The sequence below is a fragment of the Haliotis cracherodii genome, unplaced genomic scaffold (genome assembly GCF_022045235.1).
Source record: "Haliotis cracherodii isolate W230 unplaced genomic scaffold, xgHalCrac1.p SCAF_3, whole genome shotgun sequence".
Lineage (NCBI taxonomy): Eukaryota > Metazoa > Mollusca > Gastropoda > Lepetellida > Haliotidae > Haliotis > Haliotis cracherodii.
In genome coordinates this window covers 24599997-24672085 of record NW_027266286.1, presented here as the reverse complement: position 1 = coordinate 24672085, position 72089 = coordinate 24599997, and the positions used below count along the sequence as shown (strand labels likewise).

The window sequence follows — 72089 nt, the reverse complement described above, 5'->3', positions numbered from 1 at the left end:
GCCTTGTTAAAACTGCTCACATTTCAATTGCAATAACACTAATTATCATCCTTGTTACATCCAATCATTGTATGCTCATAAATGTAAAATAACTTGTTTTTAAATAAACCTTTGCATTAATGACTAAATTGTAAATATCTTAACTTGGTCTCGTCGCTATATGGCTGAAATATTGCCGATGCGACGTTAAATTTTAACTCACTCACTCCACTCATTGTTCCGTTACTATACTACTAATAACCATCTTTTCCTATAAATAAGCACCAGTGATTACAATCTCATTTCTGAAACCTTGAAACAAAAATCCCCGAGACGACAATTTCGTTGAGAAATTTACAGATGTAAATCAATCAACTGAGTAAAATAATCGAAAAGCATTTTCTATGAGACTCACGTTGTTCTGACATGTCAACCCGTTACTTTTCTTAACCATACTTTTCCGACCAAGATGTAGCAACCATTAAGCATCAATCACGCAGTCTATTTTCTAAATTCACATCACCAAAGAACAGCTTTAAGCTGTTTAGTTTTGTCCAGTGACAAATGGCTGTTATCAAGGAGTTCGTCCCCTGTGGCGAGTGTGAAAAGTGTATCCATACTGTCCAACGCAGCGAAGGCATAAATGCCCAGACAAAAACAATTGTAAGACAATGAATTGAACTGTGGCAATAGAAAATGATGAACGTACCAGTGGTAGTACACAAGACCCTGACCACGATCACTTCAAATGTGGAGTTGGGGAGGGAAGACTTTTTTCTTGGTCAGATCTTCAAGGCAAACGATGTTCTTCTCTGAAAAGAGGAGCCGCTTTTTCAGGACATTTTGTCCAGCGAATAGTTTGTTGTCGTTGCAAAACATGAGCAAAATTTTGACTCCTATTTTCGGCAATGTTACGATCACCTAAGTGCTATGATAGGTCTGTGGAGCTGTCCCCTGTGTTATAAAGGTACGCTATATATGGTTTAATTAATATGTCAACATGTAATGTAATTTAATGTAATTTATGTAATGTATTTGAAGTATTATTCTGTTATACTCAGTATATGTATGCCTATTTACATACAAGACCCGTGGAGATTCCGGGGTAGAATAGGTCTTCAGCAAACCATGCTTGCTGTAAAAGGCGACTATGCTTGTCGTACGAGGCGACTAACGGGATCGGGTGGTCATGTTCGCTGACTTGGTTGATGCATGTCATCGATCCCAATAGCGTGGATCGATGCTCATGATGTCAATCACTGGGTTATCTGGTCTAGATTCGATTATTTACAGACCGCCGTCATATAGCTGGAACAAACCAACAACCAAATTTACACACGACAGTGAAATTTAAAAAAAATATGAACAGCAAGTAATAAATAAAAAACTCGTAAACGCTGAAGACCCGGGTTCGATTCCCCAAATGGGCACAGTGTGTGAAGCCCATTTCTAGTGCCTCCCGTGATACTGGAATATTGCTAAAAGCAATTGTTTGATTGAACAAAGTCCAGTTCTCATTTAAGTGAACATTTCTGATAACTTTCATAGCCATTTCTAAATGTTTACTCTTTTATCAAATTATGCAGATCCTGTGGGAAACGAGATATTATCCCACCTCGTCCTTTTGTGATGGTTTCATATGAAATTTGTTTTGGAGTTATTTTGCAAGTAATAAAATATGTTGCTTTTGGCCGCAAACAGGCAATAGTTTTTGTTTTTGTAAAGACTGTAGATAATCAGTCATGAAAACTCACTAATATTAATTAAGAGTAACATACATGAACATGAAGTTTCTCACGTCGTCCAGTCACTGAAACCATCGCTTGGACGCTGGTGAGATTGATTGAGATGTTCTGACAAACGACAATGGACCAAACTAATATGAATAGGTATATTTATACGTGTCGATAAAGTTACGGAATACACCAAAACGGACAAAAGAATACTTTATTTCTTCGTTTGATATATTTGAGAATGAATTCGTTTGGCTCTTTGTTATTGATATGAGGTTGAGAAAGTGTTGATTATAACCAGTTAAAGTCCACATTTGAATATCAAGTACTTACAATATCAGCAGCAGGATCGATAGTTGAGTATTTGCCATGTAGCCGTATGAATGGTAAGAGTCTGATCAGTATTGTAGATGCAACAATACAATTACCTCCACCATCCTTTGATATCACTAACATGGTTTTATGACACTACTTGCTTGTAGGCTGGTTGATTGTTTAATACTGCACCTGTTTACTATTCCAGCTACATGTATATAACGACGCAGCCTTCGAAATAAGCGCATGCCCGAAGGCCCGAGACAGGTAGATCTTGTGTCGGGCCCGTAGTTTAAAAGTAGCATGGGCACTTATGGCCTGCATCACAAATGCGTGTCTATGGATTTATCACAATATGCTGCAGTTTTTTTTTAAATAAGGACCTGACGAGATCAGATAGGGCATACAGCTTCTAAAGTCTGTGGGTCATGATAGCAGCCTGGGAATATTTTGCATTTTAAACACTGTAACAGCGACCTGTAAATAATCGAATATGACCCTACAATCCAGTGATTGCCTTTAATACATAGAGGTTATCACGCGAGTGTGTTTGGGGATGGTAAATATGCTGCATTAGGAATAAACATTGTATTTAGCGAGCCTTGGCGAGCTAAATACATAGTGTATATTCCTAATGCAGGATATTTACCATCCCCAAACACACAAGCGTGATAACCTCTTTATCATATAATGTCAGTCTTTAATTCTGTACTTTAAAATCGCTTTCCCTCTCTCAAAGACATTACCGAAACATTGCGAGTTTTCCTGGAATGCGCGCATTAATATTTATTACGTCAGAGGGTAAGTGATGTGTCAGTCGGACAGTGACAGTAGCCAATATATTTCCAACTGAAATCTATTTCTTATACAGTGGCGAAGCAACATAAACGCAAAACAACAATATTGTTTTTAATTGCCTTTCGCGGCAATCCACCGTCTGTCCGCTAGAGTAACTGCCCTTTGTCAAAGGACAGCTACTCTAACCTTAGACTGTTAGACGTCACGGCCACGGTCAGACGTTGTTGACAGTCGGTCTGTCCTGTCATAATGTTAAGAGGTTTAGTCAGATGTACACACAGCGACAAAACGAAACAAGGTAACAATTCAAATATATTTCGGCTAAATCCAACTATTTTAATTTGTGGAGAAGGTTTCAAGCACAGATATGGCTACTGATCTCGCTCGGCTAGGCCGCGTGCCCTCGCAAAATTGTTTCGAAATTTATATCTCCAAAGTTGCCAAAACTTATAAAATGCCTTAGCTACGTCACAGTTAGACACTGATTTTAAGTATATAAGACTGTTCTTTTGATAATGATAGCAATTATCCAATGTAGTTTATCCAGATTCCCGATGGTTAATTCTGACTCGATCGGTGAATGAAGAGGGCGACGCCATGTTTGTTTATAAACAGTGAAAGTAGTCCCTACTTGACCTTTGATATTTGCATCTCTATCCGCATATGACCCCAACGGATATCGTTTTTATCCGTTGGCTTTATCCTGCCGAGAAACCTACCCAATATATGATAAATGTTGGTCTGTGGCACCCTATAGTTTGGCAATATGAAGAGGTAACATGGCGTGATCTGTTTCATCTTCAGGCATCATATCCCGACGGCTTGGAACCTTACTCATTTCATCAACAAAACGTTGGCTTTGCACAAATTCATGCTATTGCTGACTGTTACGGATTGTGGCGTGAAACTCACTCTGGCTCTGTATGGTCGGTACTTGTCCCAGTACAGAATGTATAGTACCGAATAGCCTCCATCAAAGCAAATAAGTAGAAATATATCTTCAGTCCTTCTACAACAAAGGTGTTCATTCTCCAAAGAAACATGTATACCGACTCAACACATTACCGTATTTGTTCATGGTAAACCCAGTGGGAATCAAGTCATTACAGATCCTCAGCATTCCAGTCACAAGCAACTAAACGGGATCCAGTGTTCGGTGACATGGTTGAGTGCGTGTCACCGTAACCGGCGGCTGGGGACGTTTCCCATATTACTAACCACTGGTTCGTCTGTCCAGAATCGGTTATTTACAGGCCACCTTGTAAAGTGAAGAATTGCAGACCAACACTGAAACACACAAACGAAAACATAACCAACACAAAGTGATAACACATTGGAAATAAACCTCGGGAACATACGGTACAAGTCCATATAGGAAATTGGAAGGGACATTATTGATGTCAATGATGCGTCAAAATTTAGAAATATCCTCCAAACGTCTAGCCATAAAAACAGTTTGAAAGTGTGTACTAAGGCTTTGAATGTTGTAACCCTGATCAAAGGTTTGAGCAAGAGTCATAAAAGCTCTTTGAAATTTTCGTAGAAAGAGCATGTAAGGACCAAACTGTGATACCCGTATGAAATACATCACCATCTAAAACAATAACCATATCTTGTTTCTTTCATTTTTAGCCACCAAAATATGGGTGTATACTTTCAGTTTATAACACACGAAAACTGCTACAGGCAATATAATACAAGTAGAATAACATGGTGTGGTTAAACGGTATTTGAACAGTTTGCCAGTCAACACGTGTCAGCTCTATGTGGGAGGATGTCTCACAGGTACAAAGGTCGTAGACGATAATGCTATTGTGAAATCCTTGAGGACGGGGTTGATGCTAACAGACTCAGGCGTCTGTGTGAAACGGCGATAAAGCGCAATCACATGTCGCATGTCTTGAGGAGCTAGTCTTGTTTGGTTGACGAGGCAAAACATACTTGGATGACTGCTCATGTTCTTATAAGTTAAGAGTCCCTCTGGGACTTCCAGGGTAGAATAGGTTCCCAGTAATTATTGCGTGTTCTTGGAGCCGGTTACAATGGCGATGTAGAAGTGATCTAATAGAATATTTATTTATTATTGTTTAATGTTCTTTCTTTTTAAATGTCAGGATGTTGCCATATATATTCCAACTTATAGTGCACAGTCTGTCAAACGCCGACACTCTGCTGGACATTAAATTATAAAGAAAGGCACTGGGGTATATCACAATGATGTTAAAAACAACACGAATAAAGTATCATATATAGGCCCGTGTGTGACGTGTGTCTTACCGTGTCTAAAACCTACGATTTGTATTCTTGGATATGAAGTTGACAAACCTTGATCTGGCAATAATAGTACAAAAACAGTATTGAATCCTACAATATAGTCATATTACGGCATATCCCCACTGAAATGGGGTCCACACATTGTACACGTGTGGGAAATCGAATCTTCGACGTGACAAGCTTTAACCACTGGGCTACTGAACCGACTCAACTCCGGTAGATCCGGGTTAGAATTGTTCTTCAGCAACCCACGCTTGTCATTCCAACTCTTAGCTAATGTCTCTCCTTGTAAAGAGAAAACCAAATTTATACGAGAAGAATACCATATATATCACCTCCTCGCAAGTCGATATTACTTGTGACAGATAATCTGTGATACATCGTATTCACTAAATATATTCATTGGTAATTGGTATCGCAGTCACGGAATTCCCCGCTCATTAACTCAAATGAGTAATACACACGCAGGTACTTCTGGGGAAAAGTTTGAATTTAGCTAATCGAAAGAGAAATACGATGATGGGGCATATTTATACTGCACAGAACCAGGAGTTGATATTAGTTTTATACGACAGAACATTTCGGTTAGTGTAACTGGGGCTTATGTGACGTCATTCCTTAAGTAACATCATCACTTTAACGTAGATTGATTACCCGAGATCATCACTGACGGCCTCTCTTTATCTTGACAATCGCAAACAGTTCATGGAATTGTTCACAAATATCTTTTAGCTACGCACGCACAATGTAAATTATATATTTGACAAAGATCGTTATTGGTAATTGATAGGTTCATCTACATGTACGTGAAGGTTTGTCGCAGCCCTGAGCAATACCGAAACGTTGTAACAATTTGTTTAAACATATTGTTTTGACTAAATGTACAAAGGAATTGACCAAATGTGACACATGTGCCCTCTCTCTCCCTATTTACAAATTAATCAGGTATATTTAATATGAAACATGTAATAATCAAAAGTAAATAAACACAAAAAGACATTTACCCGCAAATCTCATATGGCAATTACTTGTAGCAAACATTATAGCAATTAATGTATACACGGTGCGGCGTCTATGATTTGGAGGCAGTTGATGAAATAACACATCTTTCAGACTCTCTAAATGGTTTATCAAGTCTCATATATTGCCACCATAAAGAAACAATGCCAGCCACCTGGCTAAGTTTTATTGGTATTTTATTTCCACTAATCATCAAAGCATAGAAGACATTAAAATGTGCAGAGAAAACAATGTATGGTTGAGATGGCTATAGTTGGTAAATTCAAGAAAATAATGGAAACTGATTTCAGCTGCTGGGTTGTTTGTTAGAGACGGGATATTGTGTCGGTCATTGCCTCAAGATATGCTATTCCTTTCTGTGCAGGAAGAAGCTCAATTCAACCCATATTTTCAGACCATCCATCATGTCCCGTGAACAACTAATATTTCTTTTATAAAACATGTTGACGATATATATTTTCCAGTTTTTTGTGGAACATTTTAAACAGTCCCAGGCCTCTGTAGAATATCACATATCACGCTGTTTCACAAATGTGCGTATTTCACGTGTAATTCCCTATCATAGATGATGATGTGAAGGTAGACCACATTGAGAGAACAGAGACGACAGATAATTTCTGCTGGGTCCATTGATAACTTCATCTGATGGAGACTCTCCAGTCTCTATGAGTTTATAGGCAGACAAGTCAACAACTTATCCCTTTAATCAACGCTGAAGGATTAGCCTCCCAGCACCAGGAAACATCTGCATCTCCTTACACCGTCTAGGGCTAAGGGAAGTTAGCCAAGGTTAATTTATTCATGAATACTTCATCGTTTGTTTTCTCCATGAGACGGCCTGGCTTTCTAGCTGCATCCTACTGGCATCTGTGGATCTCAAGACGGTACATGCATACACTTTTTAATATTCGTGTTGGTACACAAGCTGTATAAATATGAAGCTATAGTTATGAAGTAGCAGACATATTACCCTGAGTCATGATAGTTGTTTTCGTTAATGATTAGCACTGAATCCTTATAGGAGTCAATTCATGCCTGTTCATTAGCGGTTAGACCGACACTTAAATAATGAGCGAGGGTTAGTTGGTTGGTTAACGCCGCACTCAGCAATATTCCAGCTATATGGCGGCGGTCTGTAAATAATAGAGTCTGGACCAGACAATCCAGTGATTGATATCATGAGCATCGATCCACGCAATTGGGATCGATGACATGCATCAACCAAGTCAGAGAGCCTGACCACCCGATCCCGTTAGTCGCCTTTTACGACAAGCATAGTCGCCTTAAATGAGTGAGGGACATTGTTTTACTACGTTTTTTTCAATATTCAAGGAAAAATCAATGCAGGGCTTAAGAGAAATGGGCTTCATCCACTGCGACTATTTTTTAAACCACAAGGCTTCCCCGTCTTCCCCAGATTCAAGAAATAAAGATGAAGATGAAGATGAAGATGAAGTGAGAGTCTTTTCCCCACATACGCTTTAACTATCTCTATTAGCATAAAGAAGAACAGCTACAAAAACATTTTTCTTCGCTGTACTGCGGCATCAACAATAGCATCGTCCAACTTATATTAAAACCTAGGGGCAAAAGAAACTATACCTTTCAGTTGATTTTATCATGTTATATTTTCAGTTGCAATTGTCTAAAGTTATATTACATCCAAATAGGTATAACAAAGAATTGTTACAAAGAATTATACTTCTACATGGTTCTATTTTTAAAAATTAAATTTGATTTACAACTTTTAAAAATTAAAAACATTTTTTTTCGCATTAACACAACTGATGATGTGTTCCAGACATCGTATCATCAAATCAACAAATTTGCTTTGTCAACAATTTTTTCGGGACATATATACATTTCAAACACGAAGGGGTCATGTGGTTGCAGATGCATTTCTCATTCTAGTCTTCCTTCAACCACCGATTATTTTTAACAAAATGTTACAGAAATGAGTGATGGTCAAACAGATAATTATATTTCAGAACAGTTCCTTCAATTTCCAATCACATAAACAAACTCGGTATACTGTTTTTTGCACCCTCGTTCATCTACCACTCAGAATGCACGTCTGCTTTAATATATGTAAATTCTGAAATATTACCAAGTTGCAAATCGCCAGACATTCTGACTTTATCCGTAGATTATACACACCGTAAAAAAACATAGATATTGATTTGCTGTTCTCATTATGGAAAACACTAATGTTCGTCGTAAATTATCCATATTATGCGACGACAGTTTGATTTATTATTATTTCTAACGTTCCCAATGGGGAATTACTTTACATGTGTCATCAGGAACGAAAGCATGCAGTCAGACTACAAAATTACTGATTTATCACTGTGAGGAAATGGTAAACTTGAAGCCATATTTCTTTATGACGTCAGCAAATATGCTGCTTGATTGATGATATGGACAATATGTTTTCACCGTCAGTACGTCACGGGCTTCTATACACTTCGTTCCCCCATCACCCGTGAGTACATACAGCAGCTTTGTGGTGTGGTGACGCGTGTCTATTTTTGGTATGCTAAACGACACTGTGTTTCTTGGAGTGATTGAGTTGGGTTTAATGCCGCTTTTAACAGTTTTCCAGTTATACCGCGGCGTGTCAGCTTAATGTGGGAGGAAAGCCCCAAGTGATGCAGGTCTCAGACGTTTACCACATCGGTGAAAACCACGAGCACGGGTATGGTGCTGACAAACCTAGAAACATAATAGGGGCGAACCGGGATTCGAACCCAAAAATCAAAGGTTTCTGCCGTGCCCACGGGACCCAACTCTGCACAGCGAATCGCGGCGCTACCCGTGCCCCCGTGTCTCTTGGAAGTTAAATGAACTGGTTGTATGGATTCTTTTTTAACCTTATTATGGCCAAACACTAGATCAATGCGAAGAGCATGCTACTGCGCATGTTCCCCCGCAAAATTACCAATTCAGCAGTATGCGATTAACTAACTCTATGTCAATAACGTGCTGAATTATATAAATTTATAAAGAATGTAGAATGTATATATTATGATATTAATTTTGATATACGATATTGTTATATCGAAATTGACATCCTCTTTCGCAACATCACGATCATTATATTAAATAATGCATTATATGAAAATAGACCGCCTCCGTGGTCTAGTCGTAGAGCGTTTTCCTTGAGACCGGAAGGTCTTGGGTTCATCCCCGGCCGCGTAAACAAAAATGCTATAAGATGGTACTTGTTGTTACCCTGCCTGGGGATCGGCATTAAGGGGCTGAAACAAGGACTGGTCGGCTTGGGATTAGTATACTGTGTCTGAGTGGGGTATTCATGTGAGCTAACACTATAAAATCGGCTTCAGTCCTGACCAGTACAAGCAGCCACACACAAGTGCATGTATGCCGCTATATAAGTGCAATAATCTTGAACGCGACGTTAAACGTTTCACCTCACCTCTACCATATATAAACAATGCCAGTGTCCACTTGGCATTTCAAACATGAACCATCTTCAGATGTTTAGAAAAAGACAGCACAGAAACGCGTAACTACGTTTGGAGGCAGCATTGGAGATTTGCCGTGTGGCATACGGTACAGAATATCAAAGATAGAATATGTTCTTTGATTTGGTGCCACTGCCATTGGACTGAATATTGAGTTAACAATTGTTTAACAGATATTGTTCACCTTACCAATAAAACATTATTGAAGAGCTACGACCTGCTTCTTAAAGGTAGCCATCGTGCTACCGAATCACAAATGTGTATAAAAACACCAGGGCACAATACAATTAAAGCGACACAGTCATTTCCCAAATCATAAGAAATCTCTACTTAGAGCAGAGTCAATTGTACGATACCTACTAGTCATAATGACGTGTTTATGAATAAGTCTCAAATAGTGACAATAGCGTAAAGGTGCCCCGACACAAACACATACAAAGGCATGTCAATTATTCACATGAAAAAAGTCCAGTTTCCACCCTTGCGGGACTAGACTGGAATTTCCAGGCTCCATCGTAGCGCCACCAGCGGCTGTTACGAGATATATCCCTCCTATTGACCAATCAGATTCAATCTCTCATATCACTTGCATTTGCTTCAAACAAAATGGCGGCGCCCAGTCAAGACGATCTGATGGATAATCAAATATCTAATTTGTTTTAATAAAACGGGTCTTACCACCCAAAGTGCATCAAATGATTTAAGCACCTTGATTGAAAAAAGATGTTGCAAAATATTTGTCGATGCCCAGTTGACGGTACACATGCTTTAAAGAATGAAAAAAATAAATGTTGCCTATGTATTTAGCAACCAGTAGCTGGCCAATATTCAAGAAATTGCTGAAAGATTTCCGTGGTTTAGTGTTGTGTGTAAATTTGTGTCCCTCAGCTTGTCCCAATTATTGTCCTTGGTTTGAAGCGTAATGGATTATTGTGAATAAAGCTCTTTTAATCTGCTCTCCTCCGACTCATGCTTTTGCCAGATATATCGAGTTAGTCTTCAGAAGGAAGTTAGTTGTTCACAATCAAAGGGCAATGTGTCTGACCCAAGTGCTACGCAAAGTTTTTGCATTATTTCAAATAGTCTGTATAATTAAGTTTACCTTTTATCAACATAATATCTTAAAGAACAAGATGTGTGTATATATACATGTATATACAGAAGGTCAAAGTTGTATTCGGAGATGACGAGAAATATTCCAGCAGCACAGGTGTCTACATTTCACACCTTAGGAGGAACATTTGAGCATGCTCTTTTGTACGAAGATTTCAAAGAACTCCATACGACTCTTGCTCAGAAGTTGTTTGGTGAAGGTGACAACATTGAAGGCCTCGGTGAAGCTTTCAAAGGTTTTTTGGTTGACACGTGGAGGATATTTCCAAATCTGACGCATCAGTGCAATTCCCATTTTTACTTCTACCATATATTTCTGTGTTCTTTCAGGTGAATATGTGGTTGTTTAATGTGTTTGTGACGGGTGCCACCGATGAGGCAGGACACACTCACCGTTTCGCGAACACCTGGCACCATCACTATTTGATAGCGATTCACTGAAATGAGATTGTATTTGAGGTGAACACAAGCTTTTGATGAAGTACAAAAATCGTACAATGGACTCGTAAAGATGTCGCCGTATAGCAGGGGTATGCCTGTGTCGCATTACTTACTTTCATTTTCTTATGTTTCACGTTACTAATAAAACTAGAACCCAGTTTTAATTGTTTAATGCACAGAATAGGTGATTCCACTATGGACGATCAGATTCGATACAACATTATTAAAACACATACACGTAGACGTTTAAGTCTTGACATGCATTTTGAAGTTTGACGAATATGTAGACTTGATACTTTTTTTATGGACTACTTCTTTCTTTGCAACGATGTTTCATGACTACTTTGTGTCCCTTAGATGATTAAATAAGTCATGTCTTCACCTAGTCTTAAAATATAAACACCACGAAAGAACTAGCATCAAACTTTCATTCTGTTTTCATGCCATAAATATTTGCATATATGTTCATGTCATAGATCTCATTTTAATAGATGTCTAAGACACCACTGATACCCCTGACACGTTCAGTGTGTTTCGTATGTTTCGCCAGATGTTCACAAGTAGTAGTCCCGTATAACATGATGCAAAGAAGCCGACTCGTAGGGAGTGAACTAGTATATAGCGTAATCAATTACCTTTTGTTTCTTTGTTATTTAAAGACACACTCGGAAATAGTCCAGCTATATGACGACGGTCAGTAAATAATCAAATCTGGACCAGTGTACGTGTCGAATTCCAACTTGAAACAAGAAGTTAACCAAGAAATATAGACGTAAAAGAATTCAGTGTGAAACAAACCAACAACACAGAAGTGGTATACAATTAACAATTGTATGATAAAATTAACTAATTTTACAAATCAATTGGAATTACTGCACAACAATTACCATGGCAATACACAATCGAGTGGCAGTACACAATTCAACGGCAGTACAATTACAATGGCAGTACAAAATATGATAGCAGTGGTAATAACATTCACCAAGCATCAACGGTGGTAAGTCTTCCAACATAAGCATAGGCTGGATGTCCAGGGTGAAAACAATAAAAGTCACAAGTCTTGATGTAATGTGAGATGTTATGTGATATCATAGAGCACGCTCTTGCCCCCTATAGTTTAAATAGCTCCTAGAAGGTGCTATACAGTGCTGGACTAGTCTAGTTGCTCAAGAAGATTCCAGATTACACTCGCCTCCAAAAGCACACACAATTAATATTGACAGCATGAGCGTGGATCTATGCATTTGGGATACGATGATAAGCATCAACCTGACCGCCTGATCACCCGATTCCGTTAGTCCCCTCCTACCATCTAACTATTGTCATTTGACCGTTACAAAACATGTAATTAGCTAATCTTTTTTTGGTTTCTGTATTTAAGAAAGATTAAGTCAATCTGCACACGAAATATATGTATTTCCTCCGGAAAATAATACAAGATGCACTTTGTTTTAATAATGGCTTATGTATATGGACATATATATGAAGTGGTGCATATAGTTTTTCAGGTGTTCTATCAAATCAATATTTTAATCAGCAATCCATGCTTGCCGTAAAAGGTGACTATGCTTGTCGTAAAAGGCGACTAACGGGATCGGGTTGTCAGGTTCGCTGACTTGGTTGATGCATGTCATCGATCCCAATTGCGTGGATTGATGCTCATGATATTAATCACGGGATTGTCTGTTCCATACTCGATTATTAACAGACCGCCGTCATATAGCTGGAATATTGCTGAGTGCAGCGTTAAACAACAAACCAACCAACCAACAAATCCTGCCTCAGTTTAGTCCATTAACAGTAACAACATACACTACGTGTTTATGAAGCATGAGAGTTAATTATGAAATTCATACATTTCAAGCATCAGAAGCAAGTTCGTAAACTTCAGTCAATCGAATATCGATTCAATAAGCTGCAAAACAGTTGTAACATCGATTGGATGCTGTGTTGCAAGTCAACGAAATGGTAACAGCAATATTTAGGATAGGAAATGATCTTTAAAAAGGCGAAATCAACAGTTCGTGAAACGTTTTGCACTGAATCAAGAAAAGATTGATTCAGTTTATCAATAAAAGCCTGAGCATTTCTTTCAATTTAACACGCAGAAAAACCAAAATCAATCCCGTGCAGCTGATACTATGTATAATGCAAGCGAAAAGGACCATTTAATGTTTCAAGTGGCTAAGTTGGCAGATTCGCTGATTTTGTGGTCTATTTTCTTCCGATCCATCTATTATATTAAACAACCGTAAGGTGTCTTGTGTTCGGGAATAAAATATTTGAGCTTCAAATTTCAGTTGCATATACGATGCAATTGTGTGTTTGTGAATTTATGTTTATGTCCATGTACGTGTGCATGTGCGTTTGCGTGTGTTTTGTGGGTGAGATTAGTGGGTGAGATTTGTGGGGTTCGAGTTTACAATGAGTGCCCATGCCATGAACAAAACATATTTTTTGAAATACAATATCATAGTTTTCAAAATCCGACACCCACAACACCAAACCGTTAGGATATAAACCTCCTTCTTAAAATCTCCTGGGTTAACTTTGCTTCTGAAACTTCTATCTTTTGTGAGGCAATCTAACAATACCAAACCCCCTGTGGGAGTATTATTCCCAACATGACTCGCTCTGTCATCTGCCTAATGCTCTGCCAGCAGTGTCGTAAACACAGCCAGCGTCAGCAATGTGGGAAGTCGTCGGACACTGACCTGACACAGTGCAAAGAAAACAAAATGGTCCTAAAAATGGTTTGGCTGACAGAAAAAAATGTTGTATGTATTGGATGAATGAATATTCATTTTGTCTCCCACCCCAAAACGTCGTTAGAGGCGACTAACAGGATCGGGTGGTCAGGCACGCTGACTTGGTTGATGGATGTCAACGATCCCAATTGCGCGGATCGATGGTCATGATATTAATCCCTGGATTGTCTGGTCCAGACTCGATTATTTACAGAATGCCGTCATCAAGCTGGAATATTGCTGAGTGCGGCGTTAAACACAAAGAAAAACAACTAACCAACATACCTCAAAACCAGCCGAGTAGGAGATTTCTAAATGTTCCGACCCCAGATGACGTCCTACCAATGGTAACCTAGTTCAGAGATGGTTTTCTGTGCCTTTTGTTTCGGAGAACATAGTAGTAACTGTCAGTTTGTGAAAAAAAATCCGTGCAGGTGCGTGGCCATTCGGTTATTGACGAACCGACAGTAGGGAGTATCTTCTCTAATTGATAGCACATTCCTACTTTCTCAAACTATTTCTTAATTTTTCGGAAAGCAATTAACAAATATATCAGAATTGTGTTAATGATCATGATGCACGGTCTTGGCAATGTACGGTACAAGTCTCCTTGCAAATTCATAGGCTCCGAAACAGGTATTTTATCAATCTCTAGAACGTTTGTCGGACAAACAAGGAACTAAAGAGTCCAAAACATGGACACATAGATGTATGCTTCTCCTGATTTTTGGACTCACCCTCAAACGTTTCTGGCACGCCTACGGGACGCAACTATACACAGAGAATTAAGGCCCCTTTGTGTGATCATGTCCCACTGCAAAAGGGTATTTAGACGTTGACAGAAATCCACATCTGAATAAACAACAACCTGGTTGAAACCCAGTGGCAACTCCAGACCACTGGTTGTGGAAATTGACGTGTCTTGCGTGGTTGGTTTCATTTAGAAGGCACAATTTGAAAGATAAACATGTTAATATTATCACATATAAAATTTTGTTTGAAAAGAAGTAGCTATTTCATTTACAAATTCCAAATGCATAATTAAATTTAGGTTTCGTCGACAGTAAGATATTGTTTGAACATTAACGATCCATTGAATATGATTCTTGAAATCATTCGTCGATGCATCTTGAGTGTGTTATGTTATTTTACAGCTGTCAAATTAAGAGAATGTCATTCTTCAGCGGAAATACAAGCATTAATAAAATATAATTTTGGCTTTCGAGTTTTCATATTTGACAAATTGAAATTATACAGAAAGCACATGATGCAAAAGGAAACTTGGCTGATAGAAGTAAACCCTCTTCAGAAGAGTTAAAAAAATATTCCTCCAGATTTCTCAATGTACCATGTCTGTCTGTCTCAAATTAGTGCGGGGATCCCATGCGTTTGAATGCAAACTATTGCAACCATTGTGTTATGTGGGTTTCCTCTGGAAATAATTTGTGAGATTATATATCATGACATTTAATCTGCTTCACAATTCACGAATTGCATGGTAATAATATTTACTAACATTTCTCTCTGTTTCCCGAATTTCGTGAAGGACGTTTTCAGCGTTTCGTCTGAACAGTAAAGAGTTCTTTATATTTAAGATTCTAGTTTTTCACATTGCCAATCAACTATCGAATCACTTGACGTTTTGTTTGCTCTGTGGCAAAATTACAAATGGCGGACGCTTTCAATATCGAGAACACGCAAAAAAAGTTGAATCAAAAACATTAATTCCAAGTTTGAGAAACACTTTACATTCTTTTCGTTTTCTAATATCAAGTGAAAACATCTTAAATTGATTTCGTCAAGCAATCTTCAAAATGCAAAAGCAGTATTCTGAACATGACTCTCATTATAGCCAAAATGAACCCTGCAGAGCCTGTAGTATCTGAGTTCAGATGACACTAAGTTTTGATCATCAGAAACTGTTCCCTGTTGTCGGTCTGTGACAGTTGTCGGTCTTAAACTGCGAACAAACAGGAAGAGATTGATAGCGTCATATGGGCTCTCCAGCTTACAAGTATGTTTAACTGGCTCAAGTCGAGACAACAATTGCAGATAAAAGCTCGCGTGCGGTATCATGACATCTGCTGATGCTGCTGAGAAACAAAAAACTTGCGTAGGTTTGTCAGCTACAGATGTTTATGCACCACGTTTCTCACGATGTTATTACGATGTGTTTGCAGCTTTTTTATGTTTATATGTTCTGGTGAGAAAAAACAACACAAATTCGATTACTTTTTGACACTGTTTCATCGGTTCCTTTGTTGACTAACGCCGCACACACAACATATTGCAACCATCTGATCGCCATCACCAGCATCGGTCTACACAGTTGGGGAACGATGACATGCATCAAACAGGTCAACGAGCATGACCAACCGATCGCGTTAGTCGCCTCTTACGACAAGCATGGGTTGACCAATTCCAGAGATATTTAGTTGCATGTCGTTCCAATGGTATAACAGCAATACTTGTGGCTTCACCTTTCCACGCTGACTCATTTGCAGCACATACTTTGTATCACAATGCATAAAGATATGGATAACTTTCAAGTTATTAATCCTTTTTACCTTAAATTTTGAACTTGACAAACGTTTGACGTAGATGTGGATATAATGCCTTTGACATTTATACAACTGTTGTGTGATTTGGTTTTTTGTTTTCTGAATGTACATTATTATTGGAAAGTTCAGAAATAAGTATACAGAAATAAGTTTTTTAATGAGTTTGACGTCAGATCAAACCCCGTAGTGTACATATACCGTAGCTCATCATACCGTAGCTCACCTGACATATATCGTAGCTCACCTGACTATGCAGTCAACTGCTCAAAATATGCAAACGACAACCACTCAACCGAAGTTGTTGTAAACATTGATTTGCAGTACATATAGTTTCACAAAAGATGATCTTTTACTTTTGATTGTCACAAACCTAACGCTATAATGGTTACAAACGCGTAATATCAGGCTGTATCTAAAAGTTGTTTCCCAGACAAGGTTGAAGAAACTAGTTTATCCTTAAAAGTGAGTTATTCAAAAGCAGGCAGTATTTCATTCATATCGTAACAAGAATAAGTCATAACTTTACATTAAATAACCTGTCTACGATTGACAGTACATTGTCAACTTAAACGTTTCAGATTTGTTTTTATATCTACTAGGGGATCATTAACATGACATGACTGCTACATGATAATACAATATGAAAACCCGGACAAAAGACTAACGGGACCTCTCGATACCCAGATACCTAGCTACCTGAGTGGTGCAAGATAAGTGAGTGAGTGAGTTGGGTTTAACGCCGCTTTTAACAGTATTCCAGTTATATCGCGGCGTGTCCGTTTCATGTGGGAGGAAAGCCCGAATAGATGCAGGTCTCAGACGTTTACCTCTTCGGTGAAACCAACGAGCACGGGTATGGTGCTGACAAACCTAGAAACATAAGTAGGTCGAACCGGGATTCGAACCCACAATCACAGGTTTCTGGCGTGTCCAAGGGACGCCTTAGACGACTGTGCCTCCCGTGCCCCCGCACGATAAGTGAGAAAGAGAAGACTTGCAAGTTTATGATAACCGACGCATATAAAGAATCATTATGCTTTGAATCAACGTTAATGTATATACTCTTGGTGTTACTATTCTCACAAAGTTTGCTTTTTCGCAGCCTATGTTAAATTCGATTTTTTTCACCAAACCATGTAATTATTAGCAGAAACAAACATGTTTTAAATTCATCGTATCATACCTTGGGAGGCGTTCACAAATGCTCGCGATGCCCACATAGGAGGAACAATCAAGACATAATCTTCCAGTCAGATGGACTGAAATTCAAATCGACGGTTTGAAAGTGATGCAGTGAGCTCATATGCAGTGAGTCATAATTCTATTTGATATGTCACCATAACCAAAGGAGGCTTAGATATCACCAGCTATATGTGAATTGCACCTCATGCACACCATTACACAGAAGATAATCTAATTACTCTGTACGGTTCTGATCTCACAGGAAGCTATCTTCCATGAACGCTAACCCCGTGGGTATTCCAGGCTAGAATACGTCCCCGGCAACACATGCTTGTCGTTGGGATGGTTAGACTCGGTGAATTGGTTGATAGTGAGTCATTGTACCCGACGGCGTGGTGCGCTGATTATTCCATCACTGGTTTGTCTGGTCCAGACCCGATTATTCATAGGACGCCGTGATTTTACTGAACTATTGATGAGTGTAGCGTTAAACAAACAATCAAACAAACAGCTGTACAGTCTATAGGTTTCACTTGATTCTGACATCCTCTTGTTTGTCAGTTGCAACAATGGCTCTGGTGAGGTGAGGTGAAATGGGGTTTAACGTCGCGTCCAAGATTATTACACATATATAGCGACGTGCATGCACGTGTATTTGTGTGTGGGGGGCTGCTTGTACTAGTCCGGATTTATAGTGCTAGCTCACTGAGATACCATGCCGCAGTTTAACATGAATACCCCACTCATGGGGTATTCATGTTAAACCAGTCCTAGTTTTAGCCCCTTAATTCCGAGCACCAGACAGGGTAACAACAAGTACCATCTTTTAACGTTCCCTGGAATGTCGCGGCTGGGGATCGAACCCCGGACCTTCCACTCTCCGGGCGGACGCTCTACCATTAGACGGTCAACAATGGCTCTGAGCTGCACAGTGGCGTGATCGATGTGCTTGCAAAGGATATCATAAAGACAAAGTTCAGTAAACTACGGTTATAACGAACCCAAAGGGACAACTAAGTTTAGTTCGCAATAACCGTAGTTCGTTATAAGCATATATACAGCATATATGCAACAAATGACCGGGACTATAATATGTTCGTTATATCGGTAAGTTCGTTATAAACGTGTTCGTTATAAACGTAGTTTACTGTATATAATTATAATGTCATAGCAACTTGAATTTTAATGGTAAATGACGTTATAATAAAAGTCCATATTCCCTTTTTCACCCGTGTATAAATACAAGTGGAAATTCCGCAGTCAAGACAACAAACATTTCGACGACTTCTGGATCTTTCCGATTTCTGCAATTTCGGCAGTGCATGCTCCAACAGCGAAACAGCTTCGCGTAATGTATACTAATATTGGCTCAAGTTTTTCCTTGATGAACCTATACATAATCATGAACAAAAATGAGTTTCGGCGCGGGATAGACGGCCACACACAGGGTTGCACCTATGGGGCAGTACACGCTCACCTGGTATCATCACAATCTGACAGTTATTTAGAAATAAATGCTTATGATATTGTCTGAATCGTACAGTGGACTCTGCTAAGATGACATATGGCAGGGGTGTTTGGCAACTACGATTTACTTTTTTATGCAAATTCTAGAGTTTTTTGGTGTTGGGTAGAGCAGGAAATGCGAACCCTTTTCGCGAACACCCAGTGTCTTTACTGATTTTCAGCAATCCATTTACATAATTTTCATAACATTTTTGCCTGTTAAACTCAGTGGGATCTCTTTCGGCAGATGATTAAGACTGGTTATTCTCTGGCGATGACGTTTCATATTTTTTATGATTATGGAAATGAATTTGTCGCTTATTTTATATTATTACTGTCAGTGAGTGATGACAGCGGTACGTTGTTTGCAGCACGTGGTAACCCAATACCGTTGAGTTATCATTGTTACATTTTGACAGTTGATAGTCTGAAGTGATAGCCTGATGGATTGAACATTCAAAACGTAAAAAAAAACAGTTATCATATGATCGTAATTGATTCCTGTTTTGTAGAATTATTATTCCTAGCCAAATATTAGGCCAATAAGATTGGTGATTAGCATTCTTAGATAACAGAGTTGTGACTTTCCCACTTACTCATTTTCTGACACAATATGGTTTGAGAAGTACAGTAAAATAAAAATAGCTGTCAAGGGACATACATGATTGCTTTTCATAACAGGACCACTGCCACGCATATGTATACTCGTAAAAAAACCCGCAATACGGATTTCTTTCGCCATAAAAGTAAAATTAGCGGACCAAGAGGTGCAAAATGTAGAGGTTTAATGTGTGTTTGTGTCAGTGACAAATTTCCCGGATCAACATGATCACAAGGGCTTGCAAAAAATTACTTTGGGAACACGTACGATTCGAAAAACGCACCCAGTGCACAAACGGGCCATGGAGCTGCACGTACTGCACGTGCAGCAGCACTATGAACGGTATTAAAGTGCAGGGTTTTTGATTGCCTGGCATCTTTGTCAATCGAACAGTGGCAGTTCAACAACATGCCAAAATTAACAGAAGTGCAAAGAAACGACGTCATAGGCCATTTGCAGGCAGGGGAATGCCGATCAGCTGTAGCCAGGGTTTTTAATGTAGCGCCCAGAACCACCACAAGGCTATGGCATCGGTTTCAACATCATGGGTCAACAAGTGATCAGCCTAGGTCGGGACGACCAAGAGTAACCACCTCCGCCAATGAACGCCACAACCGACTGCGCCACGTGAAAGGACGACCACATCAACCTCAACCGCAGCCCAAATACCCGACTGCGCAGAATCTCCGACCAAACCGTACGAAACCGTTTGAGAGCAGCGAGTCTACGAGCAAGACGTTCTGTTCGACGCGTCATAATGAGTCGACAACATTGTCAACAACGACTGCATAGGTGTCGTATGGCCTCAACTGCGACGGAGAGATGTCTGGTTCAGCGACGAATCAAAATTTCTCCTCCGTCGAGGTGATGGAAGAGCATGCGTCTACCGACGTCGAGGAGAACGTTACGCCGGAAACTGCGAACAGGAAGTGGACAGGTTTGGTGGGGGTAGCGTTATGATGTGGGTGACTATCTCTCATCATGGCAGGACAGGTTTGGTCCATTTCCAGAGCAATCTTACGGCTCAACGATACATCAACGAAATTCTCCTACCACACGTCCTCCCAATTGCAGCCAACGGCAAGGGTGTATTCCAGTAGGACAACGCTCGACCGCATACAGCACGGATCACAAGAGCCTGTCTACACAACAACAACGTTGATGTTCTTCCCTGGCCCTCCAGACCCCCGGATTGGAACCCGATAGAGCACCTGTGGGATGAATTGGATAAACGGCTACGCCAACGTCAACCACAACCCCAGACGTTGCAGCAGTTGGCTTTTGCGTTGCAGGCCGAGTGGGCTACCATTCCCGAGGATGTGATTTGCATACTCGTCTCTTCTATGGACAGGAGATGTCAGGCCGCTATCGATTCAAACGGGGGACATACGCGTTATTGATGGTAGCTGACCTTTACCTTGGACTTTTCTTATGTACCGATAACTGAGATGACTAAAATCACCATGTGTTCTCTCCTCAGCATTTTGGCTGAATACCTTGTACGGTTCCTCATATAAATGTATTTTCCTACCTGGCTGGCTTTGCGTTTCTTTTTTTTTGAAGAGTATATTTTCATTAACAAAGTGTGCACGGTGTGGGGGTGAAGCGCTGTCGTCTTATGATAACGACTATGATTCTTGGTTTGACAGCACTAGTCATTTGCTAGTTGGTTTCTTACTAAGAGTACATGCTTTATTGTGAAGACATTTTTTACGTCCATGCACTGGTAAAGGAAGGTATCACTTAACTGCTGATTGGTAACCCAGGTTATCCTGAATAGAGCCTGTTTATCTAACATAGTCTCTCTTTTAGCACTTTTCTTTCACTGACGTGTGGTATTTCATAAATAATAAAACAAGTTGATATAAACATTTCCTTGAGAGCAACTGCGTTCATTTATGAATCAATACAGGATGTGTCGGATGAAAGGGTTCTTGTCGTACCAATATGCCGATAGCAACGTCCCTTATCCATCACAACTCTAACGTCCCTGTATTTCAAGGTATTATCTCTTTATAAGAAATAATTGAAACACGATTTAGACTTCAAAATGATGTATTATATGTCTTACAATTACATCAAACGCTTGTGGCAAGACACATACTACATTCTGTTGCAATTACATGTATTTATCCGGATAGTATTAAACACTGGCATCTCCATGACTAAAATAGTGAAAAAATAATATAGACCTTCGTCTGATAACTGCGCATTGACTTTTAACAACATCGATTAACTTTGAGCATCACATACGTCACGTTTTTATACCATGTTTTTTGTGCTATGTTCAAATTAGCAAGTTCAGTTCCTTTCACGTTGTCGTCATTATTTGTCCTCGCTGCACTTTTCGGGATTTAAATGACAATGTTGATCAGGTATTAAAGTCTGTATCTTCTCTCATTTAGATGAAACATGGCATGTATGAAGTTCCTTCCTGTGCATGGTGAGTGAGTGAGTGTGGTTTTACGCCGCGTTTAGCAATATTCCAGCAATATCACGTCCAGAGGACACCAGAAATGGGCTTCACACGTTGTACCCATGTCGGGAATGGAACCTGGGTCTTCGGCGTGACGAGCCAACGCTTTAACCACTAGGCTACCCGACCGCCCTTCTGTGCATAGAGACGACAATAGCGACTTTCATATATAAAACCATTACATCTATGTATCTATCTATCTATCTATCTTTGTGTGCGTGTGTGTTTGTGTTTGTGTGTGTGTGTGTGTGTGTGTGTGTGTGTGTGAATGTACGTGCAATTGTTCAAATGCGTCGACGAAATGAAGCAAGCTAAATTCGGTTTTATGGAAAAAAACTTATGACAATGGTAATTACAAGATGGTAATTTATACTCTGAAAAGGTAGGGGAAACTGAAAGTTTCCTAAGTTGTAAAATGTATTAGTTTCTAGTGATAATTGTGACATATTAATGTACGAATAGGGAATACATTACAACCGGTAGTGAAGTATGACAGTAAACGTTATGACAGCCAACGACTTGAAGGACTTGAGGTAAGATGGTAAACTTCATTCAAAGTAAACTTTTTTGAGCAGTAGTTCGTAATACCGCCACGGTGTGTCAAACATTCACTCGTGTGACGAAGCATACTGCGTATTTCTCTCCCAACGGCGATTTAAGGGATTCTGTCCCATTCCTCTTGCAGCGTCTGGCCAACGTAGTCGGCGGCCTATGACGTTGACACACACGTCTCAGACGCTCACGTATCATGTACCAGACGTGTTCAAAGGGGGAAAATTCTTGGCTCAATGATGACCATTCTATGAATGTTGTGCTCCTGGTGGTGAGCTGTTCAAGGAAGTGCAAAGTGAATCGGGTCCAATTTGAAAACATGACACGAGACCAGCAACGATTACCCCCAGTTTCGACGTTGTGTACACCAATGACATCTGCCGGCAATGTGACTATTTGTAAGGAGCGGCACAACACGTGGCTGTCGAGGATGAGGATGAGGATGAAGATGAGCTGCACGTTGACGATTTCTAATCGCCTGACTTGTACTCGAGTTTGTAGAGCAGGGTTTCGGATCAATCGATCCTGTACTTTTGTCGTTGACCTGGAACGACCTGAACGGGATCGAATGTCTACATGATGGATTTATTGTTACCTTTACCATAGTCTGTTAATCACAGAATATGAAAAATTGAACGTACCTCCTTCTGCCAATTACCAGCATGTCAATAGTACGGAGACGCTGATTAAGACACAAACAGTGAATGAAATCAATTGCATGATAAGCAGTATCAATAGGATTGCCGAAATAAAGGCCCACAGAGATGTGTTATGGTATTAAGGTTTTCAGACATAAACCTTCTTGTATATGATGTGTGTCGTCAACACTTAACTTTGTTCAAATAGTTGATAGTAACATCAATATTTCATAATTCCTATTCTTTAGGAGGATATATGCATTTGGTTAATGTAGGTGTCGAGATCCCCACGTACCGTTGACAAATATGCATCATCAGACCCTTTTCACTATTTTCATTTGCAAATATCTGCAACCTGAATTGTTGATAACTCATTTACTCTTTGTGATGTGTTATTTACGGTTCAAATCATTTCATATAAAAGCAATTTCGGTTACCTCAGCGTATATAGAACAAACAGCCACAAAGAATATTTTTCTTTCTAATTTTCTAAAGTTCAGTGAAAAACTCTGATTTGATTCTGTTAAATACTGTTAGAAATGCGAAAGCAATCGTTATTATCTAAACAAAACACATAGAAACACACGAAGCACGTACAGCAGTGCAATGTCAAAATGTGTGGAATGGACCACTTTACATATCAAGTGAATTGTCTTGGAAACCGAAACTCATATTCACACTGGAAGGAATTAGAAACAGCACAAAGAGTTCACGTTTTATTAAGTCATCGTAGAATGCAGCTAAACATACTGTAGAGCTACTTGTTGGTTACCTGAAGATTTAACTGCGCTAAATTGAATTTGGCCTTGAACGTGTGGTTAAATCTACAGGTAACCTAGCTCTGCAATGAAAACAGAGTCGGTTTATCTCCATTCTACGATGACTATATAAAACGTGAATTCTTTGTTGTTAGTAAATATACTCATCGAAGCGGCATGGGTTGAGTCCAATGGGTTATATTGAATGGGTTGTCGATATGAATTACAGACACACATTCTTGAACTAAAGCAGTTTTCCTCACACTTATAATTATATAGTTCCCTTGAACATATAACAGGCATTTACCGCATTAGCACAACAACTTCGGCGGTACACAATAGAGGTGTAGTACAATATTCAATGGTTATAAATCATAAGATGGCAGTTTTCAGTGTCAAATATGAAAATACAGTGGTGATAGGAAAAGTCAGTGATACTAATGTATATTCACCCAGTGGCGACAGTGGTCAGGCTTCCGAGGTGAGATAGGTAGGAATCAGGGATGAAGAGCGATCCTAACAAAACTGGTACCAAAGCGATAAACAAGCGTGGGACGAAATGTGTGAGAGACCAAATTAGTGGGAGATACGCAAACACGCCACTGTCCCATTATATTGAATACTACCATATTCCTGACCACTAATCACTGTCCCAAAACAATACAATGAGCCTCGACCAAATATCAACAGAAACAATGTAACGCAGTTTCACGCATTATTAAACAATAAAATACACTGGCATGTAACACGTCAAATGTTAACCTAAATTTAAGATGGTTTTCTGTGAATTTTGTTTCGGAAAACACACGAAAAACTGTCGGTTCGTGAATAAGATCCCTGCATGGGCGTTGCCATTCATTTATTAACGAGCCGACAGTTTGGAGTATGTTCTCTAATTTATAGCACATCCCTACTTTCTCAGACTACATCTCAATTTTTCGGCTATTTACTTGACATATAAATCGGAACTGTGTCAATGGTCATGATGCACGATATTTGCAATCCATGGTACAAGGCTCCTTGCTATTCAATGGGCTCCGAAACAGTATTTTATCAATCTCTTGAACGTTTGTAGTACATGCTGACAGGGGTAATAGGAAATTTAGAGTCCAAAACAAGGACACATACATGTATGCTTCTCCTGATTTTCGAACCCACGTTCAAACGCTTCTGGCAATAATTTTTCATGTGTAATTGATTTCATTTAGAAAATCACAATTTGAAAGATAAACATGTTAATATAATCAAGTTTAAATAAACCTCAATTTTGTTTGAAAAGAAATAGCTATTTCATTTACAAATTCCAAATGCAATAATTAGATTTAGGTTTCGCCAACGACAGTAGGATCTGGTTTGAACATTAACGATCCATTGAATATGCTTCTTGAAATCATTCGTCGATGCATCTTGAGCATTTTATGTTTTTTACAGCTGTCAAACTAAAAGCATGTCATTCTTCAGCGGAAATACAAGCATTAACAAAATATAATTTCGGCGTTCGAGTTTTCATATTTGACAAATTGAAATTATACAGAAAGCACATGATGCAAAAGGAAAGTTGGCTGATAGAAGTAAACCCTCTTCAGGAGAGCTAAAGATGTATTCCCCAGATTTCTCAAAGTACCGTGTCTGTCTATCTCAAATTAGTGTGGACATCCAATGCGTGTGAATGCAGTATATTGCAACAATCGTGTTATGTGAGTTTCCTCCGGAAATTATTTGTGAAATTATGTGTCATGACATTTAATCTGCTTCACAATTCACGAATTGCATGGCATTAATATTTACTAACATTTCTCTCTGTTTGTTTAAATCAGTTTTCAGCGTTTCGCCTAAAAAGTAAAGATTTAAGATTCTAGTTCTCACATTGCCAATCAACTATCGAATCGCTTGACGTTTTGTTTGCTCTGTGGCAAAATTACAAATGGCGGACGCTTTCAATATCGAGAACACGCAATTAAAAATTGAACCAAAACATAAATTCCAATATTGAGAAACACTTTACATTCTTTACGTTTTCTAATATCAAGTGAAAACATCTTAAATTGATTTCTTCAAGCATCTTCAAAAGGCTAAAGCAGTATTCTGAGCATGACTCTCATTACAGCCAAAATGAACCCTGCAGAGCCTGTAGTATGTTGACAGATGACACTAAGTTTTGATCATCAGAAACTGTTCCCTGTGGTCGGTCTGTGAAAGTTGTCGGTCTTGAGCTGGAAACAAACAGGAAGAGATTGAGTGGGTCATATGGGCCCTCCAGCTTACACGTGATTTTTACTTAATCAAGTCGAGACAACAATTGGAGATAAATAAAAGCTCGCTTGTTGTATCATGACATCTTCTGATTCTGCTGCTGTGGAACCAAAATCTTGCTTAGGTTTGTCTAAACTTATACATATGTTAATGAACCACGTTTCACGCGATATTATTACGATACCTTTGCCGCTTATTTTATGCTTTTATGTTCTGTCGAGGAAAACAACACAAATCCGATTACTTTTTGACACTATTTGCATCGGTTTGTTGTCTAACGCCGCACTCAGTGTCGAGACTGGACCAGACAACCCTGGGATACGATGACATGCATCAACCAAGTCACCGAGTATGACCACGTTAGTCGCCTCCACCAATTCTAACCCGGGCCATTTACATAAGCGGCATTAAGTTGCATGTCGTCCAAATGGGTTATTATGGATGATATTCACGAAATTGTGAATGGACATGTTGGATGTTCTTAAACCTCTCCTAAACCTTAAAAACCTTAAAAATACATTTTAATTTTTGGTCTGTACAAATAAAAAAATTGCAGCAAAGAGGGTTTGGATGATCCTGGAAGTCGGGCCGGTAAGGCTCATCATCTGCTCAGGGCCCTTGCCCCCTCTAAACGCAGCCCAGACAGCGAATGGGACTTCTTTCAGGAAGCGCCGACTAGTCAAACCAACCAAGCGCCTTTCGGAGAATGTGTAGACTCCCCAAAACTGCAGCCTTCTGCATTATCCAGATTGACAGAAGGGCTGTATTCTTGGTAGAAAACCCGGGTACTCTCCCAATGTCAGTCAACAGATTAATTGGGAGGTACCGGACCTGAGGCATGGAGAGCAATGGGGAGTCAGACAACTTGGTACTTGGGATGGAAGCGTGATATTTCGAAAGCGAATGATATAAATGATTTCACTGGATTTATCTAAAAGGACAAGATCAGGTTTGATGCCCTGGATACGTCTGAGGCTGTAAACGAGCCTATTCCAAAGAACTTTGTATTTATCATTTTCCATGACGCCCATGTCGTACCATGGATGGATCTCTATGTAAAACAACAGGCTTGTCGAAGACGGTAATAAAAGGCTCGAGCCACTCCATCATGTCGCTTAGAATACTGTGTTTGTGATTAAGCTGGGCGCCCACGGACATTAAATTCATTGGATAATCTACATTTCATATTTACATTTTGATGTAAATTCACACATTTGTTTCACTTTGTTGTACGGTCCACTGGTTGGAATTAATACTGGCGTTCTCTTGTTTGACAGCAGTTGTAACAATGGCTCCGAGTTGCATAGTGACGTGATCGATGTGCTTGAAAGGTGCACTATAAAGACAAAGTATATATATGTTATCGTGCCTTACGTGTAAAACACATGAATTCTGTTGGTCAATGACGAAATGATAAATGTCCATGTACATATGTGTATAAATACAACTGGAAATCCCGCCGTCAAGACATCAAACAATTCGATGACTGCTAGATCTTTCCCGTCTCTGTATTGCGAAACAGCGTCGCGTAATTCTTCTACGCCGTGAAGGCGGGGAAGTGAAAGTGTCAGTATGTTTTTGACTGAAGGAGAGTCTGTAAAATTAACTGAGAGTGACTCAATCTGGACATGTTTTAACAAATCGCCTGCAACATTCCGTGACTTTGTCAAGTTTCGTCATGTAGATAATCCATGCAATTTTTCATTTTGTTTTTAAAAGAGCTAAAAACCTTGAGGGGAAATAATTCTAAAGTTAACCGGTCTCTATTTTTTGTAAGAATAAACTATTGCGCATGGAGCGTTTATCTCCTTTAGCTATAGGCGTAGTATATATCTTCATCACGAACTGACCTTGCAATGCTGTACATCGTATCTTATTGAAGCTGTATCACTGAGAGTGAGTGATTATCTCCCTTACCCTATTAACTCCATTGCGCACTACCTTTGCAATGTATCGTATGTTATTCAGGCAGCTGGCTGGACAAGTTCTAGGGAGGAATTCGGGTCAAGCCTCTTTCTCCCTTCACACATGCTATTGCAACTTATTGTTCAACACGATGAAAAACCAGGCTTCTAAAAAGTATGATTTTGTTCAATAAACATCACAAGTAAAACAATGTGTTTGATATGAGAAATTTGTAATAAGTTGTCTTCTAAATCACATGTATGGTGCTTGCTGTGCACAGTTGAGCACAGCATTGGTTCAAGTAGTCCGATGTATGTACTGTATGATTCATACCGTTTCATGCGGCAGTTTAAGGTTTATTGCTTTGACAGTTTTTTTAACTTCCGGATTATACACCCGTTTGTGTTCTTTGCTTCCGGATACATAGGAAATCAATAGGTTGGTCTTCAGTTTGCAATTATTGTCCTTAAAAATAACACACACACACACACACACACACACACACACACACACACACACACACACACACACACACACACACACACACACGTTCAACGGCTCTTCAGGTGTAATGAAAACTTTAATTTACATTGTTGTCCTAGGCGACGTATAGCAGTAGTATTTGTGGTGTCATAATGCCAATGATGTAGTAACTTGCCCAATAATAACTGAAGACTGCAAATTTTAATTTTGCCAAGATAAACTATTTACTTTTAAAGACAACCTGAACTATCGCAGTAAAGATGTTATATATGTTTTAACATGTGCAGGGTATGGTGAACATTATATTGGAGAAACTGGTATGCAACTAAAAGACCGAATCACCGTACACAGTTTACCGATATAGTCACGATCACGATATTACACAAGAGTAATGAGTGAGTGAGTGAGTTGGGTTTAACGCCGGTTTAAATAGTATTACACTTATGTCACGGCGTGTCAGCTTGATGTGGGAAGAATGCCCGAAGTGATGCAAGTCATAGACGTTCACCAAAACTTTGGTAAAACCCAAGAGCACGAGTATGGTGCTGACAAACCTTTAAACATAATAGGGGCGAAGCGGAATTTCTAGCGTGCCAAAGGGAAACAAATCTGCCTAGCGAATTTGCAGCGCCTAAGGCGATTGGGCCCCAGTAACAACTGTAACAAACTATCAGACAACAAAGATGTTTTAGATGTGATATGCATTGCGTAACATTCCACGAAGAAACAGTGGCAATATTACACTATCACACACTACAAAATATATGCACTGCAAAACAATTGTATTTTAAAACAAGTGTATCATAATGATATGGAAACAATACGAGAATATTGAGCAAAACTCTGGTAATGTTGTACATTCAAGGAATTTGTTTATAATTGTAAATATGATAACTTATCTTGGAAATTGTTTCTGGACAACTGTTGGTAAAATGACTAAGAATTGTTCCTTTAAACAGAGTGTACCAAATCCTGTATCATGATTTGTAGAAGCGATTCTCTTTCTTGGTTGTATTTTATACAAGACAGTGCATTGTGTTGCTCATCTTCTAAGACATCACATGTTTCACAGAGACGTTGTTCCAATTTTTAGTTTGTGATTATCTAAACGAAGTTTTGAGAAATGTGACCTATGAGCTTTGTTTTTAAAATGTGTAAGATAATTATCAATATTTATAGATGACTTGACCAACCTGTATGTTCTTAACTTGCTGTTGGATAAATGGGAATCCCTTAATAAATGCGTGAACATATTTTTACATTTGGACTGAAGTTTATTTACAGTGGATTCATTACATTTATTTGTGTTTACTATTTCAAAAGTTGTTTTTTTTTAACCCAGCCAACATTTTGACCAGAAAGATTGATATTTGCTGCCAAAGCATGTTTAAGAATGACAGTTGTTGTGTTATCTATATAGGACTTGTAATCAATTATTTTTATAATATTATTATTGGTACTAATAGTGGGTATATACCAAGGTCAGCGTGACAGGCCCAGTTATGTGTTTTCTTGTCTTAGTTTTCCTTGTGCTGACCATTTAAAGACACTGTTTCTTTAACTGTGCTTTCCAAAGATAACTACATCAATAACAACCAATTTGTACTTCACATCAATCCCCTCCTTCCATTTCTAACACTTCCTTCCTCTGCATATGACATTATACATCATACATAATACATGTGTTGTGCGTGTGTTGTATGTATGTGTTGTGTGTTGCGCGCTCGTTTGTTTTGTATAACTTAATAAAACATGTAAAAATGATTTGAAAAAAATATGTTTAATCTCTATTGATGCCCTGTAGCAATTTTTACTTGTGTGTAATGGCTCAAGATGTTCGTGATGCATAGACCATAAACATGAACACACATGGATTTTCGGCCCGGGATAGACGGCCACCCAGAGGGTGGTTTAACCCTCGTGATTAGCCACAACTTATGTTGTTGTACATATGTCGTGAGTTACTGGGATGTTTTTTGTTTGTGACGGTGACACCGATGGGGCACGATAGGCTCGCCTGGTATCACCACTATCTGTTAATGATTGAGAAACAAATGCTAATTATATTGTCTGAATCGTACAGTGGACTCTGCCAAGATGACATATGGCAGGAGTGTTGTTGTGCAGCGTTAGGCAACAACGGCCTACTTGTTTATGCAAATTGGAGTGTACGGCGTTGGTTAGAGCAAGGCATGCCTACCCTTTTTGGAGTCAACAATGATTTTCAGTGATCCATTCATATTTTCACCACCCAATGGGATATAATCAAGACTGGTTATTCTCTGACGATGACGTTTCATATTTCTCGCTTGTTTTATATCATTACAGTCTGTGAGTGGTGATAGCGGTACGCTGTTTACAGCAGGTGGTAAGCCAACACCGTTTAGTTATCATTATTACATTTTGACATTTAATATAGTGACTGTCTTACGTTATAGCCTGATGGATGGAACATTCAAATCGTCAAAAAACAGTTATCATGTGATTGTAATTGATTCCTCTTTTGTTGAATTATTATTCCTAGCCAAATATTAAGCCGATAAGATTGGTGATTAAGCATTCTTAGATAACAGAGTTGCGACTTACCCACTCACTCATTCTCTGACACAATATGGTTTGAGAAGTACAGTAAACTAATAATAGGGTCAAGGAACAAACATGATTGCTTTTCATAACAGGACCACTGCCACGCATACATATTTTCATTAACAAAGGGTGCACGGTGTTGGGTTGAAGCGCTGTCGTCTTATGATAATGACTATGATTCTTGGTTTGACAGTATTTGCTAGTTGGTTTCTCCAAAATTGTAAACGTACTAAGAGTACGTCGTTAAGACTGATTTATTTACGTCCAAGCACGGGTATAGGAGGTATTACTTAACTGCTGATTGATAACCCAAATTATCCTGGCTAGAGCCTGTTTATCTAACATAGTCTCCATTTTTGCACTTTTCTTTCACTGGTGTCTAGTATTTCATAAATAATAAAACGAGTTGATATAAACATTTCCTTAAGAGCAAATGCGTTCAATTATGAAATCAATACACGATGTGTCAGATGAAAGGGTTCTTGTCGTACCAATATGCCGATGGCAACGTCCCTTATCCATCACAACTCTAACGTCCCTGTATTCCAAGGTATAATGTCATAATAAGAAATAATTGAAACTCCATTTAGACCTTAAAATGATTTATGATATGACTTACAATTACATCAAACGTTTGTGGCAAGACACATACTACATTCTGTTGCATTTTACATGTATTTATCCGGATAGTATTAAACACTGGCATCTCCATGACTAGAATAGTGAAACAATAATATACACCTTCATCTGATAAGTGCGCATTGACTTTTAACAACACCGATTAACTTTGAGCATCATATACATCACGTTTTTATACAATCTAGTACTATGATCAATGTAGCATGGTCAGTTCCATTGACGACGTCTTCAATTATTTGTTCTCGCTGCACTTTTCGGGATTTAAATGACAGTGTTGATCAACATCTGTATCGTCTCTTATTCAGATGAAACTTGGCATGTGAGAAGTTCCTTCTGTATATGGAGACGACAATAGCAACTTTTACATGTAAAACCATAACATCTATCTATCTATCTGAACGCAGTCTGTTTCTGGTTTGGTAAAACGTTTCATAGCTATATCAAGACCTATACCCTCTAGTCGATATTGTGGGCGCTTCCTGTTGAAGATCCACGCATCAGCAAAAGATGCTGGAGTCGTTAAAGTTTTTCAATGACACAAAGCATTTGTTTCTCTGTGTGTTTTGTCTGGATTATAACGATTACTTTCGCCTTTCAAGCATTATTTAACAGAATCAAATCAGATTTTTTCACTACAATGTAGAAAAACAGCAAACAAAAATGTTCTTTGTAATTTAATTTGATTTTCAATGCTGCTATTATCCACCTTGTGTGGCGTTTGTTCACAGATACACACTGTCGATCGATGAGACGACTAGTTGGCTGCTTGTTGCATGCACACTGGGTTAACCGAAATTGTCACGTTTTTATATAAATGATTTGAACCGTAGAAAAGACATATTGAGTAAACGAACCAGAAGTCAAAGATTTCATCAGTTATCAACAATTCGGGTTGCATATATTTGAAGGTGAAAATAGTCTCTTTATACATCGTTCAGATCAAATAGCCAACTCCCTTCCACTGATTTACCCACCTGGACTAGAAATTGCGCAGATGAGTGAGACCGCTTCAAGTGTTTCATATTTAGATCAATGCATAAAGATTCAGAGTGACAAAAACACTCTCCACAAGACTGTATGCCAAGAGGGATGACTTCGACTTTCCAATAGTCAATTTTCCCTTAATGTCGAGAAATATTCCAGCAGCCCCAGCCCTTGATCAATGATGTCTCATTTCACAACGTCTGAGGTACAAACGTGCATGTTATTTCTTCAAAGATTTCAAAGAGCATCATACAACTCTTGCTCAGAAGTTGTTTGATCAGGGTTACATTATTCAAGGCGTCGGTAAAGCTTTCAAAACATTTATGATAGACACGTGGAAGGACACTTCCACATTTGACGAATCAGTGACAAAAATAATGTCCGATGCAATTCCCTATTTTGACTCGTACCATCTGTTCCCGTGTTTTTTTTCAGGCGAACAATTGCCTTGCCTGTGCATGTTTCTGTGACGGGTGCCACTGGTGGGGCAGGGTACGCTTACCCTTTTCACGAACCACTGGTATCATCACTATCTGATAGTGATTTATGAACACATGTTCATTATATATTCGGAATCGTACAATCGACTCTGGTTTTTAAAGAGATTTCTTATGAATATGGAAAGGGTTTTGTTGCTTTTACGTACGATAACATTAGCTTCCGCGCAATTGGGATCGATGACATGTATCAACCAAGTCAGCGAGCATGACCACCCGATCCCGTTAGTCGCTTCTTACGACAAGAATAGTCGCATTTTTCGGCAAGCATGGATCTTCACGAGTCAAATAATGTCAATTCCATATTTTGGGGCATAATCAATGTATATTAAATTATTAATAATAATCATACATTCTGTATTTACCATTTGAAAAGAAAGATCCATGATGTGCACATTATTTTTCAATATATGCATCATATTAATCAGCACATTTTTCATGGAAAGGCTTTTGTCGCTTTTATGTAGTTTTATTATCCAACATATGAACCATTCTTCGTGTCGCAAGCAGTTGTGTAATTCTCTATCTGTTTGCAGCAACAGGCAACTTTGACAAAAAAAGAAAATAATATCGAAGAAACAAGACCATCACATTGTACATATATGTTGTAAAAGTACCAGATTAGAGTTTTACGCTGCTTTTAATATAATTACAACACTACCTTTTGGGGACAGCAGGCATTTATTTCACACATTGTACCCATGAACCAAGTGTAACGAGCCGACGTATTAACAACCTGGCCACTAAACCATCCCTCGTTGTATGTTTGAGTGAATCTGGAAAGTTATAAACATCGAGCAGAAATAATTAAAAGCATTATGCATTTCGATTTGATCGTATTGAACCAAAGCCTCACACTCACAAACATATTGTAATGTCTACTGAGAACTATACAAATCACGTCCTTCAACATAATGATACATTTCAGGATACATTGTTCCAAAATAGATGGTGAGACAACGCAAGTTCGATAATGTGATATTTAGGGACAAAGTTATTTACGAGCACCAATCCAAGGGGAAGATCAAAGTGACTGCCATCGTTAATCAATTGTGTAATGTTCATACTTGCTTGATGAATCGACTGGTAGAGGTCCAGACAAACTGAAATACTTCTCTGTGTGAAACTGATTTGTGAATCAAGTCAATTTCTTGTTCGATTTCATGGGGATTTAAAAAGAGTGACAGAAAGACGAGTGTAAATATCCCCCAGGATTGACGTTTCTATTGGGGCCTCGTTTTACAAACAGATATTAGTGAGTGAGTGAGTTGGTTTAACGCCGCTTTTAACAGTATTCCAGTTATATCATGGCGTGTCAGCTTAATGTGGGAGGAAAGCCCTAAGTGATGCAGGTCTCAGACGTTTACCACTTCGGTGAAACCCACGAGCACGGGTATGGTGCTGACAAACTTAGAAACATACTCGGGGCGAACCGGGATTCGAACCCACAATCACAGGTTTCTGGCGTGTTCAAGGGACGCAACTCTGCACAGCGAATCGCGGCGCCTTAGACGACTGGGCCACAAACAGATATTAACGCTATGGTTGTCCTAAAGTCAAATAGAGGGGTTAGGATAATCGTGGTTCACTTTGTGAAACTGGACACTGTATATTCTTTATGATTGATATAGTAAGGAATTTGATTTGAAATGCCCGTGACGTATTTATCCAAAATAAAGGAAATCGCGATTGTTCTAACGATATAATTACTTCTCGTGGTTAAATATAAATTTTGGTTACTCGTCGTTCTTAACGTTGTGTAATAACAGTATTAAAGGCTGTCTACCATTGTCATTTGGGAAAACTGTTTATTTAGAACATTTATCTCCGCAGTGATACGTTATCTCAATTAATCATTTAGGCATGAAGAGATTTGGAATTCGTTTTTTCCTTCCTTCCTTCCTGTACAGAGAGTGTAAATATTCCGAAGCTAACTGAGAACTTTGAAAGAAATTTCGAAATATATGCAGCAAAAACCCTTTCCTTAAGCACAGAAACGATCTGCTAAAAGCGACGTCCTTTTTACGATTCCGATGTGCCAAGCATGCCATTGGTTTGTGAATCCCTATGAAGGATCATGATGAGACAACAATGTGCTCACTGTTACGTCATATCTGAATATGTTTATCGCATGTCTACCATAACACCTACTGAAATATTTACTAAGGCCTTGAAGCAAGAGTGGTAGGATGGTTGTTTTTTTTAACTTTTCGTGCTTGATTGTCAAGTAATACATTACAGGTATAGCGGAAAACCCCTCTTCATATGCTTCGACAGCATCCATAACGATTTTAGAGATTTCACAATATTTTGGTCCATAATAATAGCAATATTATGATGTTATAATCAAGTAATAGATTAGAATTAGTTGTGTGACATATATTGGTAAACACCTCCAATTGACATAACTCAATTGTTTTGATCCTCTTTATTGTACATTGAGAACAAATTGTTCTCATACGATAGTTAACGTCATTGACTTGTGCAGTATGTGGGCGAGTAAGGTTTTCAAGGTTTATTAATATCCCATGGAATTGTCCTGTGGAATTCCTTTATAGTTGTATTCATCAATTTCCGGCTTGCTTTATCTGAGTATTTCAGTTTTATAGATTAACACCATCCATACTCAAAAGGCAATAATCTTTTTGTGTGTTTCGGTTGATTTCCAAGTCAATTGTACTGTTATGTTCCTCCAAAGACATATTTAAAATATTCCTGTTCGATTATTATCGTCGTTCTAATCGAAACTCATCTGAAAATTTAAAAGAAAAAAAATCAATAGATGACACACTATGAGATGCCTTTGGTACTTTATTGGAAGAATATAGCCAGTCGAAGGTCCCAGAACATCATGAATGTTAATAGGTTTGAATTTATGCTTGATCATTATTATGACCATACCTAAGCCATCTATACCTGATATGAGTGCATATCTGACATATTCTCTACATGATGTGGTTTTGAAAAAAAATGGACGATGGCGTTATGCTTTGAATGTGGCCCGCGTTTCTGTGGACACCGGGGTGCAATTCCTGCAATACTCTTTGTGGTGCTAAATCAAGCTCTATTCATTGTCTTGAAGATGAAAAACTAATGGTTGCGCCAAGCATCGATCCTTTCCCTAACAGGCTGTGAGAGTTAAACACAAGTCGACTGCCATCAAACCAAACGACTACTATTAATCAAGATATAAATACATGAACACAGATTGACGACATCCAGTTTCGGGAGCTACCATCTATTTGATGTGCAGGAAGTCGTAACTCTTTCTTTTGATTCTAGGTTGGATAGAGTGAACAAATCCTTATATTTCTCTTTGTAGTGATATTGAATAAGACTCAAATCAAGATATGAAGCAACGCAATCATTAACAACAAGGATCTAGTAACAAAACAGCACTATGAAACACACGCAAATACCTTCATAATATTTAGAAGACAGTGTTTTACTTTTATATTTCAAATTCATTTTTATTCTTTCGAAACGACATTTCGATAGGATACCAGAAAGAGAAGGATGCATCAATCCTGTGTTCATCATGAAATTTCAAGCAAGGCAAATTGTACAATTGTCATTTGTACAGTTTAAAGACAATACCTCAACTACAAACAATGTTGTCATTTTGTTGAGACGTTTTAGTTATTTATTGACATCAACCCACACTTTTAAGAGTTATCCGACGAACAAATACATCATGTGTTGTAATCTTAGTATCAATGTAGTGTGAAAAAACAGTTAATTACGATATATTTTCGTGTGCCTTTCGTCAAATTGAAATATTGATATATCGACATTCATGATCGTGCAGCTGGGTTATTGCCCCGAGTTCATGTTTTGTTAACAGGCCTGTTTTTTCCGATGATGATGGCGATTTAACGAGCGTTTCTGTTGGAACTAAGTTCGCACTCGTGGAATACCTAAAACATATAAATATGGTGGTAAAGCATAACTGGTAACAATATGTCTAAACATATTTGTAAAGGGGTTAGAGTAGTCAGGGGCCTAAAGTATATACACAGGAGTAATGGGGTTTATTAAGGAATAATATGGGCCTTGGATTAATGGCAGGGGCAGGGATGGGTTTTTACGTGAGTGGTGATATTATAATTATTAGGGATTATGGGGTAGGGTGCTGTTAACAGTTTATGTTTAATGTGCAATCGCAATTGTCTGTGTGGTAGATATTGGATAAATTAATGATTTAGGGTTTCTACACCTATTTTACAATGATGTGGTAGCAGTGTCACTGGTAGTGTTTGCGCTATGTAAATAGTTCGTGATCATGTTCCGCACTAATTTACACTGGGACGATGTGTTGTTGGGATGGCCTCATCTTGCACCTAGTTTAGTCTTGGATAACGTCTGCTCTACATCATATTGTTCGTCACTTAACCAAGTACATCTGTAGCAGATAATAGTAACACCAAAAGTACATTTTCCAGTTATGACCTTGAGACGACTGATCAATGTGTCAAGAGGATTTTCCAGGGACATTAATGAGACACATGATATTCCTAACAAAAACCAGGGACATTAATGAGAAACACACGATATCACTGCTATTGCAAAAGCACCACATGGCTTCAAAATCAAAGTGCAGCTGCGGATCACATTCAGACAAAACTTAAACCATGCCTGTTTACACAGGGCTGCTTATATTTAATGAAGTGTTCTTTTTGGACTTCAGTTATCTTGGCAAAATGATGCTTTGGTATCTTCTTTGGGGAAGACGTTCAAAATTATGAAAGTCTGTCGCTGCGAGATATGATGCCAACATGCTAATATTAAATGAAGTGTTAATTTTGGATTTAATTTATTTTGGCAAAATGATGATTTGGTATCTCCTTTGGGGAAGAAAGTTTGTCTCGATGTGATGCCAACATGCTCCTCCCGTCTTTTCCCTCAAGAATCAAGCGCTTGTGATCCAATCAGTGAATCGAGTTAGATCTTTGACAAAAAGGAATGAAGTCATTTGCAATAAATAGCATCTCAATTCTAGTGGCTACAAAGTCTATTTGTGCAGGAGTGCAGACTGTGATATGTAATCAAGAGAATCGCAGACGAATTCCTCACTGCATTATAATTTTAAGCTCAGAAAACATCAGAGAAACAACATCAACATTCTGATATGTGCTTATGACATTGTTACTGGTGAAGAATTGATTTTCGGTGGTGATTAACCTTTATCTGGTGGTAAACAGAGAGTATATTTTCGCATCAATGGTTAAACAAGGTGTTTTTCAGGCTAAGGATTCTGAAGACATGGGTATCAGTGTTATCATCTTGTGCATCTTACACATGAGACACGGTACTTTACACCATAACCGTGTTGTGTGTCATTGCAAACACTGGTTCAACCGACACAGAAGTGTTAGCCTTTGTTAACTTACTACCTTAGCGCAGACAAAGAGGTCTTGCGCAGTGACTTGGAGTATGTGTTTACAGACACATGAGACAGAATAGAGTTAGCTTTGTGTAACATGATATGATCAGATTTCTAGACCAGACTCGTATGCCACAAATGGTTAGTGACACACGTCTCGAGTAGCAAGTACTTGTATATTCAAGATGAAACAAAACCTGGCGAGATAACGCCCATATCGTATTTGTCAGATTACCTGGTAAAAGTTACATTGTCACGACAGAAACAAAAGCTACAAATAATATATCCTGTTCACAAAACGCAACACGCAAAAAAACCGATCGCATGAAATTTTGAAAAGCAACCAACAAGATCCTCTTGAACATGCACTGCAGACTCTCAACATTGATGGTAAGAAAATCACAATGACCAAGTTGAAACTTTGTGTTCATTATAATTATGTTAGGTTAGGTTTATGAACAACAATATGCACTGGCTGTGGCCTATGTTGATTATGATGAAGTCTTCTCCTTGCAAAGTGACTGAAGCAAAGATAAAAGTTTACTTACTCGATCTTTCATACATAGAGAGACACATACATACACAACCCTTCAGTGTTCAGCTGATAATGACGCGTGCTGTTTAAAGCGCAGTCGAGAGACTCGCATTACGTGAAGATCATTGTGTGTTTGTGGGGAAAACAAAAAAACATTAGCTTGTAAACACGTTGTGAGTTTCGGAGGGAGATGAACGTTACATATCAGCCAAAAACTTGTATGACAGATCAATTCCGAGCCGGTCGCATATCCAAATGAGTAATGTCATGACATTTACTTGATGCACCATTTGATGTGCTGGGGGCGTTGAGGGAGGGGCTGTTTTTTGTTTGATCAGGATATACTGATCAGGATATCACTGCTTTTAAATCACACAATTATATTTTTTTTAATAGCAAGATATCAAGTATGCCCAGCAAACTATTTTCTAGGGACACGTGATAGCTACTTCGTTTTCGGTATTTTGGGATACGGTTAGACCGATCACATCTAGTAATTTATGCCAAAATCAATTCAAGAACAGGCATATTGTAGATTGAACTGCCTTTGAGATTATTTGTAACTTATTTGCGTTATCTCGTTTCAAGCATTTTTTGTGGTTCTGTATTCAAAGGATGTTTACAACAGTACTCATCGGAAAAAATCAGTAACATCACGGTACCACGGCATATTGCTGAGTGCGGCGTAAAACAACAAACCAACCAACGAAAATTCCCGAAGTTATCAAACCCTGTGAACATTCAACATACTTTTCGCAAATTTCCACCTGAATCCTCCGCCACTTGTACTTCATTCTGGTGACAAACTGCCAAATCTTACAATAATGTACTTTTAAAAAGTATTTTCAAAGCATATATAAAGCGCTATATTTTCTTATCACCAAATGAAAAGGAGTTGAATCAATCTGGAAATACTCGCCTAAGAAAATATTCAGTGATCACAGTGATGCAAAAGAGGTCAACATGGCCTAATCTTGATTACAAGTCCGTGTCGTGTTGTTGAGGTGCCCCTACCCCTTCAAACAACAGAAAAGAAAAACAATCTTAAAATGAGTGATTATTACAGTTTATTGTCAAGTACCATTTAACAAGCACATACTTCTCGTTGACAGCGTCGAACACATATAGAGCTGTAAGAAAATTCGCGTTCAGAATTTTGACAGCTATTTGATTATGGACACACGATTATTATGTATTAAGATCAGTGGTAATTTAAGTGAGATGTAAAACTGGTCTCCATGACAGCGTCGAACACATATAGAGCTGTAAGAAAATTCGCATTCAGAATTTTGACAGATATTTGATTATGGACACACGATTATTATGTATTAAGGTCAGTGGTAATTGATGTAAAACTGGTCTCCATGACAAAAACATATTTTGTTTGCAGCCATCAGAGAAAAATGAAAGACCTTAATGTCTTCAAAAACAATAATATATATAACACGCAAGTAAATAACAAAAATCATACCTGATGACACAGAAGGTTTTATGGTATTGAAAGGCTTTTTAACATCCCATTGAATTGTCCACCTGTCAAATTCCTTTATAGTTTTATAAATCACACTGGTTCAATTTCCACAGTACAGACATCTCCTGGGGCTTGCTTTAAATGAGTATTTCAGTTTTATAGAAAAACACCAAACTCAAAAGCCAATAATCTTTATGTGTGTTTCGGTTGATTTTCAATTCAATTTCACTTTCATGTTCCTCCAAAGACATATTTTAAATATTCCTGCCAGATTAGTATGGTCGTTCTAATCGAAATTCATCTTAAAAGGCAAAAGAAAAAAAACATCAATAGAGGACGAACTATGATATGCCTTTGGTACTCTATGACTTAATCGGAGGCACAAAACTGGTCGAATGTCCCAGAGCATCATGAAGACATTGTCTTCGGAAATCTTATTGGAATTGAAGCTGTGCTTGATCATTATTTTGGCTATTTCGAACACATCTATACCTAATATGTGTGCATATGTGACATATTCCCTACATTATGTGACTTTGAAAAAGCGTGGAGTGTGACGTGTTGCTTTATATCATTTAAGTGTGGCCTTCTTTTTAGGAGACGCTTGGATGCAATTTCTTTTTGTTTGCTGCATGGTGCTAAATCAAGGTCTATTCATTGTCTTGAAGATGGAGAACTGTTGGTTGCGCCAAGCATTGATCCAGTCCCTAGCTGAGTGTGAAAGTAAAACACAAGTCGACTGCCATCAACCTGAACGACTACTATTAATCAAGATATAAATACATGAACACAGATTCACAACATCCAACAAGGTACTTGTTCTCATGTTATGAGCTTCCAACTATACGATGTGCAGGAAATCGCAACTCTTTGAAAGTTTATTTTCAGTTCAGAAAAAACTGATTCTGGGTTGGATAGAGTTAACAAATCCTTATATTTCTTTTTGTAATGAAATGTAAAAAGACTCAAATCAATATATGAAGCAACAGTGAAACACACCAAAATATCTTGTGTTCTTTCAAAGTGACATTACGATAGGATACCAGTCAGAAGTGGATGAGTTAATCCTGTCTCATGATGAAAGTCAGTCAAGGTAAATTGTACAATTGTCGGTTGTACAGTGTAATGTCAATACCTCAACAACAAACACACTCCCATTTTGTTCAGACGTCTGAGGAATTTGTTGACATGAACTTTAAAGAACAAATAACGAATAAATATGGTGGTAAATCATAACTGGTAACAGTATGCCTAAACATACACAGGAGTAATGGGGTCTGTTTAGGAATGATATATGCCTTGGAGTAATGGGGCAGGGGTAATGTGCCTGGCTGGGTTATTTCGTGAGGTGTGTTATTATTAGGGTTTATGATGTAGGGTGCTTATTAAATCTAATGGTTTATGTTTCATGTGAAATGGTAATTGTCTCTGTGGTAGATAAAGGATAAATTTGTGATTTAGGGATTCTGCGCCATTTTACTATGCCGTGATTGCGGTGTCATTTGTTGTGTATAGTTCATGATTATTATATTCTACACTATTTACAGTGTTTTTGATTTTGTGTAAATGGCAATTTAGGGGATGGCTACGTGTGGAGCCGAGGTTCATGTTAGAAGTTGCACCTAGTTTAGTCTTGGATAACACATAATCTTTATTATATTTTCACTTAACAAAGTACATCTTTAGTATGTAAATGATATTTCCAAACGTATCAGACAAATGCAAAGGAAGCTATTTTGCCTTCAGGTAACGTTTACATCTTACATCAGAACAGTAACCTCTCATTCGTGTACCTAAAAGGTCAACTCTAATGGAACTAGTGGGAAATTTGCTATTGAATTATATTACAATCACATCGATTTCCGGACAATTTCTAAAGTTCCTTGTGCCAGCAAGTTCTTATAAGATGAATTGAAAAGACAGGATCATGTTTTCAACTGATTGGGCTGTAAAAAAGCACTGTTGAATAAGGTTGCTGACATTAATTGCTGTGGCTTCCGCGACCTGTTTTTTGTTCATGCAACTGCAGATCGATATTACAGTCTCTGGTGCAGCAGATAATAGATTGTTTTGTGCATAGAGGTATGCAGCTGTTTAATTGCACTGTTGTAATGCTTCATGTTTTCATTGACACATGTATCCATTACTTTACTTCACGCCGTGGTGATTCCGATGTATACTTGGTTCAAGTTACCTGTCTTTGAGCAGGTGGCCAGGCACAAATTAAAATAAATGAAATATAACAACCAAAAACACGCGTGTGTGCATATTCCTCTCCGACACTGGACCTTGTTGTCCTTGGGCAGACGTTGCCGTGTGTAGTGCCCGCTGTGAGCGGCCACTGAGATGAGATGATAGACAGTGATATATCTGTCGACATATTGCTGATAACCTGATTATCGTCACGTGGTCGCAGTTGAATCGCCTTGCAACAGCACGAGTTCATAATCCTGTTTGCAACATTCCTATATTGCCTTCCCCTTCATCTGTGGTCGTACGAGGCACTGTTTCTCAATTGGCAGCGAATAGGCTGGTATTAACATAGGGCATTTGCTACAAATTGACAGTTCACCGTGACCTACTACTGTTGTATAAGTGGTGTCATCACTTGTCATATTTATTAGTATTCAAATAATATAACCACTACGTGCATAAGACTTAAGAAATATCTGCACAGAGGGATGTTAGTGCAAATGGAAAACATACTGCACGAACAACCAATACTGCATCCTTAAATTCGCTCTGAGGATAACACGCACCTGTACCAAGTTCCACTGACCAAAAGTAATACCTTCTCGAGATAGGCGGTTAACATACTTTTTTCCAGTTATGACCTTCACCCTTGACATCCCTGATCAATTTGTCAAAATTTTCCAGGGACATTAATGAGAAACACATGATATCCCTAAGATTGCCAAAGCACCACGTGGTTTCAAAACCACTACATGCATAAGACTTAAGAAGTATCTGCAAAGAGGGGTGTTAGTGCAAATTGAAAACAACCTTATCTTAAAGTCGCGCTACGGTTTACATGCACATGTACCAAGTTTCACTGTCCAAAAGTAACACCTTCTCGTGTTAGGCGGTAAACATACATTTTAATGAGAAACACATATCACTTCTTTTGCAAAAGCACCACATGGTTTAAAAATCAAGGTGCGACTGTGGATCAAATTCAGAGAAAACTTAAAACCATTCATGTTTACACAGGGCTGCTAATATTAAATGAAGTGTTAATTTTGGATTTAATTTATTTTGGCAAAATGATGATTTGGTATCTCCTTTGGGGAAGAAAGTTTGTCTCGATGTGATGCCAACATGCTCCTCCCGTCTTTTCCCTCAAGAATCAAGCGCTTGTGATCCAATCAGTGAATCGAGTTAGATCTTTGACAAAAAGGAATGAAGTCATTTGCAATAAATAGCATCTCAATTCTAGTGGCTACAAAGTCTATTTGTGCAGGAGTGCAGACTGTGATATGTAATCAAGAGAATCGCAGACGAATTCCTCACTGCATTATAATTTTAAGCTCAGAAAACATCAGAGAAACAACATCAACATTCTGATATGTGCTTATGACATTGTTACTGGTGAAGAATTGATTTTCGGTGGTGATTAACCTTTATCTGGTGGTAAACAGAGAGTATATTTTCGCATCAATGGTTAAACAAGGTGTTTTTCAGGCTAAGGATTCTGAAGACATGGGTATCAGTGTTATCATCTTGTGCATCTTACACATGAGACACGGTACTTTACACCATAACCGTGTTGTGTGTCATTGCAAACACTGGTTCAACCGACACAGAAGTGTTAGCCTTTGTTAACTTACTACCTTAGCGCAGACAAAGAGGTCTTGCGCAGTGACTTGGAGTATGTGTTTACAGACACATGAGACAGAATAGAGTTAGCTTTGTGTAACATGATATGATCAGATTTCTAGACCAGACTCGTATGCCACAAATGGTTAGTGACACACGTCTCGAGTAGCAAGTACTTGTATATTCAAGATGAAACAAAACCTGGCGAGATAACGCCCATATCGTATTTGTCAGATTACCTGGTAAAAGTTACATTGTCACGACAGAAACAAAAGCTACAAATAATATATCCTGTTCACAAAACGCAACACGCAAAAAAACCGATCGCATGAAATTTTGAAAAGCAACCAACAAGATCCTCTTGAACATGCACTGCAGACTCTCAACATTGATGGTAAGAAAATCACAATGACCAAGTTGAAACTTTGTGTTCATTATAATTATGTTAGGTTAGGTTTATGAACAACAATATGCACTGGCTGTGGCCTATGTTGATTATGATGAAGTCTTCTCCTTGCAAAGTGACTGAAGCAAAGATAAAAGTTTACTTACTCGATCTTTCATACATAGAGAGACACATACATACACAACCCTTCAGTGTTCAGCTGATAATGACGCGTGCTGTTTAAAGCGCAGTCGAGAGACTCGCATTACGTGAAGATCATTGTGTGTTTGTGGGGAAAACAAAAAAACATTAGCTTGTAAACACGTTGTGAGTTTCGGAGGGAGATGAACGTTACATATCAGCCAAAAACTTGTATGACAGATCAATTCCGAGCCGGTCGCATATCCAAATGAGTAATGTCATGACATTTACTTGATGCACCATTTGATGTGCTGGGGGCGTTGAGGGAGGGGCTGTTTTTTGTTTGATCAGGATATACTGATCAGGATATCACTGCTTTTAAATCACACAATTATATTTTTTTTAATAGCAAGATATCAAGTATGCCCAGCAAACTATTTTCTAGGGACACGTGATAGCTACTTCGTTTTCGGTATTTTGGGATACGGTTAGACCGATTACATCTAGTAATTTATGCCAAAATCAATTCAAGAACAGGCATATTGTAGATTGAACTGCCTTTGAGATTATTTGTAACTTATTTGCGTTATCTCGTTTCAAGCATTTTTTGTGGTTCTGTATTCAAAGGATGTTTACAACAGTACTCATCGGAAAAAATCAGTAACATCACGGTACCACGGCATATTGCTGAGTGCGGCGTAAAACAACAAACCAACCAACGAAAATTCCCGAAGTTATCAAACCCTGTGAACATTCAACATACTTTTCGCAAATTTCCACCTGAATCCTCCGCCACTTGTACTTCATTCTGGTGACAAACTGCCAAATCTTACAATAATGTACTTTTAAAAAGTATTTTCAAAGCATATATAAAGCGCTATATTTTCTTATCACCAAATGAAAAGGAGTTGAATCAATCTGGAAATACTCGCCTAAGAAAATATTCAGTGATCACAGTGATGCAAAAGAGGTCAACATGGCCTAATCTTGATTACAAGTCCGTGTCGTGTTGTTGAGGTGCCCCTACCCCTTCAAACAACAGAAAAGAAAAACAATCTTAAAATGAGTGATTATTACAGTTTATTGTCAAGTACCATTTAACAAGCACATACTTCTCGTTGACAGCGTCGAACACATATAGAGCTGTAAGAAAATTCGCGTTCAGAATTTTGACAGCTATTTGATTATGGACACACGATTATTATGTATTAAGATCAGTGGTAATTTAAGTGAGATGTAAAACTGGTCTCCATGACAGCGTCGAACACATATAGAGCTGTAAGAAAATTCGCATTCAGAATTTTGACAGATATTTGATTATGGACACACGATTATTATGTATTAAGGTCAGTGGTAATTGATGTAAAACTGGTCTCCATGACAAAAACATATTTTGTTTGCAGCCATCAGAGAAAAATGAAAGACCTTAATGTCTTCAAAAACAATAATATATATAACACGCAAGTAAATAACAAAAATCATACCTGATGACACAGAAGGTTTTATGGTATTGAAAGGCTTTTTAACATCCCATTGAATTGTCCACCTGTCAAATTCCTTTATAGTTTTATAAATCACACTGGTTCAATTTCCACAGTACAGACATCTCCTGGGGCTTGCTTTAAATGAGTATTTCAGTTTTATAGAAAAACACCAAACTCAAAAGCCAATAATCTTTATGTGTGTTTCGGTTGATTTTCAATTCAATTTCACTTTCATGTTCCTCCAAAGACATATTTTAAATATTCCTGCCAGATTAGTATGGTCGTTCTAATCGAAATTCATCTTAAAAGGCAAAAGAAAAAAAACATCAATAGAGGACGAACTATGATATGCCTTTGGTACTCTATGACTTAATCGGAGGCACAAAACTGGTCGAATGTCCCAGAGCATCATGAAGACATTGTCTTCGGAAATCTTATTGGAATTGAAGCTGTGCTTGATCATTATTTTGGCTATTTCGAACACATCTATACCTAATATGTGTGCATATGTGACATATTCCCTACATTATGTGACTTTGAAAAAGCGTGGAGTGTGACGTGTTGCTTTATATCATTTAAGTGTGGCCTTCTTTTTAGGAGACGCTTGGATGCAATTTCTTTTTGTTTGCTGCATGGTGCTAAATCAAGGTCTATTCATTGTCTTGAAGATGGAGAACTGTTGGTTGCGCCAAGCATTGATCCAGTCCCTAGCTGAGTGTGAAAGTAAAACACAAGTCGACTGCCATCAACCTGAACGACTACTATTAATCAAGATATAAATACATGAACACAGATTCACAACATCCAACAAGGTACTTGTTCTCATGTTATGAGCTTCCAACTATACGATGTGCAGGAAATCGCAACTCTTTGAAAGTTTATTTTCAGTTCAGAAAAAACTGATTCTGGGTTGGATAGAGTTAACAAATCCTTATATTTCTTTTTGTAATGAAATGTAAAAAGACTCAAATCAATATATGAAGCAACAGTGAAACACACCAAAATATCTTGTGTTCTTTCAAAGTGACATTACGATAGGATACCAGTCAGAAGTGGATGAGTTAATCCTGTCTCATGATGAAAGTCAGTCAAGGTAAATTGTACAATTGTCGGTTGTACAGTGTAATGTCAATACCTCAACAACAAACACACTCCCATTTTGTTCAGACGTCTGAGGAATTTGTTGACATGAACTTTAAAGAACAAATAACGAATAAATATGGTGGTAAATCATAACTGGTAACAGTATGCCTAAACATACACAGGAGTAATGGGGTCTGTTTAGGAATGATATATGCCTTGGAGTAATGGGGCAGGGGTAATGTGCCTGGCTGGGTTATTTCGTGAGGTGTGTTATTATTAGGGTTTATGATGTAGGGTGCTTATTAAATCTAATGGTTTATGTTTCATGTGAAATGGTAATTGTCTCTGTGGTAGATAAAGGATAAATTTGTGATTTAGGGATTCTGCGCCATTTTACTATGCCGTGATTGCGGTGTCATTTGTTGTGTATAGTTCATGATTATTATATTCTACACTATTTACAGTGTTTTTGATTTTGTGTAAATGGCAATTTAGGGGATGGCTACGTGTGGAGCCGAGGTTCATGTTAGAAGTTGCACCTAGTTTAGTCTTGGATAACACATAATCTTTATTATATTTTCACTTAACAAAGTACATCTTTAGTATGTAAATGATATTTCCAAACGTATCAGACAAATGCAAAGGAAGCTATTTTGCCTTCAGGTAACGTTTACATCTTACATCAGAACAGTAACCTCTCATTCGTGTACCTAAAAGGTCAACTCTAATGGAACTAGTGGGAAATTTGCTATTGAATTATATTACAATCACATCGATTTCCGGACAATTTCTAAAGTTCCTTGTGCCAGCAAGTTCTTATAAGATGAATTGAAAAGACAGGATCATGTTTTCAACTGATTGGGCTGTAAAAAAGCACTGTTGAATAAGGTTGCTGACATTAATTGCTGTGGCTTCCGCGACCTGTTTTTTGTTCATGCAACTGCAGATCGATATTACAGTCTCTGGTGCAGCAGATAATAGATTGTTTTGTGCATAGAGGTATGCAGCTGTTTAATTGCACTGTTGTAATGCTTCATGTTTTCATTGACACATGTATCCATTACTTTACTTCACGCCGTGGTGATTCCGATGTATACTTGGTTCAAGTTACCTGTCTTTGAGCAGGTGGCCAGGCACAAATTAAAATAAATGAAATATAACAACCAAAAACACGCGTGTGTGCATATTCCTCTCCGACACTGGACCTTGTTGTCCTTGGGCAGACGTTGCCGTGTGTAGTGCCCGCTGTGAGCGGCCACTGAGATGAGATGATAGACAGTGATATATCTGTCGACATATTGCTGATAACCTGATTATCGTCACGTGGTCGCAGTTGAATCGCCTTGCAACAGCACGAGTTCATAATCCTGTTTGCAACATTCCTATATTGCCTTCCCCTTCATCTGTGGTCGTACGAGGCACTGTTTCTCAATTGGCAGCGAATAGGCTGGTATTAACATAGGGCATTTGCTACAAATTGACAGTTCACCGTGACCTACTACTGTTGTATAAGTGGTGTCATCACTTGTCATATTTATTAGTATTCAAATAATATAACCACTACGTGCATAAGACTTAAGAAATATCTGCACAGAGGGATGTTAGTGCAAATGGAAAACATACTGCACGAACAACCAATACTGCATCCTTAAATTCGCTCTGAGGATAACACGCACCTGTACCAAGTTCCACTGACCAAAAGTAATACCTTCTCGAGATAGGCGGTTAACATACTTTTTTCCAGTTATGACCTTCACCCTTGACATCCCTGATCAATTTGTCAAAATTTTCCAGGGACATTAATGAGAAACACATGATATCCCTAAGATTGCCAAAGCACCACGTGGTTTCAAAACCACTACATGCATAAGACTTAAGAAGTATCTGCAAAGAGGGGTGTTAGTGCAAATTGAAAACAACCTTATCTTAAAGTCGCGCTACGGTTTACATGCACATGTACCAAGTTTCACTGTCCAAAAGTAACACCTTCTCGTGTTAGGCGGTAAACATACATTTTAATGAGAAACACATATCACTTCTTTTGCAAAAGCACCACATGGTTTAAAAATCAAGGTGCGACTGTGGATCAAATTCAGAGAAAACTTAAAACCATTCATGTTTACACAGGGCTGCTAATATTAAATGAAGTGTTAATTTTGGATTTAATTTATTTTGGCAAAATGATGATTTGGTATCTCCTTTGGGGAAGAAAGTTTGTCTCGATGTGATGCCAACATGCTCCTCCCGTCTTTTCCCTCAAGAATCAAGCGTTTGTGATCTTATCAGTGAATCGAGTTAGATCTTTGACAAAAAGGAATGAAGTGATTTGCAATAAATAGCATCTCTATTCTAGTGGCTAAAAAGGTTATTTGTGCAGTAGTGCAGACTGTGATATGTAATCAAGAGAATCGCTGACGAATCCCTCACTGCATGATAATTCAAAGGTCAGAAAACATCAGAGAAAAAGCATCAACATTCTGATATGTATTTATGACATTGTTACTGGTGAAGAAGTGATGTGGTTAACCGAGAATATATTCTCACCTCATTGGTTAAACAGCATGTTGTCCGGGCTAAGGACCTTGGGAATCAGTGTAATCATCGTGTGCAATGAGATGCTACACATGGGACAAGGTACTTTTCATCACAACTGTGTTGTGTGCCATTCCAAACACTGGTTCAACCGACGCTAGCCTTTGTTAACTTACTACCTTAGGGCAGACAAATAGGTCTTGCGAAGTGACTTGATGTATGTGTTGACAAACGCACCAGACAGAATAGAGTTAGTTTTGTATAGCATGCGATGATACGATTTCTGGAACACAGACCTGTATGCCACAAATGGTTAGTGACATATATCTCAAGAAGCACGTACATGTGTATTCGAGATAAAAGTAAACCTGCAATGTGACTGAAAAAAAGATCAATGTTAATTTACTCAATCTTTCCTACATAAAGAGAGATTACACAGGCCTCAGGTGTTCAGCTGATAATGACGCGTGTTGTTTAAAGCGCAGTAGAGAGACTCGCATTACGTGAAGATCATTGTGTGTTTGCGGGGAAAACAAGAATAACATCAGCTTGTAAACAAGTTGTGAGTTTTGGAGAGAGATGAACTTTACATATCAGCCAGATCAAACTCCGTGCCGGTCGCATTTCCAAATGAGGAATGTCATGACATTTGCTTGACGCACCATTTGATGTGCTGGGGACGTTGAGGGAGGGGCTGTTTTTTGTTTGTTTGATCAGGATATATTGTCACTGCTTTTAAATCCCATAATAACATTTTTTACATAGCACATATTTGGTTTCAAAGCAGGATATCCCGCATGCCCAGTGAACTATTGATTTTTGTGGATAAAAGCTGAGGGCCAATTATTCTATCCATGTGACCTTGAATGATTTAAACAATCCCAGGATAGCCCCGCCCAAAGACTATCAAATGGTCATTCCCTAAAGATTAAAACATTATAAAAATTGTCGTATGAGCGCATCGATGTTTGTTATTAACTCAAGTAACATGACCCCATCCCCTTCCACCAAGAAAACTGTTTTGAAGTGAGTGAGTGAGTGGGTTTGGTATAATGATAATTAGAGGTAATAGTTAGGGACAAAGCTATTTACGAGCACCAAGCCACGTAGAAGCTGAAAGTAACTGTACAAACATGTAGTTACTAAATTGTGTAACGTTCATACTTGCTTGTAGAATTCCAAACACACTAAAATACTTCCGTTTCGGAAACTGATTTGTGAATCTAGCCAATTTCGTGTTCTCGTTCAATGGGATTTAAAATAAGTGGCAAAGAAACGAGTGTAAATATCCCTTTGATTGACGTTTCGATTGGGTCCCCGTTTCACAAAGCGATACTAACGCTATGACATTCCTATGGTAAAGTACAGGAGTTAAATGGTCTTAACGCTTCGATCACTTTGTGACACGGAGCTCTGTTTATTCTTCATGAAACCGCCGTGGCGTCATAGTCCAGGATAAAGAAATGGTTTAATTTGTGTTTCGGCATTCTGAAATTTTCTGTTAAAAGATGAGTATTTAAGGTTGTCTGCCAATGGAGTTGATGGCCACAATGATGTTATCTCTAATTTAAAATCAATCGTTTAGGCATGAGGGGATTTGTAATTCGTCATTTTTTTCGTTTGATATGTTGTGTCTTTTTTCAGAGTGTAAATATTCCTGAGCCACCTTTGCAGCTTTGGAAATTGAGAATTATAAACGACAAAACCCTTTTTTATAAGCATACGGAATCTCTGCTAACAGCATAGTCGATTATACCATTCCGAGATAACTTCATTCAACACTGAGAAAATGTATAATCTTCTGATACCACAGTACACGCATGTTGTACTGTATGTATGCGAGTAGGGTTTTACGCGGCATATTCCAGCAATATTACAATCAGGGACACTAGAAATGGGCCTCATATATTTTACGAATGTGGGGAATCGAACCTATGCATTCGGTGAAAAGAACGAACGCTTTAATCATCATCTATTGCCCAGATCTCTATGTAGTTGTCTAGGAACATGAAACTGCTTCCTCTCTCTGAGGGATAAAGATGATTCAGTGTTGTAGGACAGAGTTAGTATTGTTCGACCGATCGACACATCTAGTAATGATGCCAAAATCAATTCAAGAACAGGCACATAGATGGTACTGCCTTTGAGATTATTTGTAACTTGTAAATTGTGTTATCACGGTTCAAGCAGTATGTTGTGGTTCAGGGGATGTTTACAACAGAAGTCTGCGGAAAAATCAAAAACTTCACGTTGCTACTCAAAAATAACCGAAGTTATCAAACCCTGTGACCATTCAACATACATTTCGCAAATCTCCACCTGAATCCTCCGCCACTTGTAATTCATTCTGGTGTCAAATTGGCAATTCTTACAATAATGCACTTTCACATCTTACTTGTCAAATTATAATGATGAATATTTTGAAAGCATATACAAAGAAATATATCTCCATATCACCACATGAAAAAGAGTTGAAACAAAGTGAATAAATCAGGAAATTCTCGCCTAACAAATATACAGTGATCACAGTGATGCAAAATAGGTCAGCACGGGCTAATCTTGATTACGAGTCCGTGTCGTGTTGTTGAGATGCTCCACCCTCTTCAAACAACAGAAGGGGCGGTCGGGTAGCATAGTGGTTAAAGCGTTCGCTCGTCACGCCGAAGACCCGGGTTTGATTCCTCACGTGGGTACAATGTGGGAAGCCCATTTCTTAGGTTCCCAGCCGTGATCTTGCTGGAATAATGCTACAAGCAGCGTAAAACCATACTCACGCACTCTATCAAACAACAGAACCAAACAATTTTAAAATGAGTCATTGTTACAGATTATTGCAAAGAACCTTTTAACGATCATATGTTTCTCACTGACAGCGTCGTACGCATTTAAAGCTAAGAGATTCGCGTACTGAAAGTCGCGTTTTGAAAGACATTTTATTATGGACACACCATTATTGTATTATTTTATATTAAAGTCAGTGAAATGTAAGTTTGATGTAAAACTGATCTTCATTTATATTTACCAAAACATATTTTGCTTGTAGTACTATCATAAGGGAAAAAGGAAAGGCTTTAATGTCTTCAAAATGATATAACAAGTACAAGTATCTAACAAAAAGAATACCTGAAGACACAGAAGGTTTTAGCGTATTGTAATGTTTATTAACATCCCATTGAATTGTTCTCCTATGAAATTCCTTTATAGCTGCTGAGTGCGGCGTCAAACAACAAACAAACTTTATAGTTTCATTTATCACACTGGTTCAATTTCCACGGAACAGACATCCCTTGTGTCTAGCTTTAACTGAGTATTTCAGTTCTATAGATGAACACCATACTCAAAAGCCAATAAACTTTATGTGTGTTGCAGTTCATTTTGAAATATTTCAAATATTCCTGCAAGATTATTATGGTCGAACATAACTATACAGTATAACTTAATATGAGTGCATATGTTACATATTCCCTTCGTTATGGGATTTAAAAACAAACAAACATGAATGATGACTTTATGCTTTAAATGTGGGTTGCTGTTTAGTGGACGCTTGGATTCAATTTCTTTAATATTCTTCCAATACTGCTTTCGTGTTTGCTGTATGGTGCTAAATCAAGGTCTATTCATTGTCTTGAAGATGAAAAACTAATGGTTGCGCCAAGCATCGATCCTATCCCTAGCTGACTCTGCGAGTACAACACAAAGTCGACTGCCATCAAACCAAGCGACTACTATTAATCAAGATATCAATACATGAACACAGATTAATGACATCCAACAAGGTACTATTGCTTGTGTTGTGAACTTCCGACTATTCGATGTGCAGGAAGTCGTAACGCTATCAATGTTTACTTTCACTTCAGAATAAAACTGATTCTCGGTTGGATAGGATGAAATAATCCTTACATTGTTTTTGGTAGTGAAATTGACTAACACTCAAATCAATATATGAAGCAACGCAATCATTTACCTCAACAAGGTTTTAATACTGAAAAAAATCACGGCACAATGAAACACGCCAAGCTACTCTAATGATATTTAGAAGACAGGATTTATTTTATTTTTTATTTCAAAATATTTTTGTGTTCTTTCAAAGTGACATTTTGACAGGATACCAGTCAGAAGTGGATGAGTTAATCCTGTCGTCATAATGAAATTACATTCAAGGCGAATTGTACAATTGTTAATTGTACAATTTAATGACAATACCACAACTACAAGCAATGCTGACATTTTGTAAAGACGTCTTAGGAATTTGTTAACATGAACTCATACTTTTAAAAACAAATAACGAATGTAGTGTGATCTTAATATCCATGTAGTGTGAAAAAGCAGTTCATTATGATACATATCGTGTGCCTTAAGTCAAATGAAAAGATTGCTATATTGGCATTCCTGATCATGCAGCTTTTCTGTTGGAACTGACTTCGCCCTCGTGGAATACCTAAAACATATTAATCTGGTGGCATAAGTGGTAACAGTATGCCTAAACATGTTTCAGAGGGGGTAAATGAGAATACGGGGCCTTAAGTATTGGAATAATTTTGGAGTTATGGCAGGGGCAGGGGTAATTTGCCTGAATGGGTTATTACGTGAGCGGTGATATTGTTAGGGTTTATGAGTTGGGGTGCTATGAGTTACGGGTTATGCTTGATATGAAATAGTAATTGTCTCTGCGATAGATATATGATGAATTAATGAGTTAGGCATTCTGCGCCTATTTTACTATGAGGTGGTTGCAGTGTCATTGGTAGTGTTTCCGGTGTGTGTATAGTTCATGATTACATTCTGCACACTTTACAGTGTTTTTAAATTTTGTGTTAATGTCTATTTTGGGGATGGCCACGAGTGGAGCCAAGGTAATGTTAGATGTTGCTCCTCGTCTAGTCTTAGGTAACATCTGCTCTATATAATATTGTTCGTCACTTAACCAGGTACATCTTTACTATGTAAATAATATTTCCCTTCGTATCAGACAAATGCATAATAAATATCCGTTGAATATGCCTTCAGGTAACCTTTACATCTTACATAACAGTATACTGCCATACAAGTACCTAAAATGTCAACTGGAACCAGTGAGAAATTTCCTATTGAATAATTAATACAATCACATCGATTTCCGGACAATCTCTAAAGTTTCTTGTGCCAGCAATATCCCATAAGATGAATTGAAAAGACAGGATCGTGTTTTTAACTGATTGGCCTGTAAGAAAAGCAATGTTGATAAAGGTTGCTGACATTAATTGCTGTGGCTGTTTTTTGTTTATGCAACTCCAGATCGATATTACAGACATTACTGCAAAAGATAATAGATTGTTTTGTGCATAGAGGTATGCAACTGTTTAATTGCATTGTTGTAATGCTTCATGTTTTCATTGACACATGTATTCACTACTTTACTTAACGCCTTAGAATTGGCCCATGTTACCTGTCCTTGAGCAGGTGGCCAGGCACAAAACAAACAATACCGGATCTGGGACGACCACGATTGCTGTTACCGACTGGGACAAACGTGATTGAGGTCACTCACTATATTGCTAACAACCTGATTATTGTCGCAGTTGAGTCATCTTGCAACAACACAAGCTGACAATCCTGTTTGCAACATTCCTTGCCCTTCATTTGTGGTCACATGAGGAACAGTTGCTCATTTGGAGAATGAGCCGATATCAGCCGATAGCTGATATCGGCTAGCGAATATTTTGCACCAGCATTCTTCCTGATTTGCTCAAACGACACTATGTACGGATGCCGAAGATAATGCTTCCAGAAATAATGCTGAACAGGTCGCCAAAACGCATTCCACCTTTCTCTATAGATTAAAACATACTTCAGACAAAATGGTGAAGTTTATGCCAAATATTGTACATGTCGACTAACTTTAGCCTTTCATTGTGTCCCTATTTGGAATTCAACGAAACAACGAACACAGGGCATATGCTACAATTTGAAAGAAGGTCACCGTGACCTACTACTGTTGTACAAGGAGCGTGACCACTTGTCATGTTTCTTAGTATTCAAATAATATAACCACTACATGCACAAGACTTAATGAAGATCTGCATATCTATATATTTTAGTGAAAATTGCAGTGATGTCATCAGGAAGTTTTCCAAGGGACATTAATGAAAAAATCCGTGAAATTGCCAAAGAACCATGTGGTTTCTAAAATCTAAAGTGCGGCTGTGGATCAAATGCAGACAAAACTTAAACCATTCCTGTTTAAACAATACTGCTTATATTAAATAAAGCTTTAGATTTGACAAGATGCTGTTTAGATCTCTACTTTAGGAAAGACGTTAAACACCATGAAAGTCTGCCGTTGCGAGATATAAAGGCAACATGCTCCCCTTATCCACTGCCTCAAGAATCAACCAATTGTGATCTAATCAGTGAATCGAGTTGGAGCCTTGACAAAAAGGAATGAAGTTATTTGCAATAAATAGCATCTCTGTTCCAGTGGCTACCAAGTGTATTTGTGCAGTTGTGCAGTCTGTGGTATAATCAAGAGAATTTCATACGAATACCTCACCGCATGATTATTTTAAGCTCAGGAAACATCCGAGATACAACATCAACATTCTGATATGTTTATAACATTGTTACTGCTGTGGAATTGATTTTCGGGGGTGATTAGCCGTTATCTGGTGGTAAACATAGAGAATATTTTCACATCATTGGTTAAACAACATGTTGTCCAGGCTAAGGATCCTGAAGACATGGGAATCAGTGTAATCATCGTGTGCAATGAGATGCTACTCATGGGACACGGTACACCACAACTGTGTTGTGTGTCATTGCAAACACTGGTTCAACCGACACAGAAGTGTTAGCCTTTGTTAACTTACTACCTTAGCGCAGACAAAGAGGTCTTGCGCAGTGACTGAGAGTATGTGTTTACAGACGCATCAGACAGAATAGAGTTAGCTCTGTGTAACATGATATGATCAGATTTCTAGACCAGACTCGTATGCCACAAATGGTTAGTGATACATGTCTCAAGTAGCAAGTACTTGTATATTCAAGATGAAACAAAACCTGGCGAGATAACGTTCATATTCTATTTGTCAGATTACCTGGTAAAAGATCCAAAAGAAACGAAAGCTACAAATAATATATCCTGTGCACTCAAAGGCAAGATACAATAATCGATCGCATGAAATTTTGAAAGCAACCAACAAACTCCCCTTGAAAGTGCATAAGAATCTCCTCATCATTGGTAAGAATATCACAATGATAAAATTTATTTAGTTCACGATGAACTTATTGTTGATGATAATTATATTAAGTTGTGTTAATGTTTATGCACAACGATCTGCACTCGCTGTGGCCATTGTTAAAATAAATACAATATCTTAGAATATATATCACAGAAACTGCCCCAAGTGTAATGATACACTTTACATTTGTATGTTTTTATCAAAGATTATGCGAATAAGAATGTCCTTTCACATCAACAAGACACTCTAATTTCTTATTTGATGACTAAAGATTTCACTACGTATATAGTTCGCTTTAATTTTAATGGGTAGCCACAGGTCTGTGGTGCTCGTTTCATGTTCCTGCTGGGGCGATCGGGTAGCCTAGTGGTTAAATCGTTCGCTCGTCACGCCGAAGACCCGGGTTCGATTCCCGACTTGGGTACAATGTGTTTAGCCCATTTCTGGTGTCCCCCGCCGTGATATTGCTGGAATATTGCTAAAAGCGGCGTAAAACCATACTCACTCACTCATGTTCCTGCTCTGTAATCTGTATTGTTCATTCTTACAAGAAAGTAACAATGCTTACATTTTATCAACGATTAAAATTAGTGATATACATATATCTAACTCAATATGAGGCTTAGTAATATATTGTGTACTTATTCATACAAATGTTAATGGTTAACCGGTTACGTCTCTCTCGGTGTTATAAAACTGCTATGTCTGAAACATTGTTTATACATACGACTTTAGTATTGATGACATGTTTGTTAGTTACATAAGTTGGTCTCATCTCAATATGGCTGAAACTGTACCAATGCAAAGTTAAATGTAAACTGACTCTTTCATACATTGAGGGAGAATTACACAACCCTCCAGTGTTCAACTGAAAATGACGTGTATTTGTTTAAAGCGCAGCTGAGAGTCTCACATTACGTGCAACATAATTAAGAGTTTGAAGAGGTGCGGGGAAAACGTAAATAGCATCAGCTTGTAAACATGTTTTGGAGATGCACTTTACATATCAACCAGAGTGTGAAAGTAAACGTTAAATATATATCCAGACAAAACATGCACGACGGACCAAGCATCGTACCGGTCTCATTTCAAGATCAGTAATGTCATGACATTTACATGAACCAACGTTTAATATGCTGGCTGGGTCTTGTTAAATCAGGTTATTTTCACTGCTTTATATCATAACATTGCTTTTTTGTCACAGCACGCTGTTTTCATGATATCCAACATGCTCATCGAGATATTTTGTTCCGTGGGTAAATCAAACTTCCGGTAAACATGCTTATAATCATGTCTTTGCAACAGCATTTTACAAAAAAAACAAATTACGGTGGCGGCACAAGTGCCTAACAACACTGCTGTGAAAGACATGGAACGTCACAAAACGAAGTGTTAATCAGTGTTCAGTTTTAAACATGTATCTACTGCCTCAAAATGAACTTTTTCACTTCAGATACATCTTTTTCAGATTTCTTAAAGCATTCTTCAGATAATTCCCTACAGACCCGCACCCATTTGCGCACATCAAAACAACTTAGAATGTCTATGATACAACTTCAATGGTCAAACAAAAACGGATAAATTCTAAAACAGAATAGATAGAAGAAGGTTTTGGCATTTTGGAAGTTTTTTTTTCGTGTTATTGACGTGTGCTGATATACGTAATATTTTCGTAAAGATTATTTTCATTCAACGTTATTTATTTATTCCTTATGGATACGTATGGGCTTTCTAAACGAAATGCAGCTGAAAAAGGTAGAACAAGATTCATGAAAACGTCATTCCTCAAGGAAACGTCATGAGATGCTATCGGTACGTTCTGACTTATTGGAATATAAAACTCATCGTCTGTTCCAAAGCAGCAAGTAAAGAGGTGATGTTTTCGGAAAACGCAATTGCACTTGATGCTATGTTTAATCAATATAAAGACTATTACCCATATCTACACTCTCGTGTGTGCTCATTGGTACCATATTATCTTCTAACGTCCCCATTCAATATTTATGGTGTTTGTTAAAATCATGGAGTAGGAGGGTGCCCATGGTTCAACAGATAATTCCCATACGCCTTACCATTCTGCAATGTAGATGATGAGTTTCCCTTAATCAATATCTGTTCATTGCCTTGATGATAAAACGTAATGGTGTTTGAAAGTCAAATATCGACCCTCTCCTAAATTAACCGACAGAGTAACTAGTCGACTGCAATCAAACTAAACTACTCTCATTAATCGGGATCACCCGTGCACCCGTGAAGATCAAAGTTAGAACAGGTCTTCAGCAACCTATGCTTGCCGAAAAAGGCGACTGTGCTTGCAATAAGTGGCGACTAACTGGGTCGGGTGGTCAGGCTCGCTGACTTGGTTGATGCATGTCATCGATCCCAATTGCGTGGATCGATGCTCATGATGTCAATCACTGGATTGTCTGGTCCAGACTCGATTATTTACAGATCGTCGTCTTATAGCTGGAATATTGCTGAGTGCGGCGTTAAACAACAAACAAACAAAACATTATTATGAATGTTCACATGATCAATGTATGGACAGTCTTTGCTATGGCGATGTGACATTGTCACTGCAAATCAAAGGTTGCTGCTAATGCCAAGCCAACAACTTAATAAATGTACCATGTATGCCTATGTTTGCCCAGGTGCACAATTGACTTTCCTTTGCATGTGTTTGTGGGACAGGATATGCTCACCTTTTCGCAAAATCTGGTATCATCACTAGTTGATTCATTAATAATAAATAAAAGCGACAAAACACCTAGAGATAAAGAGCTTATCATACAGACAGAATCGTACAATGGACTCTCTTATAGCAGATATTTGTTATGATTATGAAAATGGTTTTGTCGCCTTTTTGCATTGTATGTAGATTACGAATACTAACTTCAGATATTAGTCTTAGTTAATTAATTGAGTATACAGTTTGTATTTTTAGAATGAAATGCAGATATCTGTGATGTGCGCAATGTTTTGCAATGAGGACATCATATTAATGGACAACAGATAACGCTCAATCTTCCATGTCAAACAGTAGCAAAATTTATGCACACACGTATTACACATCAACTACAGCATACTATTACTACAAGCCTTGATTAACTGATGTGTCAGTTTCAGCTTTGAATTATTGGAGACAGTACTTCATCTCCTTGAAAACGACAAAGCGGAACGACCAAAACCCTCAAAGCGACGTCAAACACTAAATTAGAATGAATGTTTACAATGCCACTGTCGTCCCTTCGTACAAGAATGACGCATTTGTGATCTAATCAGGACTCACGTTATATCAAGACAATACGGAAATGATACTATAAACAACATCATTGTTCTTGTGGCTGCCAGGTTTTGAGCCGCTATGATGCCCGGAATATATAATCAGGAAAATCCTAGACGAATTCCCAACTACACCATAAAGATCAGAAATAATCGGACTCGAGGACAGATTATCATATTCACATTCTGTATAATTGTATGGCATCGTTACGGTTGAAAACCCGATTTTGGGGAAATTTATCAACCGTTATCTGTTGTACATGTTAAACAGGGAAATATTTTCACATTATTTGTTTTAAAAAAAACCATATTGTCCTGCTTTCGGAGCCTGCGTCTACATCCAAACAGTGTACATCCAGTCACTAGTTCAGCTGTTGGCATTGAAGAAGCCCTAAACCCCATAGACGAAAGGGGGCATGGGTGGCCCAGTCGTCTAAGGCGCCGCGATTCACTGTGCAGAGTTTCGTCCCTTGGGCACGCCAGAAACCTATGATTGTGGGTTCGAATCACGGTTCGCCCCGATTATGTTTCTAGGTTTTGTCAGCATCCCGGAAGTGGTAAACGTCTGAGACCTGCATCACTTCGGGCTTTCTTCCCACATTAAGCTGACATGCACGCCGTGATATAACTGGAATACTGTTAAAAGCGGCGTTAAAGCCAACTCACTCACTCACTCGAAGAAGAATAGTTTAGCATTACAAAGTAGACACAATTTATTGATATCTGAAAAGGATCTATGCCGAAACGTCGCCATTACAGAAAATAAGGAGGTTTTTATCCATAAGTTGGGTCTACTTTGTCTTACTTGAAGAAACAGACCCCAGCTTATTACTTCGGTGAATCTCTGTTACGTCCTAACACTGTTAGAAGGAGTAGTGCATGTTATTATTTAAGATTGATAACACAAGTGGACAATGTCAGTCCATGTTTGTCTTAAATAGTGTCACCCTTATAACCATTTCCTGTGTAATATTTGATAAACATATAAAATCGGTGATATATGTGTGATGAAATCAAATGTTGTTGATAGCATCCTCATTACCTTTTTAATCGCTATTAGAAATCGATAGAGACTTTGCAAAAGGTTCCAGAGATACAAATCCTATTGGTGCAGATACCATTAATTGATTCATGTGTTATTCATGTCTTCCTGTTGCAGGGGTACTGCTGTGCGGCGTTAAGGCAACAAACAAATACTTATTAGTACCTTTTTTGAGTTGGTGGCCTGTGCTACCGGTAAGGCTAGTTGGTTGGTTGGTTTGCTGTTTAACGCCGCACTCAGCAATATTCCAGCTATATGACGGCAGTCTGTAAATAATCGAGTCTGGACCAGACAATCCAGTGATTGATATCATGAGCATTGATCCACGCAATTGGGATCGATGACATGCATCAACCAAGTCAGCGATCCTGACCACCCGATCCCGTTAGTCGCCTTTTACCAAAAGTATGGTCGCCTTTTACGGCTAGCATGGGTGGCTGAAGACCTATTCTACCATAGATCTTCACCGGTAAGGCAGGACATGGTTTCATCACTGATCTTCATTGATCCATTTATCTCATTTCCACGTCGAATTTGCCTTTTACGCCTTTCGACGGATAATAGATACTGGTTATTGAAATGGAGAACATGACAACACCTTGAAACCCATACTTAAGGAATTATGTTATAATTATCCAACATCGAAATTATGAATAGCTCCCTTGATACAGAATATATATTTCGTCCGGGTTTTATCCTGGTCTGTAAGACAAGGAGTAGACTAACATCTAGTCTCTGAAATGAACATATCGTATAGAAAAAAACAGTTGTTCAGTTATCTTAATACAAATATGATAAAAGGGAGCCCAGTGACTCTCTTCATTTTCAGATACTGCAGTAATCTAGATTTGTATCAGGGTCTGTAAGACAGACTAGACATGGAGCTTCAAGACACATGATAGCAGATGAGGCAGGGCAAGTTATATCACACTGAGAGACGAAGTAACTCACGGGCACTGTAGTCATAGATGAACACCACCTTTTTTCAGAGCCAATGTTATCAAAATGAGCTTCAGTTGACTTTCATTTCCACGTTGCTTTTATGTTTCCCCAAATACATGTTTCAATTATCCTTTGTGGATTTATATGGTATTTCTAAACGAGACTCAACTTCAAAGAGAAAAAATATTATCATTAAAGATGGACACATCATGCCTTCGGCCCTTTCAGACTTCACTGAAATATTCATCCTGGTCCTCTGTTCCCAAACAGCATCCGAAGGAGACGACGTTTTGGGAAACCCTTACTGGGATTTGATCCAATGTTATCATAATGATGACTTTATTACGTTTCGCTGGTTCTTCCACACTCTTTTGTGTGCGTCGTCCGTGTGTTTGTTGCATGTTTGGTAATCAATATCTGCCATAAAGAACCAGTCTTCATGAGAGTTCACCAAACACTGATACTGTCGACCGAAATAATTTAACACAAAGGCGACAGCCATCGTATCTAAAGGACTCGCGTTATTCAAAACATGAATACGTGAACTGAGCCTGGCGACACCCGGCAAGGCTCCTTGTACTTGAGTAGGAACCGTAGATTGGAGGTACTGATCACTGAACTCTTCATGTTTAGTTAAGTTAAACTGTTTGGAGGCGGTACTGGTGGCCCAGTCGTCTAAGGCGCCGCGATTCGCTATGTCGTTGCGTCTCTTGGGCACGCCAGAAACCTATGATTGTGAGTTCGAATCCCGGTTCGCCCCGATTATGTTTCTAGGTTTATAAGCACCATGCCCGTGCTCGTGGGTTTTACCGAAGTGGTGAACGTCTGAGACCTGCATCACTTCGGGCTTTCTTCCCACATTAAGCTTACACGCCGTGATAAAACAGGAATACTGTTAAAAGCGGCGTTAAATCCAACTCACTCACTAAACTGTTTGGTCTTTTGTACGGTAACATCCCCTTTTTAAAGAGCGTGTGTTATTATTATGGGGATATTCGTTGAGACTTAATTGTATGAACAGCGTGTGTTATTATTATGGGGATATTCGTTGAGACTTAATTGTATGAACATGTGTGTAACTATACCCACAGTCGGCATATGTTTCTCCCAATAGCTAAGTTCATTAAACCTGCTCACAAGCCAAGTTAACTGAGTCACATTTGTTTCCACTGGCTGGTCGGTTGGTTGGTTTGTTGTTTAACGCCGCACTCAGCAGTATTCCAGCTATATGACTGCGGTCTGTAAATATTCGAGTCTGGGCCAGACAATCCAGTGATTATATCATGAGCATCGATCCACGCAATTGGGATCGATGACATGCTTCAACCAAGTTAACGAGCCTGACCACCCGATCCCGTTAGTCGCCCCTTACGACCAGCATAAGGCAAGCATGGATAGCTGAAGACCTTTTCTACCCCGGTATCTTCACGGGTCTTTTCCACTGGCAATGGGCATATGGAACTGTACTTCTACATGGATATGGTATATTGTTTGTGACATGTCTCTTGACTATGAAATATTTCTTCCAAACCATTATCAAATGTATAACCTTTGTTCAGAACACATGGCATACTCTGACTGTCATTTCCAAATTCACATCACTGTTCGTCAAAGTCTTTCTAATGTGAAATATTCGAAACTGTTGTGTTTGCTTCACACAATGTTTCAAAGAGAGGAAATTGATAACAGGCGAAATAACTATACATTTATAACAGATAATTATAAACAGTCACAGGAACAAGACAACAGAAACAGTTATCTGCATACATGTACGTTTTACCAATCAACAATGAGGTGAGGTGAGGTGAGGTGAAATGGGGTTTAACGTCTAACGTCTAAGATTATTGCACTTATATAGCGACGTGCATGTACGTGTGTGTGTGTGTGGCTGCTTGTACTAGTCCGGACTTATGCCGATATACAGTGCTAGCCCGCTGCGATACCATGCCGCAGTTTAACAAGAATACCCCACTCAGCCACAGTATACTGACTCCGAGCCGACCAGTCCTTGTTTTAGCCCCTTAATGCCGTGCGCCAGACAGGGTAACAACAAGTACTATCTTTTAACGTCTTTTGGTATGACGCGGCCGGGGATCGAACCCCGGACCTTCCGCTCTCCGGGCGGACGCTCTACCGCTAGACCACGGAGGCGGTCACCATCAACAATGACCATAAAAAGCAAAAAGCGTTATTTGGTTATTTTGGTCCAATCATCTGGCCTCTCGTTGACATTATTGGAAAGTACCTCCCCCCACCCACCCCCACCCCCCCCCCCCCCAACCCCACCCCTTTGAAATTAAAGGAAACATTCAAAACCTTGTAAGCGAAATCAGTCGCCGCGAGCTATGATGCCGACATTGATTCTCGTATTTTTTCCCATAATAACCAACAATTTGTGATCTAATCTGTGAATCGAGTTACATCTTTGATAAAAAGGACGAAGTGATTTGCAATAAATAGCATCTCTCTTTTAGTGGTTGTCAAGACTGTTTTTGCAGCTGTGCAGTTGTGCAGTCTGTGATATGTAATGAAAAGAATCCCAGACGAATCCCTCACTGCAAGATAGAGATCTGAACACATAGGACTACAAGATTGATTTCTGACAGAGAAAACTCTATAGTCTCATTAATAGTCTGCTAAAGTGTTTATAACATCATTACTGATGAAGAAATGATTTTCGGTTGCTGGACATCATCTGTGTGGCACATAGTATCTTCTCACATTATCGGTTGAAAAACATGTTTGTCAGTCTGACGAACCTGAAGACATAGGAAACAATGTAATCAGCCCGCTCGTTGACACACAAAATACACCCTCTAACATCTGAAATGTACTTACAGGGACGAAAACATCGGTTCCAGTGACACGGGCGTTCTGACCTTAGCTCATGCCCTAAGCTTCCCGGGCATACAGGATGGGTGTTGTGACATGGCATCAAAGAGATACTAACACACGCTGTGATGGGAGGTACATATCACGTATGGTTAGCCAGAGCAATCCCACTGAGATATAAATAACACGTCGTAGCAGATGCATACGCGTATGCTGCGATGTTAGCGGATGTATACGTGTTTGCTGTGATGTCAGCGGATGTATACCTGTATGCTGTGATGTTAGCAGGTGTATACGTGTATGCTGCGATGTTAGTAGCAGGTGTATACGTGTATGCTGCGATGTTAGTAGCAGATGTATACGTGTTTGCTGTGATGTTAGTAGCAGATGTATACGTGTATGCTGTGATGTTAGTAGCAGGTGTATACGTGTATGCTGCGATGTAAGTAGCAGGTGTATACGTGTATGCTGCGATGCTAGTAGGAGATGTATACGTGTTTGCTGCGATGTTAGTAGCAGGTGTATTCGTGTTTGCTGCGATGTTAGTAGCAGGTGTATACGTGTTTGCTGCGATGTTAGTAGCAGGTGTATACGTGTATGCTGCGATGTTAGTAGCAGATGAGTACGTGTATGCTGTGATGTTAGCAGATGTATACGTGTATGCTGCGATGTTAGCAGATTAATACGTGTATTCTTAGGTGTTAGTCTTGTTTGTTTGTTTGTTTGTTGTTTAACGCCGCGCTCAGCAGTATTCCAGCTATATGACGGCGGTCTGTGAATAGTCGAGTCTGGGCCAGACAATCCAGTCATTGACATCATGAGCATCAATCCACACAATTGGTATACGACGACATGCATCAACCAAGTCAGCTATGGCGTGAGACAGTGCCAATAATATCAATCACCGGTTTGTGTGACTCATTCTCTAATACCTACATATTGTCTTGATGCAACTGTAACAATCCTGACTGTTGTGTAACAACATACAAACTCGGTTTCGGCTGTATATTTCCTTGACAAACTTAGTATGTTAGGTTGTGTTTTAACAAAGTACGAGGAAGAAGGATTAAAATGAATACGTGTCATTATTTTGCGTCATGGTTGCACTGGAAAATAAACTGTCTGATGCAAACAAATGAATATTTTGAAATGTATACAATGACAACGAATGAAACAATACCTTGCACCATTATGTACTGGAAGTTATTGTTTAATATGTTTGTTCTGAAAACACATGATGTAAAGTTTGAAATGTATTTCAGACAAGACGTGTGTAAAATCACCTGCCACTGTTTCCGCTTGCTTATTTGGAATCATCATTATTGATCGTGTTGTCAAAGGTAAATTGAATCCCTTCTCTAAGTTCCGAATGTCTTAAACCTAATTCAAAACAGCATTTCGTCATATTGTCATATTTCAGCGTGACATAATATCCAAGTTTCAGCAGTTGTTGAGAAAACATAGTTCAAACATTTAAATTTTGAATGAATATGTTCTTGTTTGACATTACAGCTGTCAAATTAAGAGACATGAAACTTATTAACTGAATATGAAAGCATTTCAGTTTGAGAGGCACTCAACAAATTACTTTTGGTGATGCACAATATTATAATTTTTTAAGCCTCGGTTTTAATAATGTTAGGGAAAAGAAACTATATTTGTGCAACATTGTGTGTTTCATAAAGGATTAGATAGTGAGTGAACGTTGTTTGACAGCCTAGTTAAGCAGCAATGTCACCACGGCCTTAAATAGACCAGGAATTAACTCGAGGCCAGGAAAACCAGATCTGAAAGTATAAATATATAACGTCAAAGAATAACGTCAAAGAATAACGTCAACGAATAACGTCAACGAATAACTAATCTCCCATATTCGTGGAAACAGATTCTAATGGGCAAAAAGGCATAATAGCAGTGAAAAATTATATGGATAGACCACTGAATTCAGCGTTCTAAGTCATCGGGGATGCGATAACTTGCGACATCCAAGTCAGCGAGTCTGACCACCAGGTCCCCATGACCAGAGGCCACAAAAAAACAGTACGTCAACTCAAACTGACAGCTTTCTGACATCCACACGAAATAGTAATGAACGGTAATTGTAAATATTCGGTCCGGGGTACCTATAACATAAAAAAATGAAATATGACATGTCATATTCTAAATACTTAATTGAGTTTTACCGATGATAAATGTAAGGATACCTACCATACGCGTCAACGGAAACATTAACAACTGTTAAGTCTGTTTCATGATCTAGAACACCGGGAGGAAGCATCCTTGATTGATGTGTGTAAACCAGAGTGTGCGGGGAAATAGCTGACATCATTAAATCTGATAGCTGATCGATCTATTTTTGTAGTACGTCAAAACCAACCAAGAAAATAAGTCAGTACACAATGTCACATAAGCACATTTGCAGCTATCAGTTCGTAAAACGACAGTAACCTTTTCAAAGTTGTCTAACAGTTCAATACAGAGGAGGAGCTAGAAAATGTTATATTAATGATTATAACGAAGGCGACAAAAAAAATTCTTGGAGACAAGATATTTTTTCAGCTACAACTGTAAAATCAGAAAGATTTTAATTAAAATGTATGAGCCTAAATATGTTTTTTCCTAAAAAGTAGAAACTGTCAATGCAAGAGAGTAACCTGTCTAGATTATCCGGCGATTCGATTTTGCGTATGGGGAAAAATAGCTTTAAAAGCTAAATGAATTGGTCACTGAGAATCAGTAATGACATCAAATGTTCGCGAAGAAATACCTTGCAACAATGTAATTTTTGTTGCAGACAGTTACTTTTTGCAAACAGTCAGTCTATTTCCAAAGCTTTTCTGGGACATGGTTTTTTTTTCAATAAAAGGTAAACCCATGAATCGGTACGTACAAAACTAGGCGCTGAACTCAGTCACCAGACAAGATCAATGAACATTCAAGAAATTATAGTACCCAGTACCCAGGATCAGGTATAAAATCATAATAGACAATACAATTGGTCAAATATGTGGCAGAAGCAATAAATAATAAGCCTAACACAAACGTCACCTGCGAATGTCCAGTATTTTGTCACAGCTAAATGTCTTGCTTGAGGCAGTACTCTGTTTTTGAATCCAGGAAACTGTGTTGGAAGCAGGTAAATAAGTTGTGGTTTCCGATGGGCTTTCGCAAGGCGTCATATAAGGAGGCCTTGAAACGCCGTCGTTTCACACCTATTTAGGCACAACCAGCCTTCTCGAAGCGCCTCGAAGAATGTAGTCAGTCCCGGAAATGATTAACTGTAAAAAACTTGGTAAACGAACTCCTCACAGTCGAGCTATCGATACCGGTATGGCCAAACGCTAGGACGGAGTTTGGACAATAAACCTAAGGTTACTCAAAATTAATCTCTTTCGAGGTAACTACCACAACTCGATATTGTACGAGCGCCTCAATCAAAATGCTGCCACTTGCAATCAGCACTACTGTCTATAACATTGCTACAATGTACTGCCACATAATAATGTGCTTATGAATCACTTTGTAATAGTGATGATCACAGGTTTTCGCTAAAAAGGTGCGCTTCCCTAACACAAGCAAAGGCAAGTCACCTGAAATGGTTAATATGCATTTAAAAGTGGTTGGAAGACATATTCCAAAGACAATAGAAATAACATAATCGAGTTTCATATATGTCCCTATGCAATAGGCCTATTGCCAATGACAACAATTGTGATTCACTTAACTAGACTTGTGAGCAGTTTTTTAACGACTTGGCTTTTTGGAGGCAAAATTTCGTCCGTTGGTATTACATACATGTCTATGTATATTTGAACCCCGTTGACTATCATCACTCTCTAAAGAAAAAAAGAATTGACAATACCAAGGATAAGGTCAATTGTTCACCTGAAAAAAACCAAGAGAACATGTTGTAAAAGTCGCAAGAGGCAATACTGATCCCTCGGATATAGAAATGCCCTTCACATGTCTACAATCAAAATACTGGTGAAAGCTATAAATAAGGCCTTGGAAGTTGTGAACCTGATCAAAAACTTGTGAGCAATAATTATGTGAAAGTTATGAAACAATCTACCAAAGTCTGTATATGTATATATTCTTGTCAAATATCATATATTGTATCACGTGAATGCAAAATGTGTTTGAAATTAACTTGGCGCTGAGACGTCCAAAGACTTTGTTATGTATATATATATATGGTATGGCCCAGTTAAGCGTGGTCGCTATAACAACTTGTGCTTGGTCCACTTTTTAATGGAATAAACACATCTCTCTCTCTCTCTCTGAAGGTGAAGCTACAGCAAATGGACCCAACGCGCTGAGATGCTTTTGTTATTCAATGTCTTCTGTAAATTAATCAAAGAACTTGTAGTAAGGCCATTGGTGATATGGCGATTCGCGAGTAACTGTTTGATTGGCATTCGAGAAGTCGGTGAGTAAAAAAACGTAAAACTGAATGGATAACAACTTCTGGTCTATTGCATATAGCGACGTTTCAATATGGATGTAGTCTGTTTGTTTGTTTTGTTTGTTTGTTGTTTAACGCCGCACTCAGCAATATTCCAGCTATATGACGGCGGTCTGTAAATAATCGAGCCTGGGCCAGACAATCCAGTGATTGATATCATGAGCATCAATCCACGCAATTGGGATCGATGACATGCATCAACCAAGTCAGCGAGCCTGACCCCCCGATCCCGTTAGTCGCCTTTTAAGGCAAGCATGGGTTGCTGAAGACCTATTCTTCCCGGAATCTTCACGGGTCCGATGTAGTTGGAGCTTGATAAGGGTGAAAGAATCTACATCGAAACGTGGCTCTATGCAATAAACCAGAAGTTGTTATCAATAAAGTTGTACGATTCTTACTGATTCGTGAGTGTGGGTCCACATTTGAGTGAAGAATTCATAGGATTTAAAGTTTGTTCGTAATTGATGTTTATTTATTGTCTACTTATATCGTCACAAACGTGCCAGCAAATCCATACGCCGCCCATTGGCAGGCGTACTATTGTGAGGCGTCAGGCAATAAATCCTTACTTTTCTATGCAAATTGTGTGAATGGCGCGCAGGCGCTTCCAGTAGGGCGGGTCATTGGTACCCTTTTCCCGAACACCTGGTGTAATCACTGACTTTCAGTCGTCTATTTATGTATCTTTTTATAGTTGTTTTTCCCTTTACGCCTAATGCAATGGGGGGCACGGGTGGCCCAGTCGTCTAAGGCGCCGCGATTCACTGTGCAGGGTTGCGTCCCTTGGGCATGCCAGAAACCTATGATTGTGGGTTCGAATCCCAGTTCGCCCCAGTTATGTTTCGAGGTTTGTCAGCCCCATACCCGTGCTCGTGGGTTTCACCAAAGTGGTATACGTCTGAGACCTGCATCACTTCAGGCTTTCCTCCCACATGAAGCTGACATGCACGCCGCGATATAACTGGAATACTGTTAAAAGCGGCGTTTAACCCAACTCACTCACTCACTAATGCAATGTTTCGGTGGATTATCTTGATTAGTTATACTCTTGCATTGACAATTTTATAATGTATTCAGTGTTACGTGATACAGTGTATTCTGCAAACGTTCACAGGCGGTTAAAACACAAAACGTAAAAACAACCGAAACAAAATACAAAATCAACAGTTTGTGAAGCTCTGAACGTTGTTTTGTTTCTCTGAACACCAAGGGCCCATACAATTACTTGAACATAACACGTTGGAACCAAATGGACCATGTAGAGTATTATGCGATGAGAATGACTTGTGGAAGAGACCATACCTTGTTTGCAGATGTGGCTTCAGAGAAGAATGGCAGTAATTAGGCTTGAAAATCACCATGTAAACAGGAAGGAAGCAGAGACATCACATGGTTCCTTATCTAAGTAAGGGGACACTCCTAGGACCAACTTAAACAGATCACCGTGTCTCCTTGTCATCAACAGTACACTGTCTGGATAATCTAAACCGCGTGTGAACTCTGTTGAATGGGATGTTGTGCACTGCTGAACACAGCGAGTACAATGTTTTGAAACGCCATCTCATCTTTAAGGGCACCTGACAGACGTTTGTACTGATAACCTAATTAACATATATATAACTTCATCCCATGGTTTCAAATACACGTGTATAAGATTGTCTATTTCTGAGGTTTAACGTCAAGCAAATATCGTTTTCTCAAAGTACACCATTTGTCTTATTCCAGTGTGTCTTTCCTTGCGTTAGAAGAGTTTCACCAATAACCTCAAACTTTGCATAGAAAGTTGCAAATTCAGACACGTTTCTGGAGAGAGGAGGTTGACATTTAAAAGTCATGGCGCCAGTATTCCAGTTACGTTATGACAACACGACTCTTGAAACCTTTTTTCTAAGATTGTAAGATTTTATATTAAAACGCAAACCAAATTTGTTTTAACTTAATTCTTGTTTTATT

At 38.6% G+C, this 72089-nt stretch overlaps 1 long non-coding RNA gene across 1 annotated transcript; it reads right to left on the bottom strand.

Moving 5' to 3' along the window:
- Positions 1-26274: 26274 nt before the first annotated feature.
- LOC139473928 (uncharacterized) lies at positions 26275-65801 on the bottom strand. The gene is made up of 3 exons (XR_011653973.1): positions 65678-65801; positions 27625-27768; positions 26275-26392 (listed from the first exon to the last, which is right to left on the bottom strand). It is a non-coding gene; the product is annotated as an uncharacterized lncRNA (long non-coding RNA).
- Positions 65802-72089: the final 6288 nt, after the last annotated feature.